The sequence below is a fragment of the Telmatherina bonti genome, assembly GCF_933228915.1.
Source record: "Telmatherina bonti genome assembly, chromosome: 14".
Classification (NCBI taxonomy): Eukaryota; Metazoa; Chordata; class Actinopteri; order Atheriniformes; family Telmatherinidae; genus Telmatherina; species Telmatherina bonti.
This window is the reverse complement of record NC_136612.1, coordinates 26,278,153-26,350,241: the sequence shown is the minus strand read 5'-3', so window position 1 is coordinate 26,350,241 and position 72,089 is coordinate 26,278,153. Positions and strand designations below refer to the sequence as shown.

At 37.4% G+C, this 72,089-nt stretch overlaps 1 protein-coding gene across 1 annotated transcript; it reads left to right on the top strand.

Annotated features, from left to right (window-relative positions):
* Positions 1-29,825: 29,825 nt before the first annotated feature.
* Positions 29,826-51,956, top strand: hs3st2 (heparan sulfate (glucosamine) 3-O-sulfotransferase 2; the record flags this gene model as incomplete). Its single annotated transcript, XM_079252897.1, has 2 exons — positions 29,826-30,337; positions 50,694-51,956. The coding sequence occupies 2 exons, from the start codon at positions 29,826-29,828 to the stop codon at positions 51,310-51,312; spliced, it is 1,131 nt and encodes a 376-aa protein (XP_079109023.1). The 3' UTR covers positions 51,313-51,956.
* Positions 51,957-72,089: the final 20,133 nt, after the last annotated feature.

Here is a 72,089-nt window from a genome sequence, read left to right as displayed (position 1 = left end):
CCTATTTAATGTGCCAGGCTAGTGTAATTTGCTAGCATGAACAGAATGAGAAGAGACATGACCTATGATGGTAAAAGAAGGGCAACTCACTGAGCACCAGTGTTGTTGCCAGCTAAATTCCTGGAACAAATGTTGAGAGGTGGAGACTGGGGTGTTTGTTAAAGGGGGAAAAATTCAGTAACTCGTACAACAAATGACACCATCTTTTTTTTTTTTTTTTCTTTAAGAGTCAAAAGAAATGTTTCTTTCCACCAATCAAAATCTAAAGGAGAAGACAATATAAATTTTCAATTTATATTCTGTCTATCACAGAAATAGGACCATGGAGGCAATGCTGTGAAGACACATGAATCAGAATATCTGTCTGTATAAAAATATTCATTGCATTTGTCTGTTCCTGTGTGTCTCTTTCTGCCACCACATGAAACACAAATCCCCTGCTTCCTGCCAAATTTCCTCCTTATGTCAACTCTTTAACTACCTTCATAATGCTGCCTGATACTGCCGGTACAATACTTAAACCCCTTAACCTTGATGCCCCTAGAATATGCATGAGCTCGCGAACAAACAGCAGCTTTTTCAGGGAGAATGAACGTCATTAAAATGTTTAACAGCAGCATTTATGAGCATTTCTTGGAATCAGTGGAATAACCACGGGGCAGTTTATAATCCTGTGTGGGTTTAATCCTTGTATGTGTATATGCTTGGGTCGAGAGAGCAGGTCAGAGTGAGCACAATCCCATCTAAGTCTGATAAATCAGCTTGCTGCAGCGATGCAGCATTCTGGCACCTCCTTTTGTTGGGATTTAAACCCTGTTGCCTGCGTGTGCTCCCTTATCCCCCAAGTCGCAGTCTGCACACCGACCTCTGACCTACCAGACACGCTCTACATCAGCTTTCTGACATCTTCACATTTTACAGCTGTTAAAATCTGAAAAGAAAAATGCTACTTGAATCCCAGAGGTGAGCGGTCAGATGTGGCTGGCGGATTGTAAAGATACCATCTATGTTATTCATTGGCTGCAAAGGCCTGTCAACACCGGAGCAGCCATTTATTTCTAGGATCTGCTCAACTTGATAGTGAGAGAAGCTGCAGAAAAAGAAAAATATGAAGAAGGAGGTAAAATAAATAAATAAAGCCAAGATGTGTGTCTTTGCTGAGCTCAAATATTCAGAAACAAAAATGCTCACTTTAAAGACATATGCTGAAATGCTAATGTGGTGCAACTACAAACCTGATCGCACCGTACAGTTTGAACTTTGCTCCTTGCCAGCTTTTTCCAGGCTTCCAGTCATAATCAAATTGTTCAAGTCATGCCAACCCCTGTAGATTGAATGAACAAGCACCTGCTGTGCCAGTCTGGGAAGGGGACTGAGCAGGCAGCTTGTAGATTAAATAAAGCTGTCTAGTCTGTGCCAAGGTAATGGCTTCTCAAACCAGTGTTAAATGAAATACTGATTCTGTGTCAGTGTTGCTTTGTTGGATAATGCTGCCTAGTTTATTGAAGCAAGAGACAGCTGCGCTCATTATATAGGGCTGCAGTTGAGATAGCCTCAGTCAGGGGTCCACAAGGACCCCAGAAGTCCTCCCTTAGTTTCAGTTGTGCAAGAGATCAACAGACGGGTTAATAGCACAGAGGAAGATATTGAACGGTAGGAATGTGTAAAACTTCATTTTATCCGGTGCATTTGGACAGTAACTACTTCTTAATGTTCGCCGCCCATTTGATAAAAAAAATGAGTGTGTGAGTGAATTGGAACTCAAGGGTATTTTACCTTTTTGATCCAGCAGAGGGCGCTTTAGTACCAGCTTGACCGAGTTAATACCCAGGTGAGCTCACGGTTAGGTAAACAAATAATATCTTTGATGCTTGGCCTTAAAACTTTGAAAAACCAAATAGCAAAGCTATAAAACAATTACAATAGCAATCGGTAGGAGACGTGGTGTTTGGAAGTATTTTGGTTTTTCCAGCATGAATAGTAAATAAAAAAAAATGATTAATGCTGCTTTCTGCCTTTTATCAAGCAGCTTTCTTAGTTATCCAACACACTCACATACTGCTTGGTAGCCATGTAAATTAGCACCACATACAAGCTAATCAATGTTGGGTGTTTAGAATGTATTGACTACAGTTCATCACAGTCAGCTACAGCGAGTCTTTCGTCTGGAGCTTGTGAAAACGCCAACACCAACAACAAAAGCTAACCTGCTGTTTCTATAGTGAAACTTTTTAGGTTGCAATCCTTAGTTGCATTACTCACATCCAAAACATCAGAACTACTAACAAGAAAATCAAGTCGATGTCTTTATGTGTCATTGGAAATATATCCTTCTGGCTCATAAAATAATGACAAACACCCCACCCTGATATCTTTTGCCTTATTATATCCAATCCTCCACAGATTACTGACACAGCATTACTACAGCTCTAACATGTTTAAAATGTTTAATTGTGTCACTTTAAAGTGCCAAGCCACCAGTGAAGGCCTCTTCAGGGGCAAATTAGATCCAGCAGGGGGCCAATACCTGCCAATTAACATATAGTTTGCATTCTTGGATCTGCGGAGCATTTTTTTCATTCGCAATATATCATTTGACATAATTTCATCTCAGTTTCCTCAACCAATTAACAAAGCTACATTTTTTAAACTAAGTCATGTCAAAAGGCAATTTAACTCTTACAAAAGTGAGCAGGAAGGGGATTTAATGCTGCTTGTCAAACAAACATGCATTTTGAAGCTATTGAGTTAAAATTTCTCATCATATCAATCCATGATTTTGCACAGATGTTGCCTTTGGAAATGTTTGGTAAATGGTAGTTTAGTGAAAGGGGTTAAGCATATGTAGCCCGGGCAAGAAGTTTCTCACAGGACACAATAACTGAGGTTTTCTTGTAGCAGTTTATCGTCTTAGACAATGTAACTGTCCCCAGTCCTGGGGACGTCTCAAATGGAACCTGAACTACAAATTTTGCCAAAAGCAGCACATATTTACCTTTTTTGTCAGGACGAACTTTGAATCACCAGGATTAGTTTCTTAACTAGCAACCCCCCTTCCTTTCCAGTTAGGTCAAACAGGAAAAAAGGCCGAAATGCCTCTTGTGAAATGTTGACAGAAAAGGTTTCTGCTCCTAGGACATTGCCATCTGGTGGTAATTTACAACATGGCATGCTTTTACATCTCAAGGAATCAAAACAATGAAAACGGCAGCAGAGGATAGACAAACCATGAATGTCACAAAACACAAAAAACAACACTCGAAATTTTTTTTTAGAAAGACATATACCTTTCTACTCAGGTCTTAGCTTGTGAACATCTGCTATTATATATTAAATCAAATCATTCTTCTATGAAAAAAAAGAAACGTATTGAATAGAGATTCACTTTTTACACAAGATGGCAACTTGTGAATTGTTTTCATCTATAAAACTATTCCCAATGAAGATGTGAACCACAGAAATATACTATTTTCAAGCATAGTTAAATCTATAATATTAGATATATACAATGTGTGCAGAAGAAGTAAAATAACTGGCAAATAACCAGAGTCCATGAGCGGTCAGTCACATCTTGACAGGACTGTTCCCTTTTAAATCAATTCTGCTGAGATAATCCAATTTCTTATTTCATGACCACACACTGGTGGTTGCCATGACAAAGAATCAATCCTAAACTGTAACAAATGGCTTCAATTCATACAGGGAAATGGTTCCCATTTGTCCCCAGCTGCTCAATACACAGTTGAAGTCCAGTCAAGAGATTTTAAATGAATGTGTGTTGGCTTGTTTACTCTGGGACACAGACATCATTTCTGACTGCATGTTTCTGGCTACATTTAGCCAGAGCTTCATGCCATGATTGCTGCGAAGCCAGTTTCCTCCAAAATGTTCCAGGCTCATCAGACCTATCTCTCTGGCATGCTGTATCACAATCACCAGCAGGGTAAAGGATGGAGATTATCACTGCAGCTTTTGTGTGCTTTATTCTCCTCCCTGTTTTTTAAAGGGCAGCACTTAAGGATTCCTCACTGTGAAGATTTGCACACAATCTGCAACACCCAAAAATAGATGGAGCTCTATTAGATTTGACCTACACTGTAGGTTTTCCTCATTGGCATAAAAGGGATTTCAAACATAAACCTGTTAAATGGTGTGAAAGTCTTAAGGACATGGAGCAAATTCAACATCAACAACTGCTAAAGGTCCTTATTTAACACATTATTCATGTTGACAACTTTGTTTCATGGTTTTTGATCGATGAACAATGTCATCGAGGTGACATAAATGAATAGGTGATGTAAAAGGACTTGATAAACAAGGTGACTGAACCAGACTGTTCTCTGACATCCATGTGGGAAATCATCCTGTTTATCAGAACAAAAACACCTAAAATCCTCACATTTTGTATTATTTTAACCTTGCTTTGCTGCATTTACTTATTTTTATTTGTATAGAGTCCTTGCAAAGATATCTCAGTTAATGTTATCGATCTATGATGTCGGGGGTTGGCCTGCTTGGCCTGCAAAGTATGGATGTCGATAAGCATCCATTTACAGTGGCATCCAACAAATGGGGAAGGAATTCAATTTGCCAGTATTCATTCAAAAACTATTTTGTTCTATGGTCTTGCTGACATCAACCATCAAGTAAAACCAATGTGGTGGAACCCACAGACAGTCTGGAGGCTGACAGCGAATACTCGCCCATTACTGCAGGAACAGATCAATCCACACGTACCGCCAAGGGAGTGCAGACAGTTGACTGTAACTATATGTTTTTAGGAACTATGCTGCATGGTGGACATTTGTTCAGGTATTTGTCTAGCACATTACACTGAGTTCAAACTTTGTTTTCCCTGACAAACAGCACATGCTACTGTATTTATTTGAATAAAATAGCATGTGTAGAAATCTGAAATGGGAGGATTCTTCTGATATATTATCTGCTTAAAAGCAGGTAAAATTACAGCAGAACGCTGGTTTCAGTCCAGGTATTACAAAATGTGGTTTAAAGTGTTAACCGAGCTAAGCTTTCCTTCACTAATGTATTTATTTTGAACAAATGAATAACAATGAAAAGGCAATTTAAGAAGTCAACAAATAGTTCTGTCTTTTAAAATGTGAGACATGGTTTGAGGTGCTCCCTCCTATCAGTGCATTTAGGTCAAATAATTACTCAAAGAATCAGTATGTAAAAAAAAATCTAAAAAAAAAAAAAAAAGCTAAATGATAATTTAAAATCCTAACATCTGATGCTATATGTTTGACCCAGTTTAGAAACAAAAAGGCTAAATTTAATGACATGCAAAACTACCTGGTGAATTTGTTTCAGTGTTGGAGACGTGGTCATTTGGATGAATATAAGATATTAACCCACATCATGATCCCTGGCAAATGTAAATCATCAAGCAAAATATCCAATTTATAAATGTACTCAGTATCTCCCAGGAAAACAAGAGATCATCCATCCATCCATCCATTCAGCCATCCATCCATCCATCCATCCATTCATCCATCCGTCTGTCCATTCATCCAACCATCCATCCATCCATCCATCCATCCATCCATCCATTCAGCCATCCATCCATCCATCCATCCATTCATCCATCCATCCATTCATCCATCCATCCATCCGTCTGTCCATTCATCCATCCATCCATCCATATGTGTGGTCCAGAAGAAGACACTGCAATAACTAAAAATGTAAGACATGAACCAGAATTGAAAATAAAGGCACCTTAAGGTGGGTTTTAATTGAAAGAAATAAACAGTCAAGTGTGTGAAAACTCTCCAGATGATATTTGCTTCCATACTTACATATTACATACATACATATTGACATACTAAACTCCTGTTGATCTTTTCATCATATTGAAATCAACAGCACCTTCAAACACTAATGTGTAATATTATAGTCAGATTTGTAAAAATATTTATCTATAATTTCACTTTATCAGATTATTTCCCCAGGCCTTCATGGAAGCTTCTTCTTCTATCACAACAAGGTTGACATGCACCAGCTCTCCTTGCTTGAAAGCAAAGCTTGCAAACACGTGTCTGTCCTCAGTATTTTATTTAGTAATGTGGAGATGTTATATATATTGACCTGTCTAAGGACGGCACTATATCAACATCAACAACTCCAAATTATTTTTTTTCATGTCTGTTTGACAATGACTTTGCATAGTGTAGTATGGCAGCTCATAAAAAATCAATCAAGGACACCATTAAGCTAGTTTGCATCTAATAATTTCCAATGTCTAGTGGCTCATAGGATAGTTAATGGCTAGTCTAGGGTAATTTTTCATTGGGATCCAATTCTTTTGGTCAGTTGAGACATGGCACCTCCTGTGTTCAAGCTCCAGTATCAGAAGCATCAGGCACACTATATAGAAACCCTGCATTCATACTAAGTTTTGTTTCTAGGCTGCCTGGATCAAAATAGGCTAATAAACAAAGAAAAATGCCTTGTTATTGTAACCTGATTGCCCTGTTTTTATTGTTATGGTGAAGCAATTAAGCATTTTCCCAGAGAAGGACCTAACATGCTGTATTGGAAAGAAATTATGAGCAGAAATATTTTGTGCTCATGGTCAAATGGCAAGGTGATAGCATCTTTAATCTTAGTTTGTCTGAAAATTAACCATTTTTTAAGCGCTATGACTGTGCTCTAATATCTTATCACATATTAAGCTTCAGCGTGTTTAATTTGTTATGGGCTGTATGGTTGTAAGGCTCTAAATTGAATAAAACTGGATGATAAATTGTGCAGATCAATAAGTAAGCGGCAGTCTAAAACACTGACATGTGGAGAGTTTTCTGTGAGCATTGCTTTTCATCGACATCTCTATGAAAGAGTGAACGGACCAAGCATGTGGTCACAATGGTTATTTTGAGCTCAACTTGCTCTGATCGGTAAATCGATTAGGTGTGAATGAATCACTGCAGAGGTCATTGAACACATCACAAAGACAACACAGACAACTGGGCTTTTACTTCTCAGCCAATCACCATCACCCTTAGTTGTTACAGTAGACCTTTGCAGCACAGTAAGAGGATTTAAGGAGGTAAAATTTCATGTTTAACTATGTTTGTGTTCTGCTTTCAGAATTAGTCTTTTAACTCAGCAAATCTATATCTAAATATATATTTAAAAAAAGCAAAATTCATGTTCAAACCTTTTTTTTTTAATCACTCAGAGATGGCGGTGAGGTTGAGTTTTCTTCATCTGTGGTGTATTAAGCTGTCAGGCAGGTATTTATTGCATGTGTATTTAGAAATGTTTGTGGAGGTAAGGAATGAACACACACACCCTAAATGTAATGAGGTAACATTTTACTGGGATTCAGTCAGTATGAGCTTGGTTTAGATTTTTTTGATGTTATAAAGTATATCTCACCAAAATAGTATTAAAAATACTCTTAGCAACCACTTTATACAACAGATGGAAAAGCTTAACTATGTAGAAGTATTTTAACCCGATTAAAATGTATACTTTTCATTTTTTTTGTTTAATAATTTGGATTTAGAAGTAATGAAAAAATCTTACTTCCATATTTTGTCGGAATGTCTTTGTAAAATCTTGGTATACAAACTCATTCGCTGTTGTGTGCATATTGTTTTACTTCATAACAATTTGCTTATCAGGCCACCTATGTATGATAATAAAAGTACATCTACACTGTGAAAGCCGATTTTTATTTCCTTGAAATATTTCAAGATTTATAATTATAATCTGTTGAGAAAAAATAAAAGTTACAATAAAAACTTTCAATAAACAAAGATATTTAAGCTGAAGTCTGTCATATTTTTCAGAGTTGAGCTGAGAGGTTTTATCAGCTGAGACATGACTGCGATTTAAGTTTTCTTCTGTAAAACAGACCAGTGCTCAGATTCAAAGTCCGGATAAAAAAAAAATATATAAACATATTTCAAGTCATGAAATTACACACACAGCTTTGTGTAGTTCATCAGAAATATTTAATAGGTATTGCTTTATATAATCCAATACAGTTAGACTATGCATTGCATCACAAAATTTGTTTGTGTGTCCCTGGGATTGTGCTGTAACTTCTGCAGAAACACTTTGCTGCAGATGGCTCCTTCCCACAGAGACCAAAAGATTCACAAGTTTTATGAAAATAAAGCTCTGTGTTTGGCAGTGGACAGTTCTCCACCCACAGCAAAGATGAATCAAAATTAAGCGGCCTCTGTCCACACAGAGCACTCCACTCACTTAGTGTCCCACTCACTAACAACATTTAATCTCCAAAGGGAAGTGATGAGCCTGGCACGAATGTTCACAGATGAACGTTCCTCAGTCATAGTGAAACATTCATTTATGCTGCACTTCCTGCACAGACGGTCAGCTTCCTGGTAACAATAAACTGAAGGCAAAGTAACAATGCTCTCCAGGCCAGAAATGTTTGTGAGAGAAAATCAAGAATTTTAACCTCAGTTATTGTGCCAAGAAGATCTTCAGTTAATGACCAGAATATGAGTGAGAGGTCAAATGTACTTGAATAAGAAATGCATGTGAATATTTATATTTTAAAGTTGATAGTAACTGAAAAGTATCTTGCGTTTAAAAAATTATCATATTAGAAAAAACAAACAAAACAAGATGTATTTCATGCCACTGAAAAAAATACTGGTTATAAACTATATGGTAACACTCAGCAATGAGAACCACAAATTGTCACCATCAATATATTATTATTTGCTACTAACTCATATTTTATTGTTCATCTTAAAATCAAATGTAGTGTCTGTTGCTTATGATAGGTTGGTTGCAGTGTAGCACTGCAAAACCAGAATATGCAGGTTAATAAATACAGACATACACTATATATATATATATATATATATATATATATATATATATATATATATATATATATATATATATATATATATATATATATATATAATCTGTAAAGAAGTTAATAATGTTCATTTTCTTGTCACTTGCAATAATAGCTCAGAGAAATTCAGACTTTGGCCACCAGGGGGCGCTCTCATCACATGCTGAAATGTGCAGGTTGACTCATTCTAAGTTGTTTTTCTGTCAGTGTGCTGCACATACATATCTTATGAAGAGTTTGGCCCAATAAAATAAATCCAATGACTGAACGTCGTGTGAAGGCTATGGTTGTTTGGTAAAATCAGCAAAAGTTTGAAAAGTATCCATGAATATATATTTATTGTTTTATTAAAAAATGGATTTAAATAGGCTGGTGGAAATAGATAATACATATTCTATTTGAAAGAAATAATAGCAGACATTCAGTTTCTGAAAGTGTTAGCTGTTCTGTCACACAGTGATATTTATGACAAAAACTTTAAATGTTAAATAAAATACACATTTCATATTTACTAATAATATTGTGCTAATATTGTACTAATAAGATTGACAATGTGTTTTTAAAAAAGAAAAGCCAAAAATGGACATTACTTTTGAAAAGAATCCTGTTTCCCATATTTACAATCCAGCCCTTTATTTTTACAATTAATTTAGATTTCATACTTAGTGAAGTTTAATTCTATGTATGCAAGCAACATAACACATGCAATTTCAATATTATATTTTAATGCGATCGTTTCAGTGATTATTTCAGCTGTACAAACAGCCAACACAATATTTAAATAAAAAAAACTCTTTTGTATGGGCTCCACGTCCTCCAGTGACCTTTCTTGATTGAGTGTAATAGCATACAGAGCAAATGCAAAAAGGTCAGTGGTAGAGACAGCTTTAATATTATAATTGGCACGTTTTCTAGGAAGGTATAGTTTCAAGGAGTTACATACACCCCATAAACCTACTGCTTATTCAGGACATAGTGTTTGCAGCTCTGTCATTCCAATCTGAGATACCTGGTTAATCACACAGACGTGATGCTGTGATGTGAACAGAATGAACCACTGCAGCACAAACATTGTAAATTCTTCTTTTTGACTCGAAATTCCCTTTGTGTATTTGCCAAGGCCTCCCTTTATCCTGCATAATCATCAAGGATAACGTTTTCAATTTAGGAAGATAAGCAACAGAGGAAAGCACAAAAAATTATGATGCTTACCTCAACATTTTAGGTAAGCACCGTCGTGTCGCATTTTAAACTGCATCTGTTGTCTTTAGGAATACTAGCCCATGCTCTTCTGCACTGCATAAGCTAATCAGCAGAGAAAAATATTGTGTTCTCTGACTGTTAAGCACCTTCAAGTACTCCCAGACTGCCCTTTCCTTGTGCCATAATGATGAGCAAGCCATTTGCCCAGTTTAATCACTGTTATTCAGGCAGGTTGCTGGTGTATGTGGGCTTCCTTGTTAAAGGGCAAATTTGGAAATATGGAGTGAAGCGCATGGTGGAACCTTTGTTGGCTTTGTTTACCTTGTTACTGACTGGATCAAAGAGTTTGTAGCTCTAGAATACAAGTTTTTTTTTAGTTGAAGAGTAGGCTTGATTTTTTTATATTAATAAACTACACTATCACAAGACAGTGTATAAACCAATTATATGCTTTCTGTATTTCAGGCCAGGCTTTTCATACTTTAATCCACAGATAAGAAAAAGCAATAAATGCAGGTATTTTTAATACACATTTGTTAACAAAACAGATCAAACTTTTTGTGTTGTATTCAAACATTTATTCAGAAAAAATACACTTTTCAATCTATGACTACAATGTAGTCATTTGGCTTCTAATTTTGCCACACTAATTTTGGACTGAGTTGATTTTTTTTTTTTTTTTTTTTAACAAAAAACCTACTTCCTTCCTTCCTTGTTGACAGCCCTGTCGCAGTCTGCTCCTGAAAGGTGCCACAGAACAACAACAATGGCAACAGTTTGTCGGTTAATTATTTTCACATGAGCTTAATGGCTTTGGCTCAATGGCTTATTGGTGCTGGGTTATGTAAATACTATGCATTCTAATTAATATAACTGAGTAAACAGGAAGCGATAATTGGGAAACATTACACAGAGCGAGTGTGTGCTGTGTTTAATAAAGGAGTTGTATAATGCAGTTTTTGAACACAGCATAATCAAAAGGCAAAGTACCTGAAATAAGATATGAGAACACAAATGGCACGCCTACTGTTTTCTGTGGAGATAATATGGAAATGAAAATCCATTCATTGTGCCATATGTGTGATTCAGAGCACTTTGATGCAGTGCACCTTGGACAAATGGCACCGTGACAGCATCTGATAGGATTTAGTCTTGGGATGATTTCTTAATGATTAATGGGTGTGTCAAAAGACAATGCAGTGGCTTCATATCATCACTCCCACCATTACTCTGCTGAGAGGAAGACATCACATCAAAGCTGAAATTTGTCCCTTATCCAGTATTTTTGACTAATATTTAGTCTTTTGTTCCTTGTTTTGTCATAACACTACAGCCAATGCATTTCAGTGAATATCCCATTCATGTCATCATACTTCAAGTGTCATTATGTATGATAGTGGTGCATTATGACTGTAAACAACCAACAGTGATTTTACAAAACAAAAGAGATTTATTCAAAGTAAATGTCTATTTCAGTGGTTGGACACAAATATTCTTTAAGTGCATTTAAAGTTGATGACCATTCACTGATTCAGTCATATGTTGCTAATATTTTACTACCTTGCATTATAACGTACACTCATATTGCAAAATCAAATTATAAACTTAAAATGTATGTTTTCTTAAAGAATCAAAAATAACTTAAAAATAGTTGTTTGCTTGCAAATCTGTCTGAGGCAGGGATACATATGTCCATAAAAAGGTTGTTTTTTTTCTACGAAGCAGTCAGAACCAGTTCTCAAAGTGACAAATATGCGGCTTTATTTGTCTGTGTAGACACACAAACCCACCCACATGCACGCACACACACATGCTTTCATAGTTATAGCACTTAATATCTCCCCGTCAGTAACACATTGACATTGTCTACCAAAGATCCTCTCAAAGATGGCCTGATTTACCAAACCTCTCAAAAGGGAAAAAACCTCATTGAAGAGACGAATTGCTAAGAGGGCTCTCCAGCAGGCCTATAAATCATTCTTTAATCAGAGCATGCTGAGAGTAAGGTTGCACACTCAGGCCCCGCATTAGCACCGCTGACTTTCAGCTGTCTATGGCTCCTGCACTCTGCCTCTAAACTCCTTCTCTGCCCCTTCGCCCTCCATCTTCTCCCATCCTCTACACCCAGAAACACACAACAGTGTATTATTTACATGAGAGAGAAGTTCTGTGGGAAAATGAAACACCTACAACCCTTCACAGCAAACATAGAAGAATTACAAGTTGGGTAAGACAGATGTGTAGACTCACTCTTCTAATTCTGGAGCGCTTTTTGGTGCAAACCTGCAGTGAAGGAGGAGCTCTGCACATTTTGCGTTTTAAAGTTTAGTGACTGTAGATGCAAATTCTTGATACCCAAACATCAAAAGCACCTTCCTCTTTCCTGCAACCAGTTTGCTTGAAAATTAAACAAAAACTTTTCGGCCTTCATCGAGTTGGACGTCCCAGTTCATACGTGAGGAGTTAAACCACTCTAAAAATAGACGGAACAGAAAGTGGTGCAAGGATCTGAGATAAAAGTCACAGAAACAGCTAAAAAGAGACTGAGGCAGGAGGATTTTTATGAGTATCTTTTCTGAGCTCCAATCTGAATTCAAAGGTAAAAATAGAGCACTTGAGGGAACAAGCTTTCTGTGGAACAACATAGCAAGAAAGTATCAAAAATGGTTGAACAACTTAATTTGATAAACACCAGGAAACATTTTATTTCTCATTAGGTGCCAGATAAGTATGCGATTAGTTTTTTGTTTTTTGTTTTTTGTTTTTTTTTTGCCTCCTCAAGCCAGAGGAATAATATTGCTCCTTTATTCTCTTCCACTGACTTGTCTTGTTTTATCTGTGCTCACCGATGAGCCAACAGGTTGGATCCTTCATTCATTCATTCATTTTCTAAACTGCTTAATCCAATTCAGGGTCGCGGGGAAAACAGGATGGATCATTAGTTCAAAATGTAAAATCATCAACATATTCACCAAGTCTCTGTTGCCCTTCATGCTAGTAAATCCAAATATTTTACCACATGCAACAAACTGCAGTGTATAGATTGCTGGTTGTTAGATCAGCTTATAAAAAATAAAAAATAAAAAAAAAATAAAAAAACAGAAAAGAAAAAAAAATTTGATCCTTCACTGAGATTCAGATTCTCCCAAAATGAAGAAGCCATTACAAATATGTCTGCTGGTTGTTTTGAGGAAGTATGACATACCAGCACCCTCATTATGTCGGCTACATACCCACACTCGTAGTCACAGACGAAGAAGTGAACCCAGTCATCATTGGATTTAAGTTCTTTCAACTCACTTCAAAAGCAGTTTCACTGTGATAGTGTGGCAAAAATTCAAGCTTCAGCGGAGTCACATCCCAGCCTGCACTCTCTGGATGTGTCAGCTCTATCATCTGGATCCTCTTAGTTGCCATCTTCTTCAAACGAGATGCGTTCAGTCTCACTGAGGTAGGGAATAGTTCCGGCTGTGCATTAGGACATCAAGTGTGCAAAGTCTGACGATCGTCCGTAGGACTTTAATCACTAGTTTCTGTTTTAAAGAGGAAAGTGCTGAAGTAGATGTGGGGCATATTATTGCCAGTGTGAAAGGTCAAACATGTTCCACCGGGCAACACTATCATGCTGGATTAGTCACATTAAGTGGTCATAAAGTTTTGGAGTCGCTGTTAGCTTAGAAATTCTTTGCTGACAGAAAAGCTCATTATAAGTTGCCTTGTAAAGTTTTCAGAGATAGAGGCAGAGATACACAACATGTCCTGCATGTGACACACTCACATAGGCCAAGCCCGGCTGTTCAGCTTGGTCCTTTGAAGGCCATTGTCCTGCAGGTTTTAGACGTTCAGCTGGTGCAACACACCTGACTGGAATTGCATGGATCCAACAACCTATCATGATCTGCACCACGACACATTCATTTAAGTCACTTGTGTTGGAGCTTGGAAACATGTAAGACAGGGGTGGACAACTCCAGTCCTCAAAGGGAGCATATGCAGATGTTAGGAGTTTCTCTGCTGCAACACACCTGACACATCAGACTTGAGTAGCAGACTTATGCAAAGCTTGTCAACAAGTCTGCAAATTACACATTGATTTGAGTCAGGTGTGTTGCAGCAGGGAAACTCAACATCTGCAGGACTTGGGACTCCTTAACTGGTGTAATAAGCAGCTGCTCCTAAAAGAAGAAAGATATAACTAACATGAATGTTTTCAAATCGGTGCAGATTTCTTTCCGATGGCTAAAAGGGCTTCACAATGACGGGGGAGAGGAAAAAATCTGAAGTATTTTCAGTCATAATTGCAGTCATGATGTTTACTCAAGACCATCTTATGATGATAAGATTTTTCCTTTCACGGCTCACAGCTTGTTACATACTCCATGAGAAGCGAGAGTAAGTGTACACTTCTTCCCACTCCATTTTCAAACTCCTTTTATCTCACAGATTTATTTAATTATCGAATTGATGAGGAATTATTATCATTATTATTATTATTATTATTATTATTATTATTATTATTATTATTATTATTATTATAAATATTATGATTATTATTATTTTCTTCATTAGTATGTATATGTGTGTGTTTGTACATGTGTATGTATAGTTATGTACATATATTTTCCTTATTTTCTGTCATTTGTTCGAAATAAATAAACTAACAAAGAACTTTGTTCTTGGTCTTGAGGCCGCAAGAACGAGGAAAAAAATCTTTTTTGTCTGGTGCATTTATACTCCAAGAGAAGCTTTGTCTGCAACAGGCCAGAAATCAGTGCAGGTGGTGCAATGAACCTTGTTATGTAACAAGGAACGTCATCTGAGTCTGGGCGGATTGTGCACGCGCCTGCGTCCATGTGTTTAAATGCCACATGCTGTCAAAACGTTTGTACTTTCTCACCACCTTGATCAGCTGTTTAACCAAAATAATCTGTTTTGAGTGCATCAGCAAAAACGCAGAAACTTTCTGCTTCATGTTTTTATGTGCAAACCACGCCCACCTCAAGTGTTCAACCAATCACTCGATACTTCTCAGCGCACCACAAGAAAAAAGTTCCACCAGCCTGATGTGTGGATGTCTTTTTTTTTTTTTTTTTTTTTTTTTTTTTCCTCATAGTTTCGTAAACAAGATAAAAGTTCTCGCTTCTTGTGTAGAAAGTAGGTAATGAAAACATTTTGCTAAAGAACTTCTTCCACCTCCTGGTTGGGTTCAGGTTGTAAAATCATATAAGTGCAAGGTTAGGAGGAGAGCTCCTCCATGGACTGTGCTTTCTGTACCAACAGGTGGTTGCTGTGGTTATTTTCTAGAGAACAAACAATATGGTCAGATTAGGAAATCCTCTGCTAAATACAGTAAAGGTCTTTTTTCTACGAGAGAAACTTCTTTTCATTTTTTTTCTCTTTTTTTGTTCTTAATTGTTTTATTTGAAGCAACTGGATTAACTTGTTATTGTGTTGATTAATGAAACAAGAAAGCACATCTGAAATGCATGTGACAGAACTTATATATTAGTTTTGGATTCATTATTATTATTTTATTATTATTATTATTTTTGTTGTAAACTGGTTAGGAAACTGACTTACTTGAATAATTGTGGGGGTAAAACGCTGTAAAATATTTGATTTTTTTTTTTTTAATTTATCAAAATATATTTTATATTTAAAAAATCAATGTAATCAATTTAGAAAAGATTTCTTCTGATTTCTGTTGTTAATTTTAGTTGTTTGTAAATATTTGGTCATGTTAGTGTTCTTGCTCTACTTCAGTCGTAAATGGAAGTTTTGTGTTTGTACTTTTCTTATGAATTCAACAAGTGCAGCTTTAGCTTCTTTTTTACTGTAAAAATAAGCATGTCCTGTTTCCTGACTTTCTCAAACTTAAATCTCAGCTTCAGTATGTATATAATGCAGTAAATGGACTTTTCCAGTCATGATGACCTCTCACTGCACTTTATACAGCTTGACATATTCACACGGGGGTTAAATGCTCAGGGACATTTAGGCATCAGTTCCAGGCATTCCACTGACCTAATAGTGAGTAGGCGACTGCCTTTCCTCCTGAGCTGCAGCCTCCCATTACAGCTACCCAGATAGTCCATTATAATAATATTAAGGGTGTCACATACAGTAGTAGCAAGAAGGCCATCTAAGTGCTAGCTCACTAAAGTTTCACATACTAAATAAAAAATAGTCTGATATTAGTAACTGATAAGTTGTTGCCATTTCTCTTAAGGAACTTTTTATTGCTCACTTTATTGTTTCTTATTAAGTCAAAAGCAGGAAAACCTGTACATGAGAGCAAAGCAAGCAGACAAGTGCAAATAACTCTTACGCCATACACCTTATGCTTCTCAGAACTTTTTTCCTTCAGAACCAGACATAAAACATGACAATCATTTAAAAACATCCTTGTTTGTTTGTTTGATCTTTTTATTCTTAAGCTCCACCCATGTGACAGAAACAGTCAGCGTGAATGACTGAAGTCCCTTTCTTTTTTCATGTCTATTCTTCTGTATATTGTGGCTTCACTATCGCTTCCTGCAGACACAAGCTGTGTGTGGAGATTTTTCTAAGGCACTCAGACCGGTGAATGGATACAGATTCAGCTCTTTGTCACAAGACAAACTAAGCAGAAACCTGAACACCCTATTCACTATTTGCATCAACCAGTCCTTCAAAGTGTGAGATATTTATGCAGTGACCCTCCAGTTTCCTCATATGGGGATTCATATCATCATAAGCTCTAATAAACATAAAAGATTTTAGTAGAAAACTGCGACATGTGTACAATGTGACATCAGCGAGAGTAAAAATAAGCAGCAAAATCAATGCGATCCAATCAAATCATTCCCACTCTGTGACAAAGAACACACAGATGGTTTCTACTACCTGTTTTTAGGTTCCCTGCCAATCACTTTTCCTTTCAAATCCTCCCACAAATCCTGATAAGAACTTTAATTGAGACTAGACTCCTGGAGGATAAAGGCGGTGAGTCTGCACGGATGACAGCAAATGAGATCTGAATATGTAGTGCCGACAGAGAAGGATTTAGATATAAATTATAAATACGGCAGAAATTCCGAGTGCTCTAAAAATTCTTCCTCTCACTTCAATAATGGATATGGTTGAGTGCTCTGCCAATCCATATGGATTCCCAATTTAGACACTGGTGTTTGCTGGAGTCATGCCAAATAATCTTTGTTCTTCTTTGCATGAGATGAGCACAATTCTGACTTGAAGTAAAGGTATAACATTAAACTAGGACTTTGTTTGATTTTAAAGCTCAGTCCCTTAACAGCTTTAAAAAAAAAGTGATAGCGTTCACTTTAAGCTTCTCGTCTGTTTCATTTTATTGGAGGGTGAGACACCTTGAAGAGCATAAATCCTGGAATTTCAACAAGAAATATATACCTACTGAGTGTTTATTATTCCCACTGCATCACATTTTCATTTTTGTGTTTGTTGAGTTTTTTTTTTTATGTATTAAATCGTAACTTTCTACTGCTATTCTTACATTATTTCACTCTGTGAGAGCAGAACTGCTTTCTCTTGTAATGCTGAGACATCTGATGACCTGCAAGCCTCCCTGGGAAACTCTAAAATTACTGTTGAAGGCGGAGTGTGCTGTAGGGAAGTTGCTATCAGAAATCTTTAAAAATGAATGCATGGATACAGGTGGATAGGTACTCTGCTCATCTCAGTCGCCTCAGTCAGATAGTGCACTCAGCATCTTGAATGTGATGGTAGCAGATCTCTGCAGGGTAAGTGCAGTGCATGTTCACAGATTTTCAGTCCCCCTCTCTCTACACCACATGTGCATAATGCTGCATCCTAATAATTTCTCACTGGGACAAAGACTCTTTATCTTAAACTACGTGTTAAATTGAAGTAAGCGTCAATATTCAAACATCCTATTTTTAGTCTGTTTATGGAAACAGGAAGACCATGAAGAAGCCGATTGGTCTCCAGGCTGTATTTGCTGCATAGGAGCATTTAAGAAACAAATACCATCCAAAAAAAAAAAAAAAAAAAAACATAATAGAAGGACTTACCCACACTGCATAATCTGATAAATAGGAAGATAAGATTGAAACCAAAAACAAAGATCAAAGAACACAAAGAACACAACTGCTTATTTCTTCTACTCTGGATGGAAAGGTGTTTAAATTGGATCTGATCAATAGCCAATTTAGGATCTGCCCTCCCCTTGCCACTCTTCAACAACCAGCAGTTCCTTGGCACTGCAGAAAAAGTTGAATTTGGCCCTAAGATGAGTTGTTTTTACCGTCCCAAAGAGCAGTTATTTGGTCTTTCTGTCATTTCAGGAAATTGAAGGTTTGATGAAAGGATTCCAGAAAACACTGAGTGTGTTAAGATGGTTCGCTGAAGCTTAAACATACCTATAGAATAAAGTGTGTATCTGCATGTGTGGCTGTGGGAAGAGAAATAAAACACAGTTTATCTAAAAAGGTATTTGGAGTTAAAGGGGAAAGAAGTATTGGACTGTGTTTTTCCACTTGTATTGAAGTGGCAACCACAGACAACAACCATGAGGAAGGGATCAAGAACTTTTCCACTTTTATTCTCCATCAGTGCTTTCATCAGACAGAAGGTAGAAGATCTCACTGGCCAGATAAAACATCTACAAAACATCTCTCTTCGTCTCTGCAACAGCCATTTTGAACAAGCTGAAATTTATTTAGCACTTTTAACTCCCCTTTGCGTGTTGCTGTGTGTTTTACTATTTGCATCATAGTTTATTTCAAGTTCTTATGCCATGTGTCGAGCAGCGATCCTCAATCCAGGTCCTCAAGGGTCAGTGTCCTGCAGGCTTTCCAAGTGTCCCTGCTGCAACACACCTGACTCAAATCAATGCATATGTAGCCGATAAGTGCAGAGCTCGTCTGAGTTTTAGTCAGGTTTGTTTCAGTATGTTCAGAACTGTGAGGTTCTCTCATTTCCACAAAGAAACTGTTAGTTGCAATCCCAGATTCAGCTGTTTCCTTCGTGACGAAGGCCCTTTGTCCTGGTTTTCTCAGGCTGCCAGATGTAGGCAGACTTTTGTAACTTCATAACCATGGATGTATCATTCTTTTGGAAAAACTACATTTAATTCAGTTCAGCTTTATTTGTATCGCGCCACTTCACAACAATGTTGTTACAGGACACTTTACATACACATCATTTCGAGCCAATTCATACATATCCTAAAATGGAAACCAGATGATTGCATCGAGTCATGACTTTGATCCAATCCCCCATCTTGAGCATGCATGCAGCGACAGTGGGAAGGAAAAAACTCCCTTTTAACAGGAAGAAAACCTCCGGCAGAACCCGGGTCAGGGAAGGCAGCCATCTGCCTCGACTAGTTGGGGTGGAGACGACAGGAAAGACAGATCAACATGTACAATTGCACTTATTCAGGATGACCTGTGGAAAAAAGGAGAAATAAGTTAGAGACGGCAATACTGGCATATATTTATACATTAATACATTAGAGAAATAGAGAGAGGTACTTCTCAGTGCATCAGGTGACGTCCCCATTGCTACATAAGTAATGAATGGCTAGAATACCCATAACTATAAGAAAAATGAGCATAACCTGGACAGTTGGGTCCCGTACATGCAGACTCCAACTTATGAGATGCTCATTTCCTAACTATAAGAATCATGAAAAAGGAAGGTTTTCAGCTTGATCTTAAAGGTGTGGAGGGCGTCTGCCTCCCAAACCCACAGTGGGAGCTGGTTCCATAAGAGAGGAACCTGACAGCTAAAGGCTCTTCCTCCCATAGTACTCTTTGAGACTCTGGGAACCACCAGTAAACCTGCAGTCTGAGATCAAAGTGCTCTATTTGGAATATATGGAACTATAAGATCTTTGATGTGCAATGGAGCTTGGTCACTACACAAGTGTGTTAGAATTCTTCCCACGTCTGTGCCTTGAATTAATCCTGCCTCAAAAAGTAATAAGACCACTCTCTTGACTTATGGCTTAGTTTTTACTCTGACATAAAACAAGAGCCATTTAACAATGAGATAAACACGTCTGTGCTTTTTCTCATTACGGTCATTAAATACATATAGAAGCGAGCTGACTACAGTCACACTGAACCATTAAGAGAAGTTAGACAGCAGTATTAAATCTGATTGCTTTTCTCCAATCAACTGTTTTTTTGTTTTTGTTTTTTATAATCAATCACAAAAAAGGAAAAATAGCAAATTAGCACATTTAAAATGTGATCATACAGATTTTTTTTGTCCTATTCAGGTGTTTTTGCTCATACAGGTTATTGTACGGCAGCTTAAGTACTGTTTATTAAAGCAGTCCTTGCAGATCCCTCCAACAGTTGCCTTCGCTGGCTCATCTTAAACAAAACCTGTAGATGAAGAAAAGGATATTTGTAAACCACATTCAGATATTTCATGAACATATAATTTCTTCGTATTTCCTCTGGTTGATATGTTAATTTGCAAGAAAACTAGATTGAGAAGGGGAATAAATACATAGAAGCTTCACATAATATTCCATTCGTGCGGTCACATCAGTTTTGCTAGAAGCAGAATATTGCCAAATTAAATATTTTCATCTGTGCCGCACATATGACGCCTCAAGACATTCCAATCAGTATTCGTGGCTGTTAATTCACTCCTCAGGCCATAAATGAGACAAGTGAGAAGGAGACGAGGGGCACCAGCAACAAGTGACATCTCAAGTACCAACTCTTATCTATGCAAAACCCCAAATTTGTGTTTTTAACTTTCAGGTTTTTACTTTACGGATGTGGAGTCAGTGTAAATTCATTAATACGAGTTTAGATTTGCAATAGCTTTTGTCTTAAGAAAACAATGGTTACAAATCTGTTTGCACAAAGAGTCTTATTTTTGCTCGCTGTCCTTTTGTCTCTTGCAAAATCTCCCAGTTCAAGTCAGCTCTGTGATAGACTGGCCCACTGAGAGACGGTTCTCATTTTATCTGCACTCTGAATTAGCGAGTGTCAGAATAACAGCAGGTATAGCTGCCCTTGCTGTCTGCGCTTTTCACAAGGCACTGGTCATCCGCACCGCAGAAGATGCAATACAATCAAAGAATACAAATCTGAGAGCCACTGAGAGAACAGCGAAATCCGCACCACTGCCATCAATAAATGTGTCACATTCAGGCAACAGAAACAAGGCTGTAGAAGTTCATACACTGATCAATCACTCACAGAGGCAACTCTTTGTCTGTGTCGCTGAGATCCAAATAAAACTCACAAAATCTATCAGCCATGTGGTTTGTGTGAATCAATAAGCAGCTATTCTGAAGCATCTGGAGCAAATAGGTGGTTTCATTTTTAAACCCACAAAAGTCTTCTGCGGAGAGCCGCACCTTTAAGATGGAGCAGAAGCAAAGCAGCATCTTTATTGTATTTTAACCACTGATAACAAGATGTGATTAATAATCTGTTTTTAAAATCCCACAGTCGAGAAACAACTTATTTTCATAAGGAACATGAAATTCAGTCGCAGTTGATGATAAATGTGCAATCTTTTTTTTTTTCTTTTTTTTTATGTCACAAAGGAAATGACGGGTTGGGGAATCACAGCAACAAGACTCCTTTTGTTTTTGTTTTATTTTGTTTTCGCTCCTCAAAGTTGAACTATTTTGGTTTTCACGATTCCTCGGTCGGGTCTTTTATTTACCTGCTGGCTGCTGGATCTATGCATGTTGACTTTTCTCCCTTTGCATGGGGATCAGAAATATTTGCTGCTTTGAGGAAACTGCTGAGCACTGTCAAAGCAAACTGTGTGGTAATTAGGAGATTTTGTCAAATATTGAGATTCTCAGCAGACGGCAAAGACGATGGCATTTCTAAACAGTGTCCCCTGTTTCTGAAGAAACAAAAGAAGGCAAAGCATCAGGGTAGTTTGGATGAAAACAACACAGGCAAAATGTCAGGAGCAATTATCTGATGAGGAGACAGGTAACCTGCTGTTCAACGGCCTTTAGTCACTGTTTGACCGGGTTTTCTTTTTTTGGGTTTTTTGGTGAGGGAGAGGGGTGGTGTTTGTTGCTTTTAGTAGCTTACAAAACACACAAAAAGAGGGAGAAAAGCCTAAAATGTGGAAAAAAAAAAAGTTGAACATACTGGTTAAAGAGACAATTGAAGTTTCTAATGAAACAATAAAACATCATAAAAACAAAGCTGAACTTTGATCATTTTGTTGACAGCTGTTGCGCTTTGATGTTTAAATATCACAGTATCACAGAGCCTGATTGAGCAAAACTTGTACTCAAAATGCTGAGCTTCTGCAGCATCTTGCTTTTATTTATTTATTTATTTTTTTTTACAATCTCCTTGTTAATTCAGTGTTTAGTCTTGTATATATTAACACAGCTTGCAATTTAACACCAGGCAATGTGATAAAAGTGACGCAATTTAATTATATAATTTTGCATGCATAATGTTGGTACAAGTCAGCGGTTTTCATTCCTGTGCCCCCCCCCTCCCTCCACACACACACACACACACACACACACACACACACACACACACACACACACACACACCTGTAAAGTCACCTGCACTGTCACTCGACTTATCATTCTGATACTAAACTCAGATCACACTATAATGGCAATAAAATTATATTTAAGTTTTTATTTATCAGATGAATGGCAAATTATATCATTTTTAATTACGTAAGATGGGAAGTACAGACAGACACATTTGTACAGGAGAAGCAGCAGATTGTCTCACTCTACTGACTTAAAGCAAATTATACTTATAACATTTTCAGGGCATTAAAACATTGATTGCCTAATGATATAAAACTGCAAGATGTTTCCAGTGTCCAAGTGTGTGTCCTTTTTTTTTAAACTTAACTTAACTACCAAAATCATTTCATGACTGATAGAGGACAGGATTACCAATAACTGCACCAGCGATTAACAAGGACATGAGTCACCAGTTATGACATGAGTTTCGGTGTGTGTGTGTGTGTGTGTGTGTGTGTGTGTGTGTGTGTGTGTGTGTGTGTGTGTGTGTGTGTTTATACAGGAATTGTTGCCTAAGTGATTAGCTATCTTTTGAGTGAAAATAAATTTTTCACCATGCAATGAAAATGAAGAAATCACTGACTGATGAAAACAGATGATTTAACTGTTTCAAAGCACATTTCTGAAACTTGTCACTGTCAAACTCTTATACAAGAAAACAATCGTTTTTGGTCAACACTGAATTTTCTTTTTCAGTTCCGCTGAAAATTTGCACTCTAAAGAGGGTATTTGAGCTCTAGTTGTTACACAGCCCTTTTTTTTTTTTTTTTACATGAATCCACTTAATTCTTGTGGTTAGTGATGCCAACTGACTTTTGTTGACTGAATTTAATTGTAAATCAAAAAACCTAATTAACAGATTTAAACAGATTCCTTCAATATATGACGTAAAAAATGAGAAAACATCTCAAAGACTGATGGAAAATATATATCTAGTGGGAATTTAATCTTTTATGATGAATACCATATGAATTTGTGTGATGTGATTAATGTGCTGTGTTATGTTTACATTTAGACATTTTTGTTAGACTTTTGTTCTGTATGAATCTAAAGTTGTTACCATCAATATTAGTAAAATTGTGTCAAGTGCAGAAATAGAGGTTAAACCTTGTACCACCTTTCACTGCTAAATGGTAGACACGTGAATCAGAAAACGGTATAACTATATATAATAAAAAATATATATTTGTGTGTGTGTGTGTGTGTGTGTTGTGTGTGTGTGTGTGTGTGTGTTGTGTGTGTGTGTGTGTGGGGGGGGGGGGGGGGGGTGTGGGTGGGTGTGTGTGCATAACTGGTTTATTTTCAACATTTTTTACTAATTAACAGTATGCCTTGAAACTTGAATGGTTAACTTTCCATGAAATTAAGTCAGTTATTCAGACTCTTTACTTAAATAAAACTAAAAGATTTGAGTTGAAAAACCTTAAGTTGGATAATATATTAACATTTTCTTCTTTTAGATAAAGGTTGAGGTAAGTACTGTAACATTCCTGTAATACAAATACTTATTCAAATATTGAACCATTAAAACAATAAATCAGTTTTTACCAATTGAAAAAAAAATATTTAAGTTGGTTCAGCTTTTCTCTTTTTACAGTGTGCAGCATACAGACTGCTATGTAAGTGCATATACAACGTCAGGTTATCACACAGAGTGGGTGGAATAACTTATTGCTGTCAAGTAATCATATCACACTGGTACTGGAATCCTGCAATCTCTGAATACCAAGAAAGCAAATAAAGAATGAATCCCGACTGGCATTGTGGGGTGATGGTACAATGCTGTTTCAATATGAAAAAACACTTGCTGCTTAACAGAACATAGTCAAGGTTGCTTATTCTCAGTGGTTTATGAGAACATAAAAGCCAAAGACTTTTTGGAAACCTTGGGACAAATTTCTCGGCTGGAAACATGAGTTTTAGACAGATCACAGTTGGAAGCTTAACAGCAGCATAGAGACGTGAGGTCAATTAGGACATAGCAGCAAGTGGCCAGTAGGAGAGGGTACCTACTCTTAGGTGGTCCTCTAATTACTCGTCTTACGTAATATCAGTTAAACATAAATAGTCTGGTGTTTTGAGAGGGATTCGGATCATACCTGTCAAGTTCTGGATTTTAAAATACAGGAAATTCTCTGGCAACCACCCAGATGGTCATGTGAGACAGAGAGGTGTCATTCACCCGTAATTCCCGCATGGGGGGTTGGGTTGGGGGCAAGGGTGTGTATGTGTATGTGGGTTGGTGGGGGGGGGGGGGGTTATTTGGTAACTGCGTCTTTATTCTGCAAAGATGAACCCAAACACGTATCAAAATACAGTAGTTTCCCAGCCAAAACGGAGACTTGACAGCTTTGATTTTGATCTACTGACTTCTTCTGAAGGTAAACATTAGCAAAAAGTTAAAATACAGAAGGTGCATCTTGGAAGTCAGAATGGATGCCAAACAAATATCATATTTTGGGATATTTTTTTTATCAGACAGGCAGTCACATGATGAAACAGGAAACAGAAAAACGGTCATTTAGAAGTGTCAGATGGGATACAAGATATCAAAATGTCATAATAATACATTCATTATTTTGTGTACTTCATTATCTCCTAATATTAAATACATTTACACAGGATGCAAACAAAGTGTGTTTTTATGAACATTCCCAATCGGTTTACTGGTCATTTTTAACTGAATTACTGTTTTTCTTGACTTCAACAAGATTTACGTTTTTGTTTGTTTATTTGTTTTATACAGACATTCTGGATCTACTCATGCACGGGCGAGACACATTTGATTATTTCATATATTAACGATGAAAAATGTAAGACTTTTTGACTTCTTAGTGTTCAAGAGGTGTTTGAAATGTTGTTAATTGTTGGAAGTGTTGTTGTTCTTCGATTGAACTTAAAAGTTAAATGTTTACTAATCTGACTTAAAACAACTGGTTTTACTGGCTCCAGTCTGCCAAATGTCACAGGGATAAATGTTGAAAGTTAAATCTCATCTACTGCTGTGTATGCTGTGATGTTGCCGTTGGATCAGTTTAAATCGGATGCTGTCTGTAAAGTATTTCATTTAATTGTAAAGTATTCTATTTTATTTTATTACCTTTTATAAATTATCTGTTTGTCTGTTTCAAGATAGCTAAAAACGTTATGGACGGATTTTCATGACATTTTCAGAAGTTGTTGGAAATGTGAAAAGGAAGAACTGATTTAATTTTGGTGGTGATCCAGATCACCTTTTGGATCCAGGATTTTTTTAAAGGATTCATTAACATTGTTAGATAGGGTCATTTTCAACATTTGCTCATGTAACTCCAACGAAAATGGTCAGAGCACGTAGAGAAAAAATACAGGACAAGTTTCCAGCAGGTTGTAAAATATATTATACTGCACTTAATAAGACTGATCCAGGTAAAAGAATCATTCCAGATACTATGATCCAGAACATGAAAAATAGGGAGCCTTTGGAATTTCCCTCATAGGAACAGAACAAATAATAACAATATGGGGAGAACTGTGACCCTTGGAGGAGGTTTACGCTCTCTGAGTGCTTTTCTAATATTATTTTATGGTTTACGTTTCATGTCAGTAATAGGCCAAGAGTTAAGGCTCCATCCAGTTGAATATTCTTGAGATTCAACTAACTGATTTTAAAATGAATAAATAAATAAATAACAATAATACTAATAATAATAAACTTCTTATCAATAGAATAAACACAGCAGACCTTGCAGTCTGTAAAAAATAAAATTATATTTATATTATTTGTGCATTAATATGCAAAAGTCACTTGTGTTTTTCTTCGTTTGTTTTATAGAAGTCCAGTTGTACTGAACTATCTTTTTATGTGTTTTATATGTGTAGTTTAGCATATTTAACACTGACAAATAAACCATTCAATCTCACAATCTACACATAACAGACAACTTAGCAAAGAGCCCACTTTGAACTATACCTTTAGGCATCACAAAAAACATATCCAACCCAGAGCCTGGGAACCTAAGCTCCTCATTCGGGCCATCTACGGTCCATCTGTTTATATACAGATATGTTCACCAGGGAACGGGGACTTTGGAGAAGCCATTCTTAAGGAAGGGATGGAGAAAAGGTTGAAACATGGCAAGATATGCAAGAACTGGACTGAAACTCAGTGGCAACAGCTCTTACAGAGTGTATCCTCTCCAGAGTCTGGAATTCACCATACTTTTAACGGAAGCAGTGTGAGAACAATATTAAAAATAGATGTAGCAAACTCCAAAGAATAGCTTTAAAATGACCTTCAAGAAGCAGAGAACTATTTTTGAAGACTTCTTATAGAAAAGACAAGACAGGCTGTCTTAGGGGGGGTCATGCTGCGAAAGAATAAAGGTGGTTGTGCCAAATATCGACTTTTAAGCTTTTGAAAATTGTACCATCTCTGTGTTAGCCTTCGAAAATGTATCTCTAATGATTCTTCTACTCTTCAACTTTCCCCTTAAAAAAGTGATCCGCCTTTGTATATCACACTCAGAGCCTCACTCAGACTTTGTTAGCGACTGTGTGACTGCTCTCACTTTTACAAGTTGTAATAAAACTGTCTGATTTCTCGGCTCTTGTTAAATAATTCCCTCCACACTAGCCGCATTGTTCCCATTTTCTAGCAGTATATAGAGAAATGAGAGATAGTGCAGTAATGGAGTTTAGTAGCATTGCACCACTGTCTTATAATACTGGTTCACTTTGCAGCCACTTTCTTCAAAACTGAAAACAAAACAGTGAATATGACCCAAATCCTGTAAGTGAAACAGCTCTGATGGATGCCAGCAATGCATTCCTGCAATGTTGTTCATCCCCGTCCAAACCTAAATCTAAACTGATGAAACAGACATTTAACCCCTTCCCAAATGTAACGTCAAGGACAATCAAATTATGGCTGGAAGAATTAAATGCTTGCTGAAGATCACCATGCTCTGCAGGTTGCAGACAACCGAGGCTGCAAGCCTCCAGTCCACACGAGTCCCTTCTGTGCAGTTTGCTGCAACCTTCAGATTTTCTTAGCGATCAGGTTCAGTGAGAAATAGCAGCATTAAGCAGCTGGTTTGGTTGTGGTTTAATATTTTCATTTTGTCAATTCTTCTTGTTCTGATCAAAAAGCAGAAAGACAAGAATGCTGTAGTTGTGTATCTGTAGGAGTGTTTAATTTCTACACATCATCACAGGGACTTCGCCAATAATTTGAATATAAACAAATACCTTTTGATTTTAAAAGAAAAAAAAAACTATCAGGAAATGTATCAACCTTTCCTCTGTCTAAGCAAATCTCTGACCTTGCATTTGTATGTGTAGAACTTGCAAAGTCATTTTCAATCACTGAAGCATTAAAGGACTTTGTCTTTGACACACAAACAACTGATGTTCTTCTTAATGTTTAGCACACACATTTGCATCAATCATTCAATCAGTTTCAAGTATTTCTGGATTGACACTGCAGCTGTTTTAAGGTCATTTAATAGAAGTAGGTACACACCTAAACCTCCCTGAACTGCTAAACATGTACCTCTAGCAATACAATCCTTTAGACAACACCTTTTTCTTGGCTTTGTGCGGTGCTCGTTTGTATAAACTCTTTGCCTTGAAGCAGAGAGTTCACTGTTCTACAAATCTGCTCTGAATTCTTTACTTTTATTTGCCTCACTTCATTGTGGTTTCCCTAACACATAGTGCCTTTAGATTTAATCCATACAACACAAAACTGCTTCAAAAGGATGCTAAATTAGACTGAAAAGAAAAGCATTTGAGAGAAAGATGACGGCTGACTAAATCATGCTGTGCTGCAGACATAAACAGCACAGAAACATGTCACACTTGTGTTTTTGGATTTCAAAATGCAGAAATGTAAACGCTACCAGGGACGGTTTATATGTTTATATTACCATTTGCTCCTAAATTAAAATACTAAACACGACTTTGAGATTTGTATTCCAATGTGCACCCATGCTTGCATAGCAACACAGAGGATCATGTTAACTTGACAATCTGAGACTGCTAATGCCCATGTGTGTAAAGAAAATACTCAGCATGTAGAGAATACCACCGAGCCTTGATGAATCATTCTGTTTCAAGTGGAAGGAAAACACGCAACAAGCCACATTGCAGAAAATTCATGACAAGACTGTTCATAGATGCTCTTAGAAATCTGGTTCATTTTTGGCTGTCTGATCCAATTATGGGGGTCTGTGGGTGCTCTGCAACATTTAATGTAAGAAAAAAAGATGAAAAGAAAGACTGGTTTAGCCGCAGGAATTTCACCCTACAATACAAATATTGAAAAACAGATAAAACGTCTGAAGGATGCTATCAAATTTATTAGAGAATAAAATAGTAAAACGTCATATATATATTAACTTCCTTGTTGAATGAGGTTTGGACAATTCTCTGGGTGACCAACAAGTGTTTTAGTGTTCAGTCAGCTTTACCACTTCTGACCCATTGTTACATGATCTGGCTTATTTCTCCTCACTTTGTAATCTTCAGAATCATCTGCTGTTCTTGGAAATGAGCTCTCAGGGTCACTTCGGTCAAGAAACACAGCATAACAGGTTCAACAAGCTTTGCAAGTTACCTTTGGTATTCAGATCAGTAATGCCATGAAAGCTGAAATGATCCCACACTGCAGGGGAGGCAAGCAATTGCTTTAGGAAAACAACCAAATGAAATAGTTGGGATGTCCCTTTAAAAGATAATCGCACATAGAATAATGATCACGGCCCTGACGTCAGAGGGATGATTAAATATTTATACCTGTTCGTCTAAGTGCATAAATCTTTATAAGTTCATTATGAGAGGAAGAGGTGGGCTGAGCACTGAAATCTCAGCCTGAGGAGAGCAGAACCACGTCGCGCTGGTGAGAGTTAGGGACACCGTGTAGACGCGCTGGACTGGTGGACTTTCCTCGTTTTTCCTGCAATCCCAACTGAACAAAGAAGAGGAAGATAAGGATGAGCGTGATATTCACGTTGCGCCTCAAGGCAGAATCAGAAAGAACCCAGACGAGTTGCCTCAAAGTGTTTGCAAACAGCACCTGAAGGGCGCCTGATCCAAATTCCTCCACCTCTAAGTTTCCTCGCAGTTTCTCAGCTGACGTGCCTCACTTTGGAATCGTACAGTTCCTCCCAGGCACCGAGCGCAGACCAACAGCGGAGGAAGACTTCGATGGAAAATCATGCAGCACTTTGAACCCATGGAGACATGGCACAAAGGCTCCTCTCCTCTGCGAACAGAGTCAGCGCCAGATTCGCCTTCATATTCACCCTGTCGTTGTCTTGCATGTACTTATGCTATAATATCATTTTCTATCGCGGCACAATCATGACAAACCAGGTTTACGAGGGAAAACGATGTCCTCCGAGCAAGAACGCTGGAGGGAAGAAACTTCTTGGGAAATTGGACCACTGCGCTTCGCTGGAAGTGAAGTCCGCTGTGGATGCGTCTGCAGCCCGGCGAGGTCCAGGTGATTTCCGAGACCAAAGTAAACCTCCTGCCTCGTCTGGTGGCCACTGGTCTGATATGAATTTGAGAAACATGAGCGTGGCGCAGAAATACGGGAACAAGAAGCTGCCTAATGCGTTAATAGTCGGTGTAAAGAAAGGAGGAACCAGGGCGGTGCTGGAGTTCATCCGGATACATCCAGATGTGCGCGCGCTCGGGACAGAGCCGCACTTTTTCGACAGGAACTATGACAGAGGGCTGGACTGGTACAGGTGAGGCAAATGAGGAACACATACTTAAATATGCATATGTACTGTGACTATATGAGAATTATTTATGCCTGCTAACAGGTTCTGCTGCAGACATTTCAAAAGTCCAAATGCCGATTAAAGATGTTTTCTAAGCTACTGAAATGCAAGGTTTAAGGCACTTTGGAGACAAATAAATAGTTTTTCATTTCCTAAAACTGTTTCTGAAGGGCACATGTAAGCACATTGCTGATCAAAGTAAAAACATGCACACATCGGCTTCATTTGGCTAAATTCCAATTCAAACTGAAAGCTTGATATGTGACCAGTGAGTTCACATTTTGATCCAGTTTTCACAATGTTTTCTCAAAGCTTCACTTCACCAGAGTTCCAAGGTGCTAAGCAGACAGTGCCATGAGGTTGATGCAGGCTGCTGCAGTTCACACAAACACACATGCACACACACACAAAGAAAAAAAATCCCAGCCAACACAGATGACACAAGAAACACCCAGTTTACCAGCTGCTTTCAAACAAGCTGCATGCAGGCATAAGAACCTTGCGAGATATCAGCCTATTGTCTCATTTGCATACTTGCCAATGCTTGTTTTAGGTGTAGATGACTCCTGTTGAATCTGCAGACATCACATTTCAAATGTTTTCTATTTGCTTCTCAAACTTATCATCTGTTCAGATAACGTAATCATGAAGTACAAGGACTCTCTTTGGAGAAAAAAGGAAGATTTGAGGATAAACTGATGTACAGCTACTAAGATGTTTAATCATGTCTGTTAATGATCGTCAAATAGAGTTAACGTTGGAGCTTTACACACACATAACCATCAATAATAATCATGACTAAAGCGATGGTTTGCCTAGGTCTCATCAGACATGAAAGATTTTATTTCCTTTGGATTTTAGCAGCTCTTTCCATGTCAGAGTATTTCATGATGTTTATGCAGATATTTTGGACATGTAAATATGTGTTTGCTTTTGATGTGCATAATGAACTACAACTGCACGCACTGGGGAATGTTTAAACCCATCGGCAGGCAATTCTTGGAATAAAGATGCTAAATTTGTTCCCTTCACATAAGACTTTTTTGATACTTTTCATTAAATGTAAGCTCCTTTTCTAAAAGCATCTTAAATTACACTTTCTTTTCAACTCACCTTCATTTTTTTCTTTTGTTGTTCATTTTATGTTGGCTTAAACATTGAAATAGTCATATTAAATATGAAAATTCAATTAAATGCAGATTGTTGCTTTAACCGTAAACACTTATGAAAGAGATGACATCACATGTACTGGTTGAACTATAAGTTCAGCTCCTGACTGATGTGACAAGTTTTTGTTGTTTTTATCATAAAACAAATTAAACAGAGGTTATAAACCATGAATGATCTAAATGCATCCCCTCGCTTGGTGATGCTTTGTTTTGTTTTAGTGTTTTTCATGTTGTTGCATTAATTTTTCAGTCATGTTTGGTTATGAAACACACACCCAGTTCTTTGTGTTTGTTTGTTTTTATATTGACATGCAGCAACACTTTGGTTTGATAAAATCAATTCCAGACAAATCCTATTTTGGGTTATTTGGTCTTTATTTTAGTTTCATTTAAATTCATTTTCTGAAAAACCCTGGGTGCACTTTTGATATGGGATGAAAGGTTTGGTTGAAACACATGGACACGAGGGATGATTACAGACACAGTGTAACTGGGTCAGTTATGCACAGTATTCTTTCAGGCCCCTTATTAAAAGGCTGTCAGCACAACAGCACTGAAAATTATTATATATATATATATATATATATATATATATATATATATATATATATATATATATATATATATATATATATATATATATATATATATATATATATATATATCTTTATTTTTTAAATGGGACATTTAAATAACAACCTTTGATCCCAGACTTGAGCTACATCAGTATAAATCCTGACAAACTGATGTCCATATTGACGTATAATAATTAACACTAGAAGTGGTCATTTATGTTCATTGCAAAGCAGCGGGTTTTTTTGGGGCAGTAAAGAAAATATTCTCCAACAAACTGCAGGAGGAATGAAATGGCAACAGGCTGGGCATTATACTTATGTTTTGTTTTATAGCTTTTCCTTTTTTTTCAAAAGAAGATATAGGTGTGTCTTACATTGCTTCTCTAAATCAACACATTTTTTTTTCCCTTTATAGCTGAAAGTTGGCAAATAGTTTCCATAAAACCCAAGACTGCTGTGGCAACCAGAGAATGTAGAGAAAGTTTCAGCATTTTCATTTAAACTGTGTAGTATGACTGTGTCCAGAGAACGCAGGAAGAAATGTTTTGCTTTGCATTGTTCTGCTTCTGCACCAGACCCGGTCAGACAATATAAAACACCAGCTTGTCCTGATTAACAGCCACCCTATGATTTAAAATACTGCCATAACTTAAATGTACTGTTTTAATACAACTTAGTGACAAAACATTGAAGATGTTATCAATAAGCAGGCTGCTGTTTTATTTTAGTCATTTTTCTGCATCACTTACAAAAGTCCCACAATGACAAGATAAAAATGATAAAGCCTGACATCCCTGTCCTGTAATAAGTTCATGGTTAATATTTTCAAAGCATGCTTAATCAATACTGATTGATGTACTGTACTGTAAAGAGTAAAGAGTGGTTGTTACTGACTGAGTCCACATCATATTAGTACATCAAAGTACAGAAGCACATAAGCATAGTACAAAGCTACACTGATCCAGTTATTATTCACCATATTTGTTTGTCTTTCATTGTTTTTTTTTAATTACCAGATGTTTTTGGAATCATAGGACAACATCTGTCTACTTTTTTTTTTCCCTTAAGCATCATGTGAGAGAAACAGTATTTGAAAATTCCTGACCTTAGCAGATGTTGTCAAATTGGTTGTCAAGCAATAAAAATACACCCAAAACAACATTTTTGTTGCTGTGGTTTAATTTTAGCTTATTTTATGGCTTTCAGTACAGCAGTAATAGCAGCTTAATTGTTGATGAACAAAAGCAACAAAACACCCTCTGAGTAAATAAACACAAATACCTCCAGATTACAACACATACACAACAGTAAATAAAATAGTATGTTTGTGATAAAAGCTCAATTCAAAAGAGAAAGCAACCTTCTGAAGCCTTATAGAAGACACAATTAATATGTTTGTTAAATATTTGTGTAGTTTTGACAGTTAAAATGTGAATTATGTAACCACTGCAGCTGAGCTCAGTATAGTTAGTTCATGTCACATGACTTGCTCTTCTCCCAGATTACACCATAGATCTGTTGTAAAACTATCTGTCATCATCTCCCTTAAAGTATTATTACAGTCAGAGCTCAGTCTGAGGTGTAGACTGAGCTCTGCCTCTACTGGGTGATAATATAAAAACACTCCACAGACATAGGTGTGTCTCTACAACCCTCCTGCTCATCAGGGCATGCTCAGTGCTGCTTGTAACATTAATCAAGCTTATAACACTACTCCATAGAGTATATAGGTTGAACCCCAGAGTTTTTATAAAACATGTTGTATGCAAGACAAAACTTAAAGAAGGGTGGGACTGACTGCAAGAAAAGCTATTTGTTGTCCCTCTACAGAACCATGGACAGCGCCTTTAATTTATCAGTACACAGCAGTCAGGCTGCTAATATGTCACAGCCACGGTCACAACTATAGACTCTTCACAAATCTCAGTTAGATGAAAGAACTTTGTGTCAGACACAATAAAACATATTCAACAAAAAAAACAAAAAAAAAAACTGCCTTTATGAGAGATGAACGGAGAAAATGGTCGATTTTTACAAGAACGTGTTTCCTTAAATCCACTCCTGTCATCTGAGAATAATATAATGTTTTATTTAAACTCTGATGATGATAATTTTGATATTCTGATAATCTATTAATTAAATAATTTTAGCTAAGATTTTATGAAATCTTGAAAAGATATTCGTGTTGGCAAGAGCATAGACCAGGGGTGTCCATGTTCGGTCCTAGAGGGCCATTGTCCTGCAGGTTTTCCATGTGTCTCTCCTCCAACACACCTGACTCACTTAATTAAATAGATCAAACAGCCAATGAAGTCTTGCACAAGGACGGATTAACTTGAGTCCAGTGTGTTGAAGCAGGGATACATGGAAAACCTGCAGGATTGTGGCCCTCAAGGACCAAAGCTGACCGAAGTTGGACAGCCCTGGCGTAGACTATTTATTAGACAAAAGATCATTGTTTCAGGAAAAAAAGTGTCTGCTATATGACTGTAGGATTGAATAGAATAGAATAGAATAGAATAGAATAGAATAGAATAGAATAGAATAGAATAGAATAGAAGATCATAAGATGAAAATCATCATATTACACTTTGTATAAAAGTAATGATTTTAAGCAGTCTTTCTGATTACATATGTAAACATACAGCATTATAATTTATGTAACTATTAACAGAGTCATAATTGTATTGTACACCACTTATAAATGCATTTTTAGCACATATTTCCTGTTGAACTCAAGCATTTCTGTTGTGAAGAGACTTACATACATAAAAGAAAGAACTTGCTTAAAATATTTCTCTTAAACAATTCCCAGTAGCCTCTATCTGTTGAACATTTAGAAACATACAATATGTGACACCAAATTAACTCAAGTTTCAGTGTGCTGACCACTTGTTCCACAGTCTGTCTTGTTACATTAAGCGTGTGACAGACCATTTAGGCTCAGAAGAAAAATGGTGCAGTGTTCATTACTGTGCCTCCTGAAGAGAACACACGCATGGCCTCATTTATTTTGTATGCGGGTATTCACATAACCATGCAGGACCTGATGAAGCAGACGTTCTTCTGCCACCAATTTCCTTGCTCTTTTCTCTCCACTTTTTCCATTCTCTGCAGAATAATAAAGATCAAACAAAAACACATTGCTACACACCATCAAGACTTAAAAGGGCATTTCAGTTCTATTGATTGCACAGGAGTCAAAAACACTCGCACTTGCTTCTCTGAAAAGTGTTGAAATTTTATGGAGGCTGCAGCTGAAAATATTCTCCAAGTCCACATTAATTGGCTTGTGGGGCCAGGGAGCTACAGTAGCATGGGAAAGGGTGACGAGGACTGAAAGTCATTTAACACAGAAAACTTCACATTAGAAGGAGGGAGGGAGAGTCACAACGTTGCATTATTAATGAGCCGTCTTCATTCCAGTGCAGCTCTGAGTCACGTAGTGGTTAACGTTAATTACAAAACAACTTTTTTTGAGACATTTCCCAAATTATACCAGTGTGATATGGAGAGATTGTGTTACGGAATAGTTCAGGAAATGCTTGTACTTAATAAGCAATTAAATAGCCTGCACGGTCAATTCAATCCTGAAACTTGGAGGGTAAATTGGTATGCGACTTCCCCATCTAAAACCTGGCCCAAGGAAAAATGGAGAGAATGGTCTCATTTATTTTTAAATCTGAAGTCCTTATTTGGCTCTTTAATGACATTTTTAAAAATAATTGACAAAAATATTTTGTTCAATATTTAATATTTTATTACCCTGTAATAAACCAACGTGATTTTAATACCCTGTAGTCTTATGGCCACGAATATCTGCCAAGTGGCATAAGACAACTATCAGAGTGTGTACAACAGTTTTGAACAAAGTTTTTACCATAAAGTGATGCAAAAGGTCTCAGAAAATGTATTCAACATGTGATACGTGCAGCTTTATAGGCTTAATAAGTGTTGAAATGCTAAACCCATTGCCTGCAAACCAGTCAGTAAGATGGTCTTTTAACCACTTTTTTTTTCCCTGTAACTCATTTTGATAGAGAATGATTTCTTAATTCACTTCAACTTTATTTATATATTGGCATTTATATAACGTCATCTCAGGGTATCATCAGTTCAAACCAATTCATAATAAATAGCCCAAGAAAGAGAAGCTAACAGATAGACTTCGATCCAATCCCCCATCCTGAGCATGTATAAGGCAACAGTGGAAAAGAAAACTCCCCTTTAACAGGAAGGTAAAAGCTCCAGCAGAACCCAGTTCAGGGAGGGCAGCCATCTGACTCAACTGGTTGGGGTCAAATGGACAGGAACTGAAATTAGATCATGTTATTTATCCTGTAATAACATTAAAGGCTTAAAATACATTTTTAAATAGTATCTAATTTCCGAACAAATTAATGAAAAAAGTGAACATGCAATATGTCTTTGTTAAAATCATGACCAATACACATACAAAGCAAGCTCAGTGTTTTCTACATGTGCATTGTGCAATATAGGATTATATAAATCTGAGGAATTAACCTTCACATTATTTCATGCCAGCCCCCCCCCAAAAAAAAACATAGTTTCACAGCACCTGGAAAAAAAAATCATAACATTAATGTGAGGCCAAAAGTTGTTTTGAGCATAAAAAATAGCATTACTTCAAGGATCTTTAGGATTTCCAATAAACTCACACAAGAAAGGCTTAAATGACTTTTTCACTATTCATCCACGAGTAATCTGAACAACGCACAACACTCTGGAGGTTAAGTCATGTCTGAGATATTGAGGTTTTCGGCAATCTGCATTCTTCATACATCTTAAGCACTTTTCATTCGCCTATGAAAAATGTTTTCAGTGAAACGGATGGAGGCATATTCTATTTCATTTGTGTCCATTCAACAAAATGATACAAGTTCAAGGAAACAAACGGGGTTTTTCTCTATTAGAATATGACTGTTGACACGTATGCGACTCATTGTGTCATTGTAAGCATTGTGAGGTGTCAGTGTGCATGAGAAAGCCGTCCTCAGCTCTATTAGATATCGCCAGCTTATTAACTTTCTTCTGCTGGTGAAGCTGGTGCGTCTGTACTGACCAGGGATCAAATCCTATCTGAGCATACCTCCGCTGTCTCTCCTTTTTGTCTCCTTTTGTGCTTCCCTGCCATCAAAAAAACATAGAAACTTCTAAAGTTGTGCCCTTCATCTTCGCTCCATTTATAAATATCCTTGACTTCACATTGCCGCAGGCTATACCTCAAACCCACAGAGCTGCTAAGGACTCTAATGCTGATGGAGATCTCAACATTCAAGTCAGTCAAGAGCTTCCTTTTGTGCTGAAAAAGCAAAATTTGAAAATGAGGTGCATAATCCCCCTATCATTATTGTTGATTAAAACAGTACCACATTGGCATGTATTCAATGAGAATCAAATGTTTTCACTGTTTCTTGTCATGTTTTCTGCTTAAGAGTCTTTAAAGTGTCATATAATTCAATCACTTGTAATTCCAATTGCCCCCTCCATGGTTATAAATTAATTCAATTTGCTTTTAAATAATAATAATAATGTGCACTAATTAACATTTGGGAATGTTCGGTTTAGTATGTTTGCAGCCTCCTGTCTGTCTTTGTGTCTTCATTTCAGTGTTGGGGGGTCCTTTGCCTTGCCACATGGTAATGTGACAGCTCCGAGCTCACTTCAATTGAACATGTTATTGCTCAAGGAGAGCAAGTGCCAGTCATTTCCCTCTGCAGGCCAAACCATGAATAATTGTTATTTCAAGGAAAACAGGAGCCTCAAGTTGAAATGACAGCAGTTAAATAGGATTTCCTTAAAGTGGAATATTTAATGCTCCTTTTTGTCATAGTGTAGGACTGCTTTGTCTGTCTGTATAAATGTTTTGTTTCCTCTGACTATGGAGATGCATGAAGTCAAAATATCCCCTCTTACAACATGCCAGGCTCCCTGAGTCTTCTATTTTCAGCCAATTTGTCTCCAATTAAATTAGAGAAATAGATGCTTGACTCTCAGGGTGCTGAATTGTTATTCACCACCGCGCTGAGCTGCAATGGCCACAGGATTGCTATAATCACCTGGACTACTGGACTGTTAACTCTTAATAGACTTTGGAGGTGGCAGGCTTCTGTTGCTGGTGATTAATGATCACATGTCATCACAGCTGTAATCTAAGTGAGTGATAGTTTAATAATGGAGCAGCCTTACCAGTGGAGATCTATACTGTCATATTAGGAAAAAGGAAGATGTCATTTTTAGGAAGTGCAGTGGCACAGACATTATGAGAACCAGGCAGCACAAGAACATTTTTTCTCTGCTCAGTCTGTACAAGGAAAACAAACTGTTAATGGCTTTGTATGAAGGTTAGCAGGTCTGTGCAACATATTGGCTTTTCAGGACATTTCAGGACGTTAGTGGAATTTTCTGATGGAGCAGAATGATAAAAGTTCAGAATAATAATGATGATAATAATAATTAACTTCTAATTAGATCACAGAAATATGCAAAACTGTTTTATGTCAGATAAAAAAAAATCACACACAAACAATTGAGAGAAATGTAAAAACCTGGATCAGAAAAGGTTTGTCTTGAAATTATCACAAATGAAGCATTTAAGTTTTGGGACAAATCATCCCTTGTTTCAACAAGTTATTTTTTTAGTTTTTTTTTAGAATTTTTTCACACATTCTTGTTGAATTGATCATGAATGCAGGTACGTGGTGTTTATTGCTTAAAAAAAAAAAAAAAAAAAAAAAAAAAAAGAGGGTTACATTTCTATGTTCATACCATAGACTGTATATAAAGAGATGGACGGAGTCTCCGTGACGTCATGCATAGGTTTTTTTTAAGAGCTGAATTGAAGCTCGGTGGGTGGTTCCATCTTGGCAGCATCATGCGCGTCGTCTTGCCCGGAAAATACAAATATGGGCAAAGAGGTGGTGCTGAGAGGGCAGTCGTGAGCGTCATGGTGGATGATTGACATCGAGCGAACTCTTTCTGTAGCTAAAAGCTAACCAAGCTAACCCCGAGATAACAGGAGCTACCCAGCTAACGGAGGTAAGCGGGCTAAAGCTAAGTCATGTTGTTAACCGGCTAAAAACCGTGGTTGTTCTACATTCTTCTTACTGGAAGCCAGAGACTGGTACCTGTCAATCAAAAGGACACGCCCCTAAATTTGGCGAACTTCGAGATTAAATTACTTTAAAACGGGCGAGTTAGAAAAAAAATCACTCACCCTATAGTTGTCATGAAGGTAAACCTGACCTATAAACCGAAAATGAATTTTTGAACCAGGCTGTAAACATGTTTATTTCTGCCATGAAGTTGGCCTTTTTAACATGGGAGTCTATGGGGATTTGCTCTGTTTTGCAGACAGCCCCTAGTGGATGAAGGGGGAACTACAGTTTTATGCACTTCTGCATAGGCTTCACTTTTAACCGCCGGAGGTTGCCGCTTGGTTCATACACATGCAGATAAGTGTAATCACTGAGCTTTTTGATAAGAGCATTGACTGACAGTTATTTAGTATTTAGTAAATTTAACTTTGATACCTTGTCAAACTTGTTAGAAACTTCTGTATTTTTTTGCCAAGTACTCCTCTGACAATGCATCATGAAGTTATATGCATATACCAAAAATGACCTGATCTTGCAATGATACACAATCCTTCAAAAAATTGCAGGATCTAGATGGTGATCCGGGCCACTTCCAAAATTGAATGGACCAAGACCCATTCTCAAAAAAAAAAAAAAATCATGACGATCTGTCCAGTAGTTTTTGCATAAAGTTGCTAACAGACAGACAAACAGACAAATCACTGCCAGCAAAAACATTAGCTCTGCTACCTGATTGGCCGAGGTAATAATTTGCTTGTATCAGAGTGGGAGACATTGGGCTGGCATTAAAAGGTATCCACCACGGGGCAGAAGACAACCATCTATCACAGGATTTAGAAGTTTTTGCTATGTAGTGATGCAGTAGGTTACAAGGCTTATGTTTCTTATTAAACCATTGACAAACAAATGGTCCTCTCTCCATCTTACACATCAAAAACCTGTGGCCTGCTCAGTCCGTCTTAGTCCTTATCTAAAACATGTAGCCCGAAGACCTGATAATTCATTCATTTTTCTGATACGGGGTTGTAGAAGCTATAAACTGCATTCCTCATGGAAAGTTTGATTTTTACAGTTGAGCTTTTTGTGTGGTGCTGAGCATTGTGGCCATCATCTCTGCAAGCAGCAAACACATTGGCAATGAGAGCTCATGAGACCAGACAAACCCAGAATTGAATGGATACTTTGATTCAAGCCTCTCTGTGCTCGCCCTATGAGAGCGCATATTGTTTTATGGCTGGGGTTCATTATCAGTTCTTTTAATGACAAACATTGTCTGTCCAGTGGGAGGTTTATGCCATTCATTAAATCTGCCTGTCCCTGCCCATGCATTAACTGTTCAGGTGGTGATTAATGCTGTCTGTGTTGAACCCCAAACAGATCAGTATTTATCTGAAATTCTTCCTCATTTGAAGAGTTTATTACTGTGTATGACCATAACAGCCTGATTAAAAGTTACAGGTGAATTGGCCTATGTAAAACAGTAGTAAGTTGCCAGTCAAAACAACTAAATCCTTTTTATAGTTGCATATGAAAAATACTGTTGTCTATAAAGACTTGTTATCAAAACAACCTAAATGCAGTTGACTCCTTGATTAAAAAAAAATCTTTTAAATGTACACTTTTGAAATTGATGAATGTGTTAGAGATGTAAATGTTAACGTTAAAACTTTGTTATCATGAATAAAGTACTATGTGCAGCTATAAGCTAGCCTTTTTATAATTAAAGAAAGAAGAAAAAAACTTGTTAAAAATGCATCAAAAGGAACAAAACTAAATATGACAATAATGCTTCAGTGAAGCTAACACACTTTGTACTCAATCCTTTGCAGTCTTGTGCTAGTTACAGAACAAAGTGTGTGTGTGTGCGTGTGTGTGTGTGTGTGTGTCTGTGTGTGTGTGTGTGTGTGTGTGGTTTATTCAATTCAATTCAACTTTAGCCTGGTTAAGGAAAACCAACGGATTCCATCAAGTCTTGACTTTAGTCCAATCCTGCATCCGGAGCTGCACGAGGAGACAGAAAATAACAGGAACAGGTTGGAAAATATTCTGGCTCAGGGAAAGTGTCATCGGACTCGATCAGTTGAGAGGAGAGGACAGGAAAGAAAGACTGATAGACACTGCAAGTTTTATCCAAAAAGTAAGTTAAAGATGCCAACACTGTCATATGTTTGTACATGGAAGATGAGGGGCAGAGAGATCAAGAGGAAGTGCTCAGTGCATCATGGGACATCCCTCAGCAGTCTAAGCCTGTAGCAGCGTAACTAAGGCATGGTCAAACCACCCCTCGCTATAGGGTTCATCAAAAGGAAGGTTTTAATTTTGACCTAAAAGGTAGACAGGATGTCTGCCTCTTGATGCCAAACTGGGATCTGGTGCCATAAGAGAGGAGCCTGATAGCTGAATGCTCCTCCTCCCATTGTACTCTTAGGAACCACAAGTAGCCCAGCAGTATGAGATTTAAGGGATCTCTTTGGAATATATTGAATATTATATAAGATCTTTGATTTACAAGAGTTTGATCATGGAGAGCTTTATGTGTGAGAATAAAAATTTGAAACTCTAACCAAGATTTAAAAGGAAGTCACTTGAGAGACACTAAAACTTGAGAAATATGATCTCACCTGCTAGTTCTTATCAAAAATATATATTATTTATATTCTTTCATTTACATATCTTTACATATTTGGGTGGCAGTGACTCAGATGGTTGAGCCGCTTGTCTTGTGACCTGGTGGTCGGTGATTTGAGCTCTGCTATCCTGTGCTGCTGCAGCCACGAGGAGGATTGTTCTCTGAGGCTCGGTCCCAAGCCGGGATAAATGCGGAGGGTTGCGTCAGGAAGGGCATGCGGCGTAAAACTTGTGCCAATTCACCAGAGGGATGATTCACTGTGGTGACAGCTTCTAAGGGACAAGCCGAAAGGGAAACAACAACATATCTTTACATCTTTTGGAGATTGCCACTTTGTCACAGTCACGTGAGGTTGTCCGTGTGTGTGTGTGTGTAAGAGCTTGCCAGTTCGGACTGCGATGGTAACCACAGAAATGGGGCTGTGGATACTAGTTCCCAAAAAAAAACAAACTATTGCGTTCACATTTCCTGTTTCACATCCAGTGGTTGTTACTTAATTGTGGACAGCTATGAGATAATCAGCAGGGCTTCACAATGGGAGCAGGAGCTGCCCAAGGAAGCAATGAAGGCTACTTAGGAATATAAACCTGAAAACCCACAACTGACGATATTTAAAAGGAACTTCACATAAAAACAAGCCCAATAAGCAGATTTGGCAACACTGCCCATGTCCTGCTGCATCACCATAGTTTAAATAAAGAAACGCAAAGTTGCTGGCCAAAATGTATTAATTTAACTAGTCACAGACATACGCAGGATAGGGTAACTGAGTTACTTTAAAGAGTAATGCATCAGTAGCCCTTTAATTACTAACAAAAGTAACATACATACATTTCAATTTATAAAGCATGGTAGCTATTTGAAATATGAGATAAATGAGTAAATAAACATGTTCAGCTCCACTGGGTAGACTTGGTATAAAATGCAGCAAAGCCAAAGTAGCTAAAAGAACAGTTTTCCTTCCACTTCTCTGTCCAAAATGGAGTCAAGAATAAAAAGAAAAGCGTTGTTCATCTTTGTGAGTACATCGTAGTTGTGATTGAAGCACAAAAGCAAAGCCGTGGAGCTATTGGATGTTTGATTAGACTAAGAAATTAGGCCCGAGATCCTGAGATGTTTTAGTTATGTCAGCACTTCCACAATAAATTCAGACTTACTCAAGTGGCCATGATATCATTGTTCAGAATGAACTATATTCCTAATGCTAAGATGTACTTTTATGTCTTTCTTTCCAATGCCTTTTTACAAGCTACAGGTTAACATGCTCCTTCAGGTATTTAATGTTGGACACAACTGATCAAGTTAAAAACGCACTAGCTCTTGTTTGTAAGTGAAGCATCAAGATCTTGCAGTTTGTGCTGAAAAATATGAAGAGACCTAGTCTTGAACTGACAACATGCACAAGTCTTAAGTTCAAAACAAAGTGTCAGGACGATAATAAATTCTGAGTTCATTGATTGTGTGCAAGGATATGATTCAAAGCTGACCTTTACTTGATCTGATGGTGTGCATTCCTGATCAACCTACACTGCTCTTCAGAAGTTGAAGTCCAACAAGCCAAACCTGTCTGGAGCAGACTAAACAGCCCAATTATTCAGTTTCTACACAAAACACTGCACCTTGTATATTCACAAGCATCACATAACTATAATATGGCATTACCTGTCACTCACCCACATGTTCATTAGCAGTAGCGGTATTGCAGGCAAGTTTCTTATCGTTCTGAAAAGAAAAGAATATAAGGCTTGAAAATGGAATACCTTATCTGTTTTGTCTGGTTTTTTAGTTTTTCAATAGCTCTTACTTAGATTTGTGTGTGCAATGCCTCACTGGATAAAAAATGCTGGAAAATTTATGAATACTAGCTTTTTTGCAAAGGTCAGACAAAAACAATCAGTAGATATCTGTGTCCTGAAGTTTTATAACGAACCTTCTTGTTGGCGATCTGCATCCATACTCTGTGTTTGTGGCTCATTTATTCTGTAATGACTTAGCAGCATCCAGATGGATCTAAGTGCATCCAAACCAGTCCTGATGCCATCGTGCAAACAGATATTATTATTATTCATAGACACCCAGAAGGTTTTTCAACAATTTACAACAGTTTCTGTAAAATATGGAAAAGAATTTTGTATTTGTGTTCATGTTTGTTCTGTGATGTTTGCATGAGATTAAATTAAAATATTTCATCGTAAGAGTAGAAGCTTTACCTCAAGAGCCCTGAAACACGAGGTCAAATTTAGCCAGAGATGTGTACAGAACTTTTACCATCACAATCTGTATAGGTGACTTTATTTCTGCTATTCATCTGAAGATTACTTTAGAATCCAACATACACCGCAGGTTTAAATCTCCCAATCTTATTAGATCCAAAATAAAAAGAAAAAGAGATATAAAAACAACAAATGTTCATCCAGGCCCTGCGATGGACTGGCGAGCTGTCCAGGGTGTACCCTGCCTGTCGCCCAAAGCCAGCTGGGATAGGCTCCAGCTTCCCCGCGACCGTGAATTGGAATAAGCGGTTCAGAAAATGAATGAATGAATGGAATGTTCATCCAATAATATCATAGTCCCACTTTCAGTAACTGATTGGGGTGTCTACCAAGATAAAACTGATCAAAACTTTTTATTAGATGGGTTTTTTTTTGGTTTACACAGAAAATGAATTAAGAAAAGAGCTATTACAGCATCAAATGTGATGCAGAAGCATCCTGAACAAATGAGCTTTCAATCAGGTTCTCCACAAGTAGGTTTCATTTACAGTATCAAGCAACTCCTCCACACCTGAGCTGATTTTCCCAGAGTGATTAAAATGTCACAGCTCAGCATCTAATGTATTCTGACTTCAAGTTTGACCAAGATTTGTTAAGAAGAGTGTAAATTACCACAAAGAGTTTGCTGCTCAATCTGAGTGGAAATGGAGTAATCAATCATGGTACCTTCACTCAAATGTCAGTTAAGCAAGGTTTGTCTTTGGACTTGTGTGTGTGTGTGTGTGTGTGTGTGTGTGTGTGTCCACTGATTTGTAAGAGAACATGAGATGTTTACATTAATATGCATTTTTAAGTTTGTTTCCATGTTTATAAAGCCAGTGATAACCCTCGTGCTACTGCCCGGAATAACTCGCTTTCTTTTACTTTAAATTATTATCTATGAGGTGATGAACAACTTTTGGTGACAACACACCAGAACTCAAAGCCTCAGTTTTATCTTTTATTTCAGATGCTGGTAGTGTCTCAGGGGCAGAGTGAGAAAAAAAAAAGCACATTTCTAATGGCTGGTTCAGACACCTGCCTCAGGTATCACATGCTCTTCCACTCGCTTGACTCTGACCATCTCAATAACGAACAGACACATAAATGAGGTTGCTGCTTCTGTCATGTCTTATATAGGTACATCTCAGAAAATTAGAATATTATGAAAAAGTTCAATATTTTTCATCACTCATTTCAGAATGTGAAAGCCATTTATTACATAGATTTATTACACATAGAGTGAAACATTCCAAACATTTATTTCTTGAAATGTTAATGTTTGTGGCTTATAGATAATGAAAACCCAAAATGCAGTGTCTCAGAAAAGTAGAATATTACATAAGATCAATGAAAAAAAAGATATTTTAAACAGAAATGTCAGGCTTCTGAAAAGTATGTTCATTTCCATGCACTCAATACTTGGTTGGGCCTCCTTTTGCACAAATTACTGCATCAATGCAATATGCTTGGATACAGCACTCCGTGAACAACCAACTTCTTTAGAAATGACCTTTTATGGCTTTCCCTCCTTGTGGAGGGTCAATGATCATCTTCTGGACATCTGTCTAGTCAGCAGTCTTCACCATGGTTGTGTTGCCATCTGACCCAGACTGAGAGACTATTTAAATGTTTAGGATACCTTTGCAGGTATTTTGAGTTAATTAGTTAATTAGTTAATTAGGGTGTGACACCATGACCTTCTAAGACTGAAATTTTTCACAATATTCTAATTTTCTGAGACACTGCATTTTGGGTTTTCATTATCTATAAGCCACAATTATCAAAATTTCAAGGATTGAATATTTGAAATGGTTCACTCTATGTGTAATGAATCTATAAAAATATATATGGGCTTCACTTTCTAAAATGAGTGACAAAAAACATTGAACTTTTTCATAATATTTTAATATTCTGAGATCTTGATTTCATGGTGAATGACCAGTTGACCTTTAAGGTCCATGTTGCCTCGGTTCCCCGTACCTGCCGATGTGCTCTCTACAACATCAGGAGAATCAGACGGTACCTGACAAAACACGACTCAGCTTTTGGTTCAGTGCTCTGATCATCTCACGCATCGATTACTGCAATTCCCTACTGGCAGGTCTGCCTGCATGCTCTGTTAAACCACTACAGATGATCCAGAACCAACCCAAACAAGCTCATGTCACTCCGCTGCTAATCGCTCTTCACTGGCTTCTGTTCGCAGCACGCATCAAATTTAAAGCTTTAAGGCTTACAAAACAATAACTCAAACGACTCCTGTTTACCTTCACTCCCTAATCCAGACCTACACTCCCTCCCGACAGCTACATTCTACCAGTGAAAGACGCCTAGTGTAACAACCAATACGTGGGACTAAATCACTAGCCAGACTCTTTTCCTCTGTTGTGCCATGATGCTGGCGTGATCTCCCAAACTCTGTCTGTTCTGCAGAGTCCCTGTCTACTTTTAAGAGCAAGCTGAAGACTCAGCTCTTCAAGGAGCACTTCCACACTTAGTATAGCTATATTTATTGGAAAGTTGTAAAACTTAGCCCAGTTCTTTGCAACAAACATTAAGTCATTAATTCTTTGTACTTCGTACTTGTAACATCGGTAATATTATGTGGCGGGAAGAGTGAAAATAAAAAAAAAAAAAGGCCCGTAGCACTTCATGTAAGGACCTGCGTCCCACTGGACAGTCCACTAGCACCTTCCTACGATGTCTTATACTGTTTGATTTTGTGCTTGTGTTCTCACTCAAATGCTAAATGACTGTAGAATAGATAGAATAGAATAGAATAGAATGTACCTGTAGAGAGATTTATTATAGTAACAATCTCATTCAGTCGTTTTTACCATCATTTAAAGGAGTAAATGGTTTAGAGCACAGTGTTGGATACCAATTTGTGTGGCAATAAGACAAAGCTGAACATCAGCACAAACTACAAAAGTTCAAGTTAAAAAAATTAAAGTATAAATATGACAGACACCTCTTAGTGTTCCCCACAATCCATACAACACAGAAAAATTTGGTTTACACTGCTTCTCCGACCCCATTTTAATTTTGATGAAATAATGTTAATTCACTGGGAAAAAAAAAAAAAAAAAATTATTTATTATTATTTATTTATTTATTTATTTATTCTTTTTTTTTTTTTTTTTTTTTTTTTTTTTTTTTTTACAAATGACAGGTGAAATATTAGAACCCATGTCACTATGCTGTAGTTATTGGTTTTAAAAGCCAGCAGTAGAGTCAAAGCACAACAAGCTTCAATTCATTTTTACATTTTTACCTAATCTTTTATGACAAAACACAAAACAAAATGCTAGATTTAAACTTGTATGTGGTTACAGCTTGCTCTCTGCTCTCTTGTTCTCTCATTGAGGAGCTCCACTTTAGAAACAGACATAATCATAATTTTTTGTCATAAATAAATGGAAACTATACTAATATATAAACCTGATTGGATCAACAGTCTCCTTATTACAGCTCTGGTTACATTCTGACACTGCAACTGGCTGGGATTGGCTGGAGCCCATCCTGGACCCTGGACCCTGAACTGGACTAAATAGTATAGAAAATGAATGGTTACAGTCTTACTAACTATTCAAACATTTTCTTAACTGGTTTGTTCTACTAAGAAATACAAAATTCTGTTTGCAAAATCCAGAACTACAACTAGATCTTTGTTATTATAATGCAATTACAACCAAAAGCCAACCTCAAAGTGCACCATAAAATAAAACAAGCTTACCATGCATGTGTAAGTCAGTCACACACAACCGCAAACAACCTATTAAATTTAGTCTGCAATCGCTTTTTTACAGAACCATTTAGAGGACTTGTTAAACAAGGGCTGTGGAATGGACTGGTAACCTGTCCAGGGTATACCTGTTTCATGCGGTAGCAACTGGAATATTCTCCAGCTCCCCTGCAACCCCGCAGTAGAATAAGCAGATAAAAGAGATGTTGGACAAATATAATGGTTAGTGATCCTGGAAGGAGAACCAAACAGTGCCAGTGTGGAAGTCTTCCTGTCCAAGCTTACATCACATCCACTTTAGCATCCACTTTAAGTCACTTGATGCTCGATAGTCTTCCGGAGAGCTGTTGTACTATAGATTTAACTTCAGTTACGACTGTTGTTGTTCTTAAGAAGCTACTCAGAAATACAGGGATACTCAGAAAAATCTTATGTTTTCTATAGAACAGCAAGCTAAGAAAAAGACTCCTGTCAACAGGTTAGCTTTGTTTATGTTTTTGTTTGTTTGTTTGTTTAGTATTGCAAACTGATGTAAATAAAATACCTAAAATAGAAACATTAAATAACAGTATAAACCGTATGTAGACATGGCATTGGATGGTGACCATTTTTAGGAAGCCGGTGAGGGGATTATCTGTTGTTTCTGAAAATTTTGGTCATCCAAAGTGTTCTTCCTCTAAAGAATTTGCTCCAGGGAGCTTCACACCTCCATGTAACACTGAGTCAAACCACCTTCAGATGCATTCCAGATACATTTTCAGTCCAAATGTGTTTAGCATACATTAGCACCTTTCAAAAGTGTGTTTTACCAGCTCTCCTATATCCAACACATGTGAAGTTTTATGTGGGACTAACTGTGACAACTAATGCGTTTTCTAAAAGTTTTTTAGTTTAAACCTAATTTAAACAGTTTGGTTTGGACAAATGGAAACTGACCAATAACAAGTTGAGGCGGCAGCACGTTTGTTGATGGGAAGACATACTATGATGCTACATTATTACTTTAACATACTGCAGGTGTATTATTATTTCATTTTATATATGTTTCCACATATCAACACTCCCTGGAAGTAAACACAACACTGTACAAATCAATAACTCAAAATAAGTGTATAGATTATCTGAAGGACACACTTGATTTAATAGTATTGAGAGCAGACAAACGCTCCAACCTAAATAAAGAATTCCAGCTTATATTATTTTCTTAATTCAGCATTTTCTTCCTAAGTGCTCCCAGCTTCCTCCTGCTGTGCTGCATGTGTGTTCTACAAATGAGTGTTGCAAACAGTTTCGCAGTCGACACCAGGTGGCTATACTATTTTGAGCAGAACCATCTGTGACCTTTCACTGGAAGTGTTGGTGTTGTCACTTCAGTTTTGTAATTTGACAAGATGCAGTTTGGAAGCAACACATGTGGGACCTTCCTCTCCAAGGATAGCAAAAATGTATGGAGCTGACATGTCAGGTATCAGAGACACCTCCTACAGCAGACATAAGATCTCTTTTAGATTCCGCAAGCTGCAAGTTTTGTTTTTTTTTTCTTGTATGTGTGTGTGTCTGTGTGTGTTTCTGTATGCGTGTCTGTAGCAAAGCTGTTTGGTTGAAAAGGTACCGTTCTCATAAAAGATTAATGGTCTCCTGGTGGCCCTGAGGCACCCAAGCCAACAACTCGGGAATCATAAATAAAACTAAATGGATCAATATTTCCCAGACTTTAGCAGTAACCTATGGCTACCCCTACCTTGAGAAAGAAAGCTTTAAGAAAGGTTAGGTTTTAATCGAAGCCTTCCTCCTGTAATAATATAGAAAGTGTGCTATTTATCATCAACATAACACAGCTGAGATCCAGCAACTGCTCCACAGGCTGTGACCAAATACAGCAAGTAGATTATTTCATAACCATAGATATAAAATAAAATAAAAAAAATAAATAAATAAATAAAAAAAACTTAGAAGAACTAGAATGGCGTTATTTTCCCCAAACTGCTGAGTTACAGAGCTGACGCCACAGCTGAGTAACTTTTCTGTCTGGAGAAAACAGAGAGCTGCGAATGTATGGCTGATATCTGAATTGTAAATGAGGCATTTATTCTCTCAACTGCCAACCTCACATGGCTATTAATCAGCTTTTATTGAGCCAAAGTGCCAAAGGAGAATGACGTATTACACTTGGATGGAAACCCTTCATGACAAACATGACATACAGTAATTTGCCTGCAGTTTGCCAGCCCATTATCTTGGCAGCATGACGATGATAATTATAAGATATATTTTGGTTGTACAACCTGTCCTGTCAAAGATGACTATCTAAAAATATACTGGCATTGTGTATGTTTGGGTGTTTTTGTCAATGTGCTGATGCATTATAAAGGTAAACAGTTTGACATACCTGTTATGCCAAAGCTAAGACCCATGATTCCGACTTCTACATTGCCCTTATAATGAAAAACTAATGTCCCTTTATTACTCTGATGATGGTTCAGGAAAATAGATTCATAAATATGTCAATTTTCATAATGACTTTTAAATTTGGTGCTTCAGATATATTTAGATGGTACTATTTCACATTTTTATTTATGACTTTTACTTATAACACTATATTTCTAACCTTACAGCTGAATATGTCTCTTCAGTTGCTGGATTTGCTTTGTTTTTTTGGTTTTTTTAAGTCTTTGTAATACAAGTCATCAGTAGTGGTGTTCACATTTCTCTTGACACTTCTGTCTGAAATAGATGTTTGAGAAGGATGTGAAAATGTTCCTGGGAAGGAAAGCAGCAGTTCTGCCTGATGCATTGATGTGTGTTTTCTTCTTTTCTTTTTTTCACAAGGGGATTAATGCCACGAACACTAGACAGCCAGATCACATTAGAGAAGACTCCCAGCTACTTTGTCACCAGAGAGGCACCGCGACGCATCTCCAGCATGTCCCCTGAGACCAAGCTGATTGTTGTGGTGCGAAATCCCGTCACAAGAGCCATCTCAGACTACACACAGACTCTTTCCAAAAAGCCTGATATCCCTACGTTTGAAGAACTGGCCTTCAAGAATCGAAGCTTGGGGATTGTAGACACATCCTGGAACGCCATTCGGATTGGGATGTATATTCTGCACCTGGAGAACTGGCTGCAGTACTTTCGCCTCTCACAGATGCACTTTGTCAGCGGTGAGCGGCTGATAACAGATCCAGCAGGGGAAATGGGCCGTGTTCAAGATTTTTTGGGGCTCAAACGAATAATCACGGACAAACACTTCTACTTCAATCGAACCAAAGGTTTCCCCTGCCTGAAGAAGCCAGAGAGCAGCAGCCAACCACGATGCCTTGGCAAATCTAAGGGCAGGACTCATGTACAGATCGACCAGGAGGTCATAGAGCAGCTGCAGGAGTTTTATAGGCCATTTAACATCAAGTTCTATGAAACTGTGGGGCATGACTTTAAGTGGGACTGAATGTACCATAAGGTGGGAGTCGGGCTTTTAATATGGCTACCTCTGGAGATTATATATAAAAAAATATGGCAGACAAATATATATGTTAGAAGAGTTTAATTGGGATATGTGTAAAATTTGGGGTTGATACAAGGGAATATACATTTCATAATTCAGAATTTAATTCCATTAATATTTTCACATCATGGGATCATTCTTATAGTAAAAAATATACATATCCACTATCCTGGCCACTTACATGTCATGAAATCATGTGCAGGTGACCAATTTTAATCCATCAACAAATTCATTAAGCAACCGCTAAGCTTTCCTGTCATTTTGTCGCAGCAGAGACTCACTGATGACATTGCTTGAAAATTCATTATCTAGATTGTTTATTTACACACAGTCTCCTCTGAAAATTAAATGTTATCTTTACTATTAAAATGAGCACTCATCGTGAAGTCGCCTTAAAATGTCAGACGAATAATAGACTCAGCCTGTTGGTTATTCTGCATTCGCATTTAGCCCATCACTACTGAGAAACACTGTAGGCAACGGTGTCAAATTTATTATGCAAATGTAAATGAGAAAAGGAAAATATTTAATTTATTAGGAAAGATGCTATGAGACTGATAAAGATTTAACCTTTCTTTTTTTTTAACTTCAGCTCTTCCTGTGTTGGTATTTCTGCTGTGATCATCTAAATAAAAGGAAAAGTCGTAAAAGTATTCATTGCAAATATTTTTTCTTTCTTTCTTTCTTTCTTTTTTCACTAAGTGGATGACTACAAGAAAGTTGTTTGTCCTCTTTGTGTTCATTTATATGCAAGAAATGCATGATCTTGTTTAGGATGCAGCACATACTCACTGTGCACCACATTACATTGTCTTCAGGACCTTGTGGGTATTACATCAACAAAAAGGGAACACTTTAACACAAGTACAACACTGTGAGTAAAGACGACATGTTTTTCCTTTAGAGCTGACCACTTTTTTTCCCCCCCAAGTTGTTTAAATACACAAACTTAGTCTGATTTTGTCACATAAAGCCAAGTAAAAGTTGTGAGGCCTAAACTTAGTCAAATACTTATTAAAATGAAAAATGAACATGTGACTGTAAACAAGAAAGTGAAAGAAATACTTACACTAAATGGGACTTGAAATACTGTGATTTTCCCCAACTTCCCCCTCCAGCTGCTTTCTGAGTTCTTCTGTTTGTTCATATATGAAGCCGGGGTGAAAAATGAACACACAAAGCTTCAAATACAGCTTGTCTTTGTGGGGGTCTTGGTCTCCCATATTTTTATTGCCAGCGAACCTTAACTCTGACTAAACAAAGAGTCACCTGACTTCAGGCACTTTCAACAATGCCAAACTTTTGTTACTCTGTAAAAAAATTAACACATCAGAAAAATATGAAATATGGGTATTAATTTGGTAGTACAGTACAGCAGCGAGACCTAAACGGACAAATAAAAAGAAAAATAACCACACTGCCTCCTTATCATAATACAGTTGCTGTGCAAACATATAAGAAAAAAATCTTTCGTCATATCAAATCATCTTATACAAGAACACAAAAACAAAAATTACAAAATAGCTTTTAAAACAAAATAAAAGTTTCTTACCAACACATGCAATGACATCCAACACACGTGCTGCTCTCTCATTCCATGACCAACATTCCTAACATGGCAAAAACACAAAATATAGATTGTAATCACTATATTAAACAAAACTCAGTCATTATATAACAGGGTTGTTCTGATTGCTTTTTAAATAACTTAGGATGGTTGACAGTTTATTTCCTCACCATTGGCATGTGCAATCTTCCTCTTCCACAGTGCTTCCTGTCTGCTTCCTGGAATTATATTCCCATGAGCACCTTAAACAAGGAGAGCACCTCTACCAATACATCAATACACCAAAAGGCCCCCTGCTGTTCTCAATCAGGATTAACTCCTAGACTTGTCTCAGTAATATTAAATAAAGTGGATTTTGCAAACTATTTCTACACCAACCATTCAGTTTTTCCACCACCTTACAAATAATAACAGTTTAGAATAATTTTTGCTGTCCAGTCAGCATGGTCAGTGGATTGAGGCACCAACTTCTTGTCAGCCAGCGAAAAATGAACATCTTTCAAAACAACGTTTTATGCCCTGAAATTCCAAACATGCATATTTTTGCATACTTTATGTACAGTGTGTCTCCTTATATTAAGCTTGAAAATTCCACCGGCTGTGAAGCTGTGATGACCACAGTCATTTTAACCTACAGTGGGATTCAGTAATTCATCTCCAGCTGTACATATCAGCAAACCATTCATCTACTGGTGGCGTTCTATGGAAAATACAAGACAAGTCAGCTGAACAGTTCGCACTACCGTAAGATAAGATGTTCCTTTCCAAAGTCGGCTGTGCATGTCATTGATCTCATTAACGTTCACAATCCCTTTTTTGATTGATTTTACGGTGTCTGTGCTCTGAAAAGCTCTTCATGCAAAGCAGCTACATTAACCTCCTGAATCTTCACCCCAAAGCCAATCAGAATTGTCATTAATGATTTCCGCAGATACCTCCAAAATCCTTGACAGAAAATAGATGAAAAAATTATGAAGATATGAAAAAAAAAAAAAGTCAGTCTTGGCAAATGGTTACGATGATACTCGAATGACAAAACCTAAACTATATTTATGCACATTTAGACTACGATAAAAATGGTTATGGGAAACATTGGAGTGAAATTACAAAATAAAAATATGAAAGAGCTGCTTTCTCGCATCAAATGTGAACTCGGCATGCTCAGGTATTTAAAATGTCATTATTTTCCTCCAGATATGTTGAATTGGGGGGGGTGCAGGCTCTGCCTGATGTTTCCCTGCATTAGCTTTAGATATTAAATTTGTCTATATAAAAAGTCATCTATAGATATGTCAATATGACACACACAACCTATAAAATTGCAGAGCAAGGAACCATCCATTCAGTTTTAAAATGGGATGCGATTGTCATTTAGCTCCATGACAAACTTTAAATCTGCTGCATTGCCAAACTAAACCAAACTGAAGGAATGTTTCAGTGAAAACCAGTTTCATCTCATAAGATATAATGTTGTAATACTTATGAAGAGTGTTAAATAATACAGAATTATATGAGTTGAATAAGAGAAAGGAGGGAAGTGGATCACTGTCTGGAAAAAGTTTAATGAAAAATTTAAGTAAAAAATTTGTTTATTTACATTACATTGTTTAATACCCTGCTGCTAGATTGAATTAACAAGCCTTATCCAATCACACTAATGTGATGCTGTGACTTTCCATACTAAGGAAATTGCATTCTGATTGTGCTCCTCCAGTACATGTCCATTGGCCAAGAGTGGTATTTCAACTATTTGTGATTTTATCTATTAATATTTGATTAACCTGCCAGGGCTACCTTAGGCTGTCTGCTACTTAGTGAGCCATTAGCAGATATCCCAGTTCAGCAGTTCGTCTTTATCTCCTCACAGGTCACTTTAACTTTTACTTGAGAATATGTAGCTCTTGATATTGCATTGAAAACAAACTGCACTTCCACCACTGTAGCAATATAAAACCTAAAGAAAGCTTAGATGCGTTATTTGTCCTATAGGCACTATAGAATGATGGTCTTTGTTGTTGTTCTTAGCAGCCTGTGAAGTATGTGTGTTGTTACATACTTTGCCTAGCATAACTAAGTTGAGTAACTTTCATCAATGCAGAATTATTAATGCAGGGTGGAAATTTTGGCAGTCTGAGACAGAGTGGAACTTTAATGGCATTATAATATTTTAATGATCCATCCAAACAAATTCATGGAATGATCATGCTGGTCAAGTTAATCAAGTCGTCTGTAAATCATTTTTAGTTATGCAGTTAACCTCATTTTAAATTCATTCACTATCCTAACCGCTTAATCCGATGAAGGGTCACAGGGAAGCTGGAGTCTAACCCAGCTTTCTTTGGGCAAAAGGCAGATCCACCCTGAACAGCTCGCCAGTCCATCGCAGGGCCACACAGAGACAAAAAATCACTCACACTCACTCCAATGGGCAATTTAGAGTAACCGATTAATCTAGCATGCATGTCTTTGGACGGTGGGAGGGAGCCAGAGGACCCAGAGAAGGCCCACACATACATGGGGAGAGCATGCAAGCTCCACACGGAGGGCCTCGCCCGGCCAAGGATCGACCCATTTTGCATCCTAATAAGCAAAAACACATTGCAAACTATTCCCGCTTGTATTGGTATTTCTGTTTGCTGTTCATCCGCTAGGTTTCCGAGCTGTTGGCACAATGTCTCAAAAAAATAATGCTGTATTTGAAACTTTTGAATATTCTTGGATAACAGGATAACCTGAACTGTTGTGGTAGCTTACATTTTGCATAATGTGGGAGAGCAAACACTCATGATTCCAGGAGCAAATCTTAAAATCTGCTGGTTTGCCTTTTGATATTGCATAGAATGCCAAGGAAATGTCAAATTACTTCACACTCAGAAGTCCCATTTTAGACATTCTACACAATGGAACAGACAGTAGCTTAACAATGCAACCTACACCTGCGAAGTCCCCAGTGCATTTACTGAAATCAGAACAAATAGGTCATTGATGTGTATATATTGTATTAACTCCTCATTATGAAGAAACAAAGGTTCACTGGGTAACTAATAGCTGTCTGACTGACCGTTCTAACCTTCAAAGTAAATACCAAAGAAGATGTTGAAAATGTCATGAACTTTGTAGGAGTCTGAGGTAAAATAAACCTCTGCCACTCATCAGAAATTTCTAAAGGTTCACACTAAAATCCATTACCATGGGGTCCATTTACTTTTTTCATTTGATTTGATAAAAAGAAACAATGACTAGAGCTCCTTTAAAATCTATTCAAATCTATTGAAGTTCTACTGTGAATATGAGGCGTCCTAGAAACTCCAGTAAATGAAGGCGGCTGCAAAACACAATCACACATAAAGAGGAAAAATATATGAGAATCATTTATTTCCAGTAATTGAAATTTTTAGATGTAGCAGATATCTGCCTCTGCCTTGTCTCCTGCACTCTCTCCGATATGGTTTTCTCTGTTTGAGAAACAGATTGGAAGTATTTATATCGAGATATCTCCTTGTCCCTCTTAATGAGCCAAAGACACGGAGGATAATGAGGATGTTGCATTTCTCCAACGGACAATGAGAAAAGCAGACTTTCAGATGATGTGAAACTTGGCAGCCAGAAACCCCTCCAGAAGAAATCTCATTAAATACTAAAATGACATGCAAGCTAACCTCTATCTGCATCAATGCACCTTTTGAATATGTCATTGGTCCCCGGGGTTTTTCCTGTTACCGCCAATGTGCATCTTCAGGTACTCCAAGCTGTTTCTTTAAATGAAAATATGTAAAAAGAAAAAAAAAGAAGGAGAAGAAGAAAAAGGGAAATGATTTATTTCCACTGCAGATGCATTTCGGTGTGTTTTCTGGATGTATGTCTGCAATTTTCTCATGCTTGATGTAATACGAATTGCAAGGTCTGTGCCACACTAATGAAAAGTTTCCCATTAAAAAAGCTATGCATACTTGGTTAAAACCATCCACTATGTATGTAGACACACACACACCACTAACCCATGTAAAAACCTTTCCCCTCACCTCATTTTCTCTGGTCTGTTGAACATGCTTTACCTTCAGAAAGGTCAAATGCAGAACGGGTCTCCAGGCACACAGCCTGCTAATTAAGCAGTTGTGGTGGAAGATGTATACCAGCTTCTGGGATACTGCCAAGGTTGGTTGTTACCCTCTGGGGTAGCAAATCTATTGTTTTACATGTGAGCAAAGTGAAGATTTGCATGACATTGTTGTCTTGCAAAACATAAATAACTTAACCCTATATTCCACGTTGGGATGTTAGGGGGACATATGTTAAGAAAAGAGTCACAATCCAATCACAAGCTGTTTGAAAGTATGAATTTAAACCAGCATTTCACCACTATTTCCTGTTTATTTCAGCATTTTTGTACAATATTTGAAACGTATAAGACTTTAACACGAAGGTTTAAAGAATTTGGGTGTATTTTGTCTAAAGTTTCCATTTACATAAAACAATTTTTCAGGAAAAAAAAAAAAATCACAGGTCATGTTGTCATCAGCTGTGTTGTCAAAAGACAAAATGAATCTGTATCTAAGCTTTTCTCCAAGTAGCTACGTTTCTACTCAACCTCATCAGAGAAATCTGACCTAAAAACATTTTCATCTGAGTTTTACATTCGGATAAAATACTGACAGAACATGCGGAAATGTGAGCTAATCACATACTAAATGCAGGCTAATGAGTTCCAATCATAACTTTTTGTTGTTGTTTTAGCCTACATAAAACTCCCATGCTGTGCAGTAAGTGTACTTACACATTACTGGGAAAAAATGAACTGCATAGAAACATCATTTCTGAGAGATAGGGTTGCTCTGATGCTGCTCACATGTCTCTGTTAATCTGCAGAATGGTTGTCTTTTTCTTTTCTTTTTTTTCTTTTTATTCCAGTACCAGTTGCCAAGCAACTACAGAAGACTCCAAGATGTTGTTCGTCCAGATCATGAGACATTTGGGCATTCACCCCCTCAGTAAATGGTGAACTTTCAACTTTTGATTATTCTAATACAACAAACTCCTTCATGAACTTCAGTGATGCTTTTTGTCCGTTTTGGATGAAACAATCAGTTTGTCAGCTGTAGCTTTATTACAAGCACAAATATAGGAACGCAACGCAGTCTGTTTTCTGACAACAAATAATGAGCTTTCCCAAAATGTTTTGACCCAGATCCTCAAACAAATCTGGAGAAGTTATCTTGGTACCGAATTGTAATTTATGTTAGTAGATGATTTTTGTAACTCTTCCACCCTCCCACTGCTGCAATACCTACTCATTTAAATCACATTTTCTTCAGTAGAAATCAATTTGGAAGGCAAAGCATAACACGCAAACTGCTATGGAGGCTACTGTTTTGCAAGTCAAACAATTGTTAGGTGTGGGCAGAGAACTGTGCTCAGCCCACTGCCTTCTCTTTAAATGTGAGATCACAAATAAAGTCAGCTCACTGTGCAAGACTGCTCCCATGAGATCCCCGAAGGAAAAGAAGGGTATGTAATGATAACAGACCCTTGCCAAGACGCCTGATAAATCCGGCCGGTCTGAGTTGGTAACCCAGATAATTATGTGCTTACTCGACTGAGCAAATGTGCCTGGCAGCATGTTCAGGAGAGCAGAGCACAATAAGGAGCTTTGCAAAAATGACCAACACTCACCTAAACTTTCACCATTCACGCCTTTCGTGCTAAATCCCATAAGCCTTAGAATTAAATAGCAAAAGCTCCCACACAAGTTAAGTCCCAGCAGATGTTGGAAATGCATAGTACTAACTATATTTCCATCAGTCCTAATGGGTGAAATAAAAGAAAAAGCTAAAATAACAATGCCAATGCTATTGGTGAAAGTCAGTTAGGCACCTTATTTTCCTGTTTATCTCATACATTTGATATTAGAAAATATCTCTAATATATCGCCTCAATCTGCCCTGTGTGTATAAGTGTTTTTTATGCCTTAAGATACATGTTTTCATTCTCAAACTGTAAAAATAATGTAAATAACAGTTGAAGTGTCATTGGAGATTATTTAAAGATTTGAAAATATGTGTTTGCTTTGTGTGTTGATCAGTTCTGCATATATGTAACCAGGTGGTGGAAGAAAAGAACAGAATATGTGGTGTAGAAATAGTTTGTAAAATCCACTTTATCTAACGTTGCCTGTGAGACAAATCTAGAAGTTTAATCCTGTTTGTGAACAGCAGGGGGCCTATACATGTATTGAGACAGGCGATATCCTGGTTTAAGGTGCTCATGGGAAACTAATTCAAGGAAGTACTCTGGAAGGGGGAGATTGCACATGCCAATGTACTAGGAGTGTTGATGCTAATGAGAGAGAGCACACGTGTGTTGGATGTCATTGCATGTGCTAGGTGCCACTGCCATATTGTAATACCAAATTAGTACCCATATTTCATATTTTCTGATGTATCACATTTTTCACATATTGGGAATCATCTGGCATAGTTAAATGTGCCTAAAGTCTGTCGGTGGATTCTTTTTTGTTTATCAGAGTTTAAATGCACTGGCAATAAAAATACGGGAGATCAAGACCCCCACAAAGACGAGCTGTATTTGAAGCTTTGTGTGTTCCTTTTAACCCGGCTTCATATATTTATGTTTTTGCATAGATGTCATCATTACTTTAAAGTTTAGATTTATGAAGGCGCCTCTAATGAAACAGAAGCATAAAGCTGTCATGGTTTGGCGCGGAGTGTGAATAAATGTTGTCAGAGCCATACACATCCATGTAGGATGTATTCTGTTGATGTATTGCCTCATTGGCTCCTAATGTGCGGGCATTTTGGGGGACAAAAAAGAATATAGCATTCTGTAATTGTGTAACTAATGACCATACTCTGAAGAACAGTAGACAATAATCAGAGCAAATGCAAAGCTGCGGAGATTGCCTGTGCCTGCCTGGGAGACATTCTGAGAGGAAAATTATCATAGATTGTAGCAAAGCTCTTTGCAATTACACTTGCTCAGTTCTAGAGTAATCTGACTTATTAAAGCATTTCCATTGTTTCATTACTCCCCAGCTTTCAGCGAAAATGGACTCATTCAGTCAGTATCAGCTCATCTCACTCTTATCTTTTACCATCTCCCATTTCAGCGACCCTCAACCCCGCCTCACACATTAAATATTTTAAGATATTTGCAGCTAACTCCAGCAGCTCTCTGCTCTGATTACTCTTCCTCGTGGAGTTTCACAGTCTGACTTTCCAGCATAGCTCCCTTTTTATTTAAAAAGAAGGAATATTCATGCATGGTTCTATGTCCCACTGGTTTTAAGAATAAAAAGCAAAAGAAAAGTTCTCAACGCTTGAAAACCAGCATCTGTTGCTAATTTTACTGCAGCTCTGACTCTGTTGCGGTTATAAATGAGCAGTGGATAGTTTGACAGCGGGAATACTTTTATCAGTTTCTAAGAGAGGTTTGACTGCATGACTCAAGTCTTCTCATTAAAGCATTTAAGTAAACGCTAGTTAGCAGCAACTTCAGTTTTTAAGCACCAAAACAAAGTCATATGAAAGTAAAAAAAAAATGTTTTCAACAGTTGGGTCAGAAAATGAAAGACATGATACGTCACACTCTGTTTATCCCACAGATCTGTTAGGATTGATAGTGGTTTCCAACTCTGGTCTATGTGAGCTATCATCCTGCAGGTTTTAGTGTTTCCCTGGCTCAACACACTTGATTTAAATGAAAAGTCTCTCCAACAACTTGTTGCCGTCTTCTGCACCTGCTTGCTAATGAGCCGCTGATTTGGCTCGGGTGTGTCTCAGCGGGGAAACACTAACACCTGCAGGACAGTAGCACACATAGACCAGAGTTGGAGACCCCTGATATATATAAACAGAAGTGCAAAATTGCATGTCTTAAATTGTTTATCAAATTGTTTATTTATCAAAAACTCCACATACAGACAGGAAAATGTGGCAGGGAAATCAGTTTTCACTCTAAGAAAATAATGATATTTTCATTTTGACTCCAAAGATGCGAAGGTTGGAAAACAAAAACTAAACCTAAAACGAGTCAACTTGTCATAAAACTGCTTGGACAGAACAAGGAGAGAATTGAAATTAAATTATTATTGGATGAGTCCACATATTTATTGCTACTGAAGAAGGAATGTGATTAATTCAACATTTCCTTTTAAGGGCTTTTGAATGAATTCATGCATCTAATATTGCAGGTGGAACTTTCCACTGCATTGCAGGATACAACTATTGGTTTTCTAGCAGACATTTTTAAACTTTGATAAGTAAAAAGGATTCTGCTCTCCGGAAATTATAACCAACCCAGGAACAAAAGAAGGTGATCTAGGACTGTGTACATTTATGCATCAGTTTGCCAATTTTTAGAATCATGTGCTCAGGGCAGAAAGTGGCATTTAATGCGCCTTAAGTGATTAAATATTCCTTGGAAGGATTCTTTAAAAATAGCCCTTTTTTTCTTTGTCTGGACATACAGTGACTTTAACCTGAATGGCTTCATGCAAACACTTGATATCAGAGGAAAAACAGGAAAACAGCACTGCAAGGCTCTCCTGCTCTCTCAGCTAGTGAAATGAATACGGCTAAATGGTTTCTGGTTGGCAGAGACGTTTATAGATATATGCAGGCAACAAAGAATCAATCTCAAATGCATGACAAGTTGCACTACAAGGGTACAAAATGTAAGAGGATTAGTAATGTTTGCTGACATAACTGGGACTTACAGTGAGCTCCACTGGAATAGTCAGCCTTTGTGGGCCACAACTTCAAAAGAATTGAAGACTGAATTATTAAAAGTGCTCTATCAACAATACTCACTCATTTCGGTTAAAAAACATTGCTGGTACATGAAAAATAAGAAAACCAAAAGAAGTATGATATTCCCTGTTTTGACAGCCAAACACTTGTTTTAATCTTAAGAGACAATGATGAAATATCTCAGATTGCAGCTCAGTCTTTAATGATTCATTTGAGATTGTTGCTTAATGAGTAGCGATGCGTTCACAGACACCTTTCTGAACTCCGTACAAGGAAACAGAGCTGGTTATCTGCAGACTGAAGCTGATATATAGTCTGTTTGCCTTTAGATTTTAGCACTTCAGGTGTGGATTTTAAATAACCAACATCTGTGATGTCTGTAAGTCTGGTGATGTGTTACCACAAAGCGTCAGCACTAAGTACGTGCTGTTAACAGCTGATTCTTTATTGTTTCGGGGAGTTTTGCTGACGCTTTGACACAACCTATAACCACAGCTTGACTTTAAAGCAAAAGTCTTCATCTTTTAAACACGCCAACACTTTCCCACTTCCTGAGGAAGTCAAAGCAGAAGGTTTCTCTCTGGCTCAGAATAAATGGCTCGTGTGCTGAATCCAGCAGCAGGAATCTGAACAAAAGAATTCTCTGAAGGCTTTTCAGAATTCAAGGACTGCACGCAGCTTTTTCTTTTTGAGGTCGCAAATCACATGATGATCACCACTGTCGACAATATCTCTTCTGCAGATTTTATGGTGTGTAACGTGTTCAAACCACTACTTGTTAGTTTGGGGTAAAAAAAAAAAAAATAAATAAGATGCAAGACACAAACCTGGATGTTCCTGTTGTTATTTATTTTTTGGCGTGTGTGCTTAGAATTTAAAAAGTTTGCCTTCATGATTTACTAAAATAACACCAAAACAAGGAAAAGCTCAAACCAGAAACAATAAAGATATACTTAAGTCCGTTGTTACCATGTTACTATAGTACTTCTACATTATCTGTAGCCAGGGTAACTGGTTTTCATTGTTCTTAGTCATGATGCTAAACTAAGCCTATTGGCTTTAAAACAGACAAGCTGGAGTTGCATCAGCTTCAGAGTCAAACATCACATTCACAGCCTTAATGTTTCTTGGTCTATGCTGAACCTCATTACATACCTGCCAAAATGTGCTGCAGCTGCACATACAGACAGCACCTGCAGGATGACAACTCCCCATCATTCAGTGCACATGCCACATCACTGTAACACTGCTCCGGTACTGGTCGTCATTTGAAATCATTTCAAATATTATATTGGGTACTTTTCAAATGAATGCATCCTCCTTACAACGCCTAACCTTGTAGTAGGTATTATGATCCCTTTGATCAGAGCTGCAGGAGGTTATTCAGTCCCAGTTTAAAAGAAAGTTCCCACATCAGGTTCAGTCATTCTGTTTGCATTCATGTTCAGCTATTACAGGATTTAAATTGTTTATAATGTTAATCAAGCTTTAGCCTGCTACATTTACATTTACAAAAGGGTGTCTTGGGGGAAGCGTGCAATATGCAACAACAGCATGTAAGTAGGATGATGATATGATTTGCCATAAATAAAATTGAATGCCACTTATTGTTAACTTGAAAAACAGAATAACTTTGAGATAAGAACCTCTTTTTCAGCGTCACTGTGACATATTGTACAGTGAACTAGCATCTCACGTTGTCAGTCCAGATATCTATACCACTGTCCGGGTTAGCACATATGAGGTCTTGCAGGAATAGCAGTGCTACAACATGACACAACAGCAGCTGGATTGGTGTATAAAGAATGTGCACTAACATCATCATACATAAAACTGTGGGGCGGATTAGCTATTTTAGGGAAACTCATGTTCTGTTTACATTGGTTCAGCAGCAGCTCTTGTCTTTTTAATCTCTGTTTTACTCATAATTTCTGACGTGTATTTCATTTTATCTTTTTTTTTTTTACCAAGTTGTATAGTCGGCCGCAGCAATAGTGCAGATCAGTGCAGAAAGAGGAAACGAACCAACATGTTTTCATCCTGTTTCTGTTTGGAGGCAGTGCAGGGATATTTAATTTAGGAAGAGTTACTGGATGCAGACGCAACAAGTACATGATTATAATATAAAACAATACACTGATCTGGATTTTATTACCATGTGTAAATGAGAATATTACTTTCCTCCACCAGATTATGACGTTCGTTGTTCTCTGATTAACATGAGTCCCGGTGGTGTTCTGTCAGATACTCACTCAGCACGTTCAAAACTGTTTAGTCTTTTTAGATGTTGGGAGTAGATTTGCCATCATATCCAGTAGTTTTTTTTTTTTGTTTGTTTTTTGTTTTTTTTTTGTATATTTTAATGATCTTGTTAGAAGTTAAAATATTTCTTTATATTCTTTTTTGCTGAAGCAACATGCAATAAATAATTAATTAATTAATTCTGTATATTTAGATATCTCTTTTCTTTTTATATTATAAACAATATTTTAAATTAGTCTTCACAGATGAGCAGATAATTTAACAATAATAATAATAATAATAATAATAATAATAATAATAATAATAATAATAGTTATAATAATATTTATCAGTACATTACATTTTAACTAACGTATTGACACTGAATGCAACCTGGCTGTTCAGACCACGATCACATCAAACAAAATCTGATCTGTGTGATTCCGTCGCACATATGAAAGTGGCCTGAATCTGTTTTGAAAATGTCAAATTCCTTGTGGTTTGTGTTGTTCACACCATCAGAAACAATTCAGAAATGGGTCACATTTGAGCAACAATATCTGATTCATGTCGCATTTAACTACCGTGTGAACATTACCTAAGAGTCCCTTTAATTAGCAGTGGATGGACACAGAAAATGAATGTGCAGCAGTAAGTGAAATGTCACATTGCTTCCTTATTATATGAAATAGGAGCTTTTCATCTTAAGTTAGGCAGTTGTTGCAATATGTATATATTGTGTTGGCTATTAACAGGATGACGGTAAATTCTCAAATGTGCACTACTGATATTTTTGTTTCCGCACAGAAGTAATGCCAGATCAGGCATCCATTCATTCATTCATTTTCCGAACCGCTTATTCCAATTCAGGGTCGCGGGGAAGCTGGAGCCTATCCCAGCTGGCTTTGGGCGACAGGCAGGGTACACCCTGGACAGCTCGCCAGTCCATCGCAGCAGATCAGGCATGTGTATCCATAAATCACAATTCTTCATGTAACCTTTGTGGCTGATGTTTGTTCTGACGGCCGCTGGCTTTTACACAAAGAATATTCCATGCAGAGTTCTAGCTTGTGCTTTTTTAAGTCACATTTAACAAAATTAAAGGATGAGAAGGAGATGTGAAATCTGACTGTTGTTTTTCCACCCTCCAGACCTCACAACTTCTCACCCAACTCTGTTGTACTTAATCAGCTGCCACCATGTGATGTTTCACTCTGTAGATATGTAATGTCATTGTTCGGTGCACAGAGTGCTGATTTGAATTAGAAACCTGCTGTCTGAGAATGTAAACAAAGGGAAAAAAACACTACAGCAGGCACTTGAAACACTGTATGAAAGCAACAGAATACTTCGGTTAAATTTAGGATGTAACTATGCCTCCAACTCAAACACAACCTTCAACAAAGTTATTGTGCAAGATGGCGCACATTTTCCGTCCACAACAAGCCACTTCTCTGTGTGAGAAGCGCCGTACCGCTCACATCTTCAGAGAAAATCCTGCACATTGTGTTTCTCAATGCCTGTCTTCACACTGTGGAGAAAAGGATTCTTTGGAGTTTATCAGAATACCATACACATTGAAAATTATAGCGTACACTGAAATGTTACACCAAGGACTTCTGATCAAGCATCAGTCTGTGTGAGTTGGGAGTGAGAATATGTTGCTAGAGCTGATAAAACTGCAGAGATCCATCTTGAATTGGCTACCTAGTAAAAGCAGGATGGGCTCGCTGGGAAAAGGGCACAGTCTATAAAGCCCCTGTTTCAGAACTTTCTTTTTTGTGCAATAAATCAGACACAGCACCACAATAAAGACCCCAAATCTAGAAATATGTATCACCGGAACCCTTTAATTGATACAACACCATAGTTGTAGGTTGAGATTTTCCCACTCCTTTTTTTTTTTTTTCTTTTTGTGAGTTGTACATCTTTCATCCACAGCCTCCAATACGCAGTCCTGCAATGTGCAGCAATAGCCATGTTTTTTTTTTAAAATTACACTCTCCTAAAAAGAACTTGGAGCAGTCATGCAGGAAAAAGATAACAAACAAAATAAATTAGAGGCAAGCACAGAGACAACTCTGTATTGTGACTGAGACAACTGAGTGTTTTCTACCTTCCCCTGAGCTAAGAACACATTAGAGCAAATAAAGGGGAATGATGTGGGTGAGCAGATATGATTCATGAGGCCGAGCACACAGTGTGTTCTATAGTTGCTTGTTAAATGTTCTGAAAATGGATAGTGGCCTTTCAAAACTCCCAGAACTCTGTCGTGCATTGTTGCACGGCAGAGAGTTGAGCCTCTTTGCCAAAGACTCCCAAGACAAAACGATGTGTCAGAACTGTAGCCCCACATGGTTCATCATGTAAAGGTCACACATATTGCTGCGCAGAGGACCTGATGAGCACCCAAAGAGAAAGACAATTTTAAGTCGACAGGAGCTGCATTTTAACTCGGAGCTGAAGTTTGGGATAGATTATTCCAAAATAGCTTTAGTTTTGAATTCCTAAGTGTTATTTCACACTGTCTCGTTCCACTTTTAAAATGACTGCCAGACTGAATTCCCCATTTGGTGACCTTCAGCTGGCCGACCACCCCAGTTACAGATGACACACCGGGCTTAAACTCAGTGTGATGAGCTGTTATACACTGAAATGCTGACATCATTGTTCTGAAGCCAGAATCTCACGCGGCAAAAGAGCTTTTATTTCATTTCTATTGCTTCATGCAGTTCAAAGGTTGTGCTCATAGTTAGTGCTCCATAAATGTAATTAAGGAAAGATTTAGGGAAAATTGTTTGGTAAGGAAGCATTTCCATTGGATGGCTACACGTTGATGAATGATGCTAAATTGCATTCAGCACTTTTTGTTTCTTTGTTTGTTTTTCCATCTTTCCAGAATTTACATCGAAAGGGAGGCAGCAGTAAGTTAAAATGAATACTTTTTCTTTTGTAAACTGGCAAAAACATACCACTGTTTATAAAAGGACTCATATTTCTATCATCCAAAACAAACAGTTTTTCCATCTATATCATCATCCTTCATCATTTTCAGCTTTGGAAAAAAGAAATCTGGTTATAAAACTGAAAACAAAGACCAAATATAGATTTCTTTGTGAACCACTGTTGTCACCATAGCTGGTGTGTATAAAAATGGACAAGGCGTTGTTTGCGAGATGTGAAACATGTTCTATTCAAAAAAGATTAGAGCGTGATAATGCTCTGCAAAGGTTATGAAATGTCACTGAATCAGCAATGTTTGAAATCAGAAGCCTTCAGCGGCGCTGCCTTAAGCTTCAAAGGGAATCATTGCACCACTGTAGTTTTTGATCATTGGAGACAATTGATCTCATAGGTTCAAAGAATTTTTTACGCTTCAGGCTTCCCTAAGAAACTTTTCAAAAAACCTGTCATAAAATGTGTGATTGTAATACTAATGCCAAGAAAAGCTCTAATTACTCCCTGATTGTACAGTATGGTACAAAGTGCTGGGATTTGTCTTTTTTTTTTTTAGTTATTAAGCCATTTCTTTTTCAACAACTGTCAGCTCCTGACAGTTTGAGGAATAAATCTTTTTTTTATGCTTGGTAAGTTATAGCTGCTGTTAGTCATCAAAGATGTCAGATTTCTTCATATATTTACACATATGAGACATTGGAATTCATGCACTCAGAAGATTAACATTTTCCATGCAAGCTGGCCAGTTCAACCCTCTTCTTCCTCAGCATCAACTTCTTGATCTGTGCAGAACGTAGTTTTTCTGTGTCTTACTGAAGCATGGTGTTCACACACTTTACAATATGGAAGCAATAATTTTTAGAAAACCATCAACTCAACCCTGTTATACATAAGAAATATAGACTCAGCTGACTAGAAACGGCCTGTCAGGGTCAGAACAATGATGCCACACAAACACATCCAAGACTTTTGAGGTGTGTGTGTGTGTGGGGGGGGGGTGTATGTGAGGTAAAATGACAGGCAGGGCTTATTTTCGGTATAACTCTCCAGACCATGTTGCTTCTAGCGCTGTGCTGTTTGTCTGTCCTACAATTTGAACTACTCCGCCAACACACACCCTTCAATTACAGGTGAGTGGGGCCGGTGCAGGGGAAGCATCTTTCTACACGCCTGTTTCCTGGATTCTGCCTGGGGTGGAAGATTTCTGGGGTGCTTGGGGACATTGGAGCGGCTATAGGGTGGCCTGGTCCTCCTAAATGCTGAGCAGAGGTCCGGTGGCTCTCAGGCTCTCTGAGTCCAACTCCTGGGTGGAGGTTCTGACCACGGCCATCCTCTGCCTCCTTCCAGGTGGGGTTTAGTGGGCTACCTGGTTGTGTCCTCTGTGGTGGGTGCTGGTTGCTCAGTGCTTAGGGTCCTCTCTATCTGCTTCTCATCCTCAGAGGAGGCTCCATTTGTACTTGTACTTTGTACATCTACACACTGTGCATACACACATATATTTGTTGCAGTTGTCTTTGTTTTGTTTATGATTATTACAACATGTCTTCCTGCAGATACTCATAATAGCTGTCAGCTGTGTTTTCTGAGTAAAGCAGCAGATTTTTCTGTTTTTTCTGTTTGTGGTTTTTGTCTGTCTTTTTAATTTTTGTTTAAATTTTTTCCTCTCTATACTCTCCTTGCTTTTGAGCTTCCTGTTGGCTCCATATTTAATGTGTTAATTCAGCGATAAAGAAATTTAGATATGAAACATAATACTTTATTATCAAGAGAAGCTTCATGTCCATAAAGCTCCTTTTGGCACAGCAGATTTGTTCCACAGCCGACCAACACTGCATGCTATGATGCTGGACAGAAAGGCTGGATAGGATGCATGCATATCCTTGGAAGAGATGTCATCTTGAAGGTAACATTTGTTGCAGTAAATTATTAATGAACTCTCCTGCATTCATAGTGCCATCACAGAAACATAAATAAGCTTTGCCAAGGGCACTAATACAACCCCTCACCAGACCTTCTGACTTGTTTCTGATAAAAGTCTCCTGTAGGTGTTTGGGCTGGAGAACATGGCGCTCATTTCCATCCCAGATGCCTGCAACTTCACCTCCTGAGAAGGTTTAAAAAAAAAAAAAAAAAGGCTTTTCTTTTTCATTTTAAAGTTGTATGTAGTATTTCTCATTTTTATGGTTAAATTTGAAATTGATTAATTATGGTTATTTATGCAAGCCTTTAAATTTTGATTTTCTGAAATGTTTTTATGATATGAACTGCAGAGGGAAAATATGCTAATTTTTTCCCCATCTTTCTTTGAGAAAAATCCCTTTCAAACAGTCTGATTTTCCTCACACATTTGTTGACAAACAAGAAATCCTTCTCTGCTTAAATATTCTGCTTTCTGTGGAAATCTTTTGGGTAACAAGTCACGATTACAATTAAAACCACCTGCATGACTGAAACATTGTGACAAATCTCACGTTCACATTGTTTTGTTGTTCTTAGTTTCTTTTTTTTTAAAATACAATCTTCACTTTTTCTGATTTGCAGTTGTAAAAACACACAAAGTTAGTTGTTGCTGGAGTTTGTTAATGTGCGCAACATTCTGTGCAGCTTTATTTGTAATTTAATAATATCAAGAGAGAAAAAGAAATAGATTCTGCTGGGAAATGCATGAATTACAACAATGTGTTGTCTTGCTGTATGTAAGATGAAGAAGATACTCTTCCTTTAGTGGTTGATTACATTTGCTTCTGGCTGATCCAGTCATATCAAGACAGAGCTACATATACATGCTAATAAACTTTATGGAAACCATTAAGTACATATATATGCCACCTTCCTGTACAGTAGTTCCATCCTCCGCAGCTCTCCACGACCATCACATCTTCATCTGCTAGAAAAGGAGAAAAAGGAGGTTTAGGTCCATGTTCAGTATAGATTCTAATTTGATACTGCATGTCGCTGTCAAATGTAGTTTAAATGTAATGTTTTATTATAAATTAGATCAATGAAGTGATTAAACATTAATTTAATCCCAATATAAATGTTAATCGCTGACAATATTTGGTAGAAAGTAGAATAGATTTCCAGAGCTGCTAAAACTAAACTTATTTTAAAGCAGTAAAAACAACAACACACTCTGATAATGAGGGTGCAAATGGTATTAAATGTTATGCAGGAAAAAGGCTCCTTTTTCATGTAATGTGACCTACTTCACGCTTGTTTTTTAATATCCCTGAGGCTTACGAGCAATGTGTAATCATTAACAAAGCGTTTATATATGTTTTTGCATGGAAGTGTAGGCGTTCATGATTATGGTTTCGGGGCACATGCAAGGTTTTCCTGAAATGCAAAACAAGAAGACACTTTGCAAAAATGAGCAAAACCCTAAAGAAGTGAATAAAATAACTCAAAAAACACAAGAAACTTTGATAAGATATTTTAGAGACAAAATGTTAGAAAACAAGAGAACATTTTAGTCAACATTTTGTTTAGTTTGTTGAGATTTTCCTTTCTTAAAAATACATCAAATTGTTTGTTATTTAAATATGCAAAACAAGGTAAGTCAAAGTCATTTTCTCTGAATTAATGGTATCTAGTAGTTGGACTGAATGAGTGAATGAGTTATAACATCTTCACAGACAGCTCTGTCACTACAGTGATAAATTCAGCTCTGACTGAACTCTTCACCCCCAACATGTGTCCGGCTGGGTAGTGAGTCGAATTTATTCGACAGGCTCAAGGAACTCGGCTGGCTCTGTGGTGCAAGAGCTTTTTGTGCTCTCATTTCCAGAAACAAAAAGGCTCTGGCAAACTCTGACAGTTGCATCATCACTACCAAACATGTTGAGAAAAGTGCACAGCCAGGAGTTGTAAATCCACTCCACAGTCTGTCCACCAAATGGCACTGTGGTTGCTGTGAATGAAAATGTCTGGCGACGACAGAGTTTAAGTGAAACCATGTCCAAAAAAGCTGCTTTACCACTGAAATCAACTCTGATTACATTTTTCAGCCTGTCTTGGTTTATAATGAATATCTACTAGATGCAGATACATTGAATGTAACGCTGAATATTTATACGTCACAGCATAAATTGGCTTGGTAAGACAGACAGAAGCTTCTGCTGCAGGAATCAGATAGCAGCTCTTTGAACACCAGCCACACACAGGCTGCTCATTTGCACTGGCTTCACACTGATTGCACAAGTGGTGTGCTTTCCACAATCATTTATTTATGTGCATGTGCTGTTTTATTTTTCCTCTTTAAAGAAAATAACAAGTGTATCTTCACTAAGCTCAGTGGCATCCTTTACAGCTGAGCTACACATGGAGAGGAATTCAGAGACAAGAGGACCGAATGTGCTGCAAGGGTTGGAATGAAGTGCACAAACCACTTCGTCATGCACCATGCAGCCCCTGTCGGGTCGGAGAGCATGAAAAGTGGCCTTGATCCTGACTGAAAATTCCTCATACTTATCCTTCGGTCCCTTCATTAATCTCCATACTGGGAATGTTGGGTAGACATTTTAACAGGCTTGTAAGCTCCTCTGCAACTAGGGGAGGATTGTGTTGTTTTTTGTTTTGTTTTTTTTCTTTTAAGGAATCCACATCAAACATCTATTTAAGTAGATTGTTAGTGTCATGAACTCAGCCGCAGAGGCCAGTGTCATATCACAGAAGTTCGATGTCAGCTTGTTTTTCACCCACAGGGCAAAATGTTTGTGCGGGAATTAATAATAAATGACGCAGCCCTTCAAAATAAATCCTTCCTTACTTCAATCTCTGGAGGCAAGTGGATATGATTGAGCCTAATTAAATGGGAAACAACAATGGCGCTTTTCTGGTTTCATATTGTTTCATATTATTCAAATAATATTAATTACTCCATTAACCTCCCATTTGTTTAGTCCTCTACAAATTACTTCACCACAAATGAGCCATGGTGCTTTTTTATGATCATTAATGCATGTAAAATGGACTGAAACATTATAAACCAAAGCTTGTGAATAAGCACCACAACATAGCTTTATAGAAAATTAAAAATATGACAACCTTATTATTGTTTTCTTTGAACAACATGCATATAAATGTTTAATAAACAAAGTTTCAACACTTAATTCACCAGAATACTTTATACAATTGCAGCATTTTGAAAAACATTTAGTCTGTATCCAGTTGAAAACCATAAACAACAC